Consider the following 72089-nt stretch of genomic DNA (forward strand, 5'->3'; position numbering starts at 1 on the left):
CACATTTGTCAGCAATTTCTGGCTACATCTACACTGTCACAGTATCCAGGACCTGGCTCTGGAGGCCACTTTCTCTGCCACCACATTTTCTAGCTCTTCAAGTCCCCTCCAGGGCACTTGGATGCTGAAAGATGTAGTTTTGGAAGTGTAGCCATCGCTCATGTTTTCTGCAAGACCCATATGCTAGCGAGCCCACTCCTGCCAGTTGCCAATGGCTGCCAACACAAGTGCCATAAGGCTGCACAGCATGGCCCACGTTATGTCAGGTCTCTCACCAGCACCTCCACCAATAGCACATCTTCAGAAACCCAGCACTACACATAATAGCCTCATTTATAATGCTGGTACCTTTGTAAACCCACAATTCACTTTCATCCCAAAAGCAGCATGGAATCCCAAGATGTCTTCTGTAGTCATTAAAAAGTGGAAACAGTAGTCACAGTTTTCAAGCGGTTCCCTGGTGAGAACCACAGGAACTGGTCTCTCACCATGCCTGGTGAGAGACTTCAGTTTGAATGTGCCTGTTGGGTTATAGGTGGGCTGCAGATCAGCACCAGGTGGGAAGGATACCACTGATGTAGCCTGCAGCAAAGCCAAACCGGCAATGACCACCAGCTGGGGAGGACAGCCTGCTGCAGACTTTCACCATGAGGCCTTGAGGAGCAGGACTCACTTCCAACTCAGGAGGAGGAGACAGGACAGACTTCCAAACCTAAACATCTCTCTGGAGATGACAAAAGAAGCATCCAGTTTACACACAGAAGAATTGGTAGATTCTGCCCAAAGATTAGCCTAGATTGAAGACTAGTCTTTGATGTTCTCTGTTAGGAATGTGAGAAATCACACATCTAGTAATGGCCTTAGGAGCCCCTCATAGTTCAGAACAGCAGGATATGAATGCCACCTCCCGTAGGAGATCCAGACATGCTTTTTGCACCTGGCTACCACAGCAGCTCATGCATATCCTCTGAGCATCCAGGTGGCATGTAGGGTGGCCATGAAAATGTCCTGAGACATGGGGTCAGGCATCCTGTCCCTCTGCAGTTGACCTTGCAAGAAGGCAAAGAATTTGGAGGTCCCAGCAAAGTAGTACTAGAAGATGACTGAGGACCATAGAGTGTATTGGGGTTGTTTTCCAATATGCCTTTTGTAGCAAACTCCCTTGAGGCACAGGTTGGTCTTTCCTAAACTAAAGGTATCAGAAAGAGCTCTAAGAGAGCTGGAGGGAAAGGTTGCCAGGCAGGAACAATGCAGTTAGGAAGAAATAATATTTTCTTAGAAGTAGAAAATATATATGGGGAAAATGTGACGCAGTGCAAGGAGCATGAGTCTATCATTCTTACAGAGAACTACAATGCACAATTTAAATCACTTTCTTAACTTCATTTCACTGGTTTCCACCACAGAATAGTATTTAAGCTTATTTTGTTAAAGATGCTTCCTTGATCTAGTTGTCTTTACTAGACAGCGATGAATTTCACCACGTACTGCCTTGTTTCAAACCAGTGCCACATGGCAAGGTGGTTCCAGGTTTGGGGGGTTTTTATTATATTTTTTATATTCATACATATTTTTATATTCATATTATGAATATAAAAATATACATACATATATATAAAATATCTGAATCCTTATCCAACCACTCCATGGCTTTGGCATGAGTCATACTGACTGCAGGAGATACTGAATTGATACAGGTTTTCTGTGAGATGTTGCATACATTTAGTAGCATGCTTAGGGATCAGTTTTGCTTTTGACCTAGACATATAACTCTCTTTTGTAGTGAAGGGATACATGTAGCTTTAATAAGCAAAGTGTAAACATTCTAAAGTTTCTCTAAATTTCTGCTTCTAAGTTTCTACCATGAAAAAGGTGTCAAGTTTTGTTTGAACATGCACAAAAATTCCAAAAACATCCCCAGGGTGATGTGCAGTTTCTTCAGTGCCTTTAACACAAATTCATCATTTTAGACCAAATATGTACCTTTGGGGGAATTCTGACACACTACAATAATTCTTAGTTTGCAGGCAGCTCAATAGCATGATTACTCAGGCTCTTTTCATTGTGCATTCGATCTGAGAAACATACCATACTTTAAAAAGCCACTTTGACCTCTTAAAACCCCCTTTGTTGGAAATAAAAAATGGTGCTTTTTTCTAAAAAGAGAAAGAAATATGGCCATGAATCTCGCACTACAAAGCCAGCACAGCCCTTGGGCAGTGCCTGATTGCTGGTACTTCCTTGTGTCCTCAGTTTCCTGGGGAAATGACAGTGCCAGGGATCGATGGTACCTGGCTGGGGTCTGACTGGTGTTAAGCAGAAGTAGTTAATTACAAAAGGGAAAGAAGGTCTCTGCAACAGTGTGCAGAGGGAGCATGGGCTAAAGCCTGGGAGCAAGGGGGGCAGATACAGGAGCAGACAAGAGCTGTGCTGGGAGTTAAGACAGAGGGAGGGAGTTGTCTAGACAGGGATTCACAGATTTGAGCTAACAGTGATTCCCAATAAGCCATAAAAGCTGTACATAAAAATGAAAATAATTAATGTATGATACATTAGCAGAAAGTAGGAAAATACAGTGTAATGACCCTCATTTGGATAGTCCTAATTGTATTTATTTTGTGAGTGAGTGACATATTCTAAATGTATTTCTTCTTTTGCTGGAAAGGGACAGGTCAGACCAGCATAATTGATGGCTATCTTGCTGAGGCAGATGAAAAAGTATAATCATTGCAGGTTTATTTAGGCTCTGAGAAAGGTCTGGCAAGTTAAATCACACTGTAGTTTTAAATAAATTATCTTCTTCTGGAAGAGGTCTGTGGAAAGTAGAGAAATCAGTCATCATTGTTACTTCAACCTTACATTTGTCTAATTTCAGGGCATTGCATGAACTCAAAATGAGTTGGGTGGTTTTATTTGGCTCTAAATTGCGGAGTAGAGCATCTTTTCATCATATCTACCTGAATCAAGCTATTCTGGACCAAATTCTTCTTGCAAATCTGCATATAAACATTTGCTAAAGCAGCTTCGAAAAAAATTATTCCTCTGCCTGACTTGCTGCTTGCCTGGGAGCAGAGCAAAGCCAGTCTCCAGGAGCTTGTGTTTCACAGTAGCTCGCTACTGCATTAAAAAATAGTGAGTTCAGGGAGAGGGAAGGTCCCAGGACCCCTCTGTCCTCTTCCCCATCTGAATGTCCAAACCACAGGGCTGCAGCAAGGCTCTGTGGGCATCTTTTGTTTCAGTAGAGAGGGGAGAGTGAGCCCAGGTATCCTCAGAACCCTCAGGGAGGGCACCCTTGGGTATGGCACAATGTCTCAAAAAATCTCTTCAACCACTTCATAGAGGGCTTGCAAGAGATGAGGCCTCTGCCCTCTCCAGGGTCATTTTGAACTCCTGTGACTTCCCCAAGCAGAGGCTATACCCTCTGACCACTCTGAGCTCACACTGCTGTCTATGAGTAGCCAGGGTCTTCCGGGCCACACAGGAGAAGTTTCCATGTCTTGTTTGTGAGGGGCAATACGCCTACACCCATTTTTGGCAGCTCACAGACCACCCAGTAGGCTAAACAGCCCAACCTGCCTGTAGTCGCCACACACTGACACCAGTAAACTGAGCCAGTCAGCTGAACTGCTTTGAGAAACAGGGCTGGCAGCTACCTCTGTGTAGCAGTATGGTGTCAACCAGACCATGTTCAGGAAACAGAGCAGTGTCCAAGCCCACAGCACCCATCTCTGAAGCAAAAGGCAAGGAAAAACTGCAGCAGCCATCCTCCCGCTTTTGAAGGGGCCACTGCTGTGGGGCGGAGGACCAGTGCTGACCAGGTGTGGGATTTGTGTGGCCACAGAACACGGCCGGCAAAAGTCTGCAGCTACTGCCTAGGTGGTAAAGGAAATTATTCAATATGAATAGCCCTGACTGTAATCCTAATGCTTAGCTTAATGAGCAAAGGCTCTTTAAGGCAAAAATACAAGCTGTCCCAAGGCTCAGAAACTCATTTAGCAGTGGTTTGGTTGCTCGTTTTATTAAATACACAATTGCCTAATGTGTGATGTCTGATACTTCTTACAACTCTTCCACAACAAGGGAAAGACCTGAAGCCATAAAATCCTGAGCTTCCTTGTCCGCTCTTTCTGAGGCACTGCATAATTAAGCAGAGTGCACCATGGTGCTCTGAAACTCAACACTGCCTCCAGGAAGAATCTGGGGTTCTAAGTCCTAGTTTCACGTACCTCTGGCTGTGGAAACTCCAAGATGTGGGGTTTGCAACCACAGCAGAGGTTGCTCTGAAAGCTGAAGAAGGTTGCAGAAGGAGCATGGTACAAGAAACCTAAAGTTTCTTACTGGTACTTCCCACAAACAGTGTGGGCAATTCATTTCTTTTCTTCTTTTTGATATGATAAAGTATATCACATCCTATATTTGCAGGTGGTGCTAGTAAAGATATTAGAGTTCTCTTGCTTCAACTATAGCAAGCCCCTTGCAATTTCCTTCATATATACCATGGAGACAGAGTAAGAACATGAATCAAACAAAGGGTTAAACATTTTTTGAAAAGAGACAGAAGAAAACAAAAAAAAAAGAAATCTAAAAAGTTTTATTCTATAAGATGATGATCAGCTCTTGTTTACCCAAACCAGTTTACTCACACCTACACCAAGCCCACTTGATTTTCCCATAAAGGGCACATACTTAACTCAACCCACAGTGCTTAGAGACCAAGTTGTTAACTCCACACTACTTGCTCAGATAGCTTTCAAACAAAGTCCACTTCTGTTTTTTTATGGTGCCAGTGCTGTTGCGATATCACAACCCCTTAAGAAGGGGAACAATAACACACACTATTGTGGTACAAAGAGAGTACACAAATTAATTTCTGCAGCACAGGAGATTACGGGAGATAAACTGCTTACTCCTGCAGAGGCAAAGCATGTGGCACCAGCAAAGAATTTTGATTTGCACATGGAACAGACAGCAGTGCCTGACACCGAAAATCAAGGACTTAAAACCTACACTTCCATCAGAAAATGTTATAGTTTGCCATACAGTGGCAATTTATGTGGATTTAAACCATCTGTTTGTTTGTAGCATGTAGCAGATCTCTCTCAGATCTTTATAAAAGTCAAGCTGCTAATAAAAGGTCAGTGTAAAAATCTTGCTTTATATGCAGGATGAATAGTTTGCTAATTCTGTCTCCTTCCTAACGTCCAAGCTTTTTTGAGAATTTGTGGTAGTGAAAAAGTAATCAACATTCAGAAATTTGATTCAAAAGGTAAAACAGGATCTGCTCTGGGAAACTGAAGGAGATGCTTCTTACTACATTTGAACTTGACTTCACTGGGATTTAAGAACATGTTAATATAATGCATATACTTAGCTGCTTTCCTGGCATAAGGATAACTTCTGTTATGAGTCTGAAGGATACAGATGGGAAAATGTACTGATAAACAAAGATACAGCATACAATTCAGGAGATTTAATACTGGATGGTCACTAGTTACCAGTACTGACTGGGACTGCAAATACTGCATTAATGGAAAAGTGGTAACGAGAAATCTCAGCAAAGCTCATACTCCAGACTAACCCAAAGTAGAAACTTTTGGGTTTGTTTTAATAGGATCCATTCATTTGGTTAAGGAACAGGGGAATGATAGCTTTGTGTTTAATACCAAACTACCATCTTTGATCTACAGATGAAACATTTCCAAAACTCCCAGTGGATCTACACAGACTAAAAAGCCTGTCATCTGCATGGATCAGAGCCCTGCTTTGCCTTTCCTTCCCAGTGAAACAAAAAATGCCACTGTTTTATTCCAGGCTGTTACTCCCTTTACCAGTTCAAAGTAGCGGGTGCCATGCTAGTGCACAGTATAGGAGATCTCATATGGCTTAAATCAGGTGACTCCCTAAGCCCCAGATACAATGAATGCACACAGACTTCCCACAGCGGAAATCCTGAAGCCTTTAAGTCAGACACTAGATGGTCAGCAGTGTAAATCCTCCTGTGCTCCCCCCCTTGTGACAGCCCAAGGTCTGAAGACCAGGACCCCCCTTGAGAGTGTTGCCACCAGAGCAGTGTCACAGGATGTCTGTGCATTTTTCCTGGCATGACAGTGCCTGATGCAGCAATCCATATAGTGGCAAAAATGAGTTTCTTTGCTGTTACAATTCATTTCCATCAGGATACTAATATAAACTGCACCAGCAAAAGTACAGAGTCCACAATAAGATGCTTTTGCGTGTAGCTATGACAACAAATCTGTTAAGTAAATGTAACAGCCTTGTCCAAATGATTCTGTTAATTCTCTTATTGATAAAATATCTGTTATTGCAGGCTAAGGGGTCCGTTGAAGTATTTGCCCCTGATAGTTTTTACATATGAACTCCTTTTAGGTTTCTTGGCCTCTTTCTGCAGGAAACTCACAATAATTTAGGGGAAAAAAAAAAAAACCCCACTTTCTGTTGCCTTGAAAAGCAGTGCCACCAGCAGACTAGGTAGAGACTGTAATACAGCCAAGCCTGGGGCAGTGCCACCCAAGAGGGCTGGGATGGCTCCTGGGGCAGCTGGCCTTGGCGTGGGGGCAGCATGGTTTGAGGCAGAGGGCCTTCAGAAAGCCATGAGAAGTCCTGTGCAGCACTGATGGTACAGGTGGTTTTACATTTTGTGAGACATGAAAAGTTAAGTAGCATTGAACTCTCGGCACAAAGCACCCAGCAACCCACCCACAAAGCTAGCTTTTACATGGACCCTTTACTGTCTCAGACCTTTTCTACTCCAATGAAACTGGAAGTGAGACTACCTCAGCACCGAGTCAAATACTGTTAGGACATATTCTTGCAGTTCTCTTTGGCTTTAAAGAAAGATGCTGATGATGGATTTATTCACCCATGCGCATATTAAGATGCCTTTTCCAAAGCCTAAGTCAGTGAGAGTATAGTTTTTAATGGTGCGTGGTGGTTCTGCAAATGACTTGCCATTCTTGTGTTGCCTCTTCTTTTTCTGGGGTTGACCTAAAGTGAGAACTCTTTGCAGGGGGACAATATTTTGATACCTCTGATGCAGCAATAGGTTGAGACATATAAGTGAGGAGAAAAGCATCTGAGCTAAAACGTGGTCCAAATGTTATGACAGAGTCCTCTAATCTCAGGTGCTCATGTATGTATGCACACACATCCTCAGCAAGGGAAAGAAACCAGTAATTTGGCTCACAAACTGTGGCACAATTCATGCAACGTCCTTTAGAAGTGAGTGGATTTATGTCCCCCTTATCTTTATGAGATTACATGGTGCATTTTGACATACAGACAATATGATTCTCTGTTTATGTCTTAGAAGAGCAGTGAAAGAACTTGTCAACCCATCTCAAGTCACGTATAGCCATACAGTAGCACGTGGAACGAAATTTTGGTATCCTGAGGCAAAAGGCAGATCTTACAGAGAAGTAAAAACTTAGTCCATGAGAGGGACTGTTTTTTGGCCACAGCCCAAACACCATCTCCTCTGGGGACATCAGCTGCTCTACAAAGCTTGAGAAGAGGATGCAGCACATGAGGACTGTGAAAAGTTGAAGAAGATTGCACAGTTCCCTCTTCACCTACCATTCCAGCATCATCTCCAATGCCTCTGAATGCAGCCTGATGTATTCTTTTCCCTTTCAGAGCTCCTTAGCGACACACCCAGATTTTATTTTACTCACCATGAAGACCACAATCATTGCAATCTTCTTTGGTAAGTACAGCTGAAGTGCTCAATTAGTAGTTCGGGGGTTTGTGTGTTCCTGCTCTGGCTGACCAGCGGCTGCTGGCTTCTTCTCTTCCCTTCGGACTCCATGACTGATGAAGCTCTCTCTCAAAGGCAGGTGGAGTAATCCTTGGCACAGCTTCTCAGAAACAGGCTACCCAAATTTCTTGACTTTGGCATAGAAACAATATTAATTACTTGCAGAAATGTTTAAGTACATGATCAGCTACCTGCAGTCCATATCAGATGGCACAATGGGCCTTGAAAAATGTCTGTAATGTAAAGATTCCCTCCAAATAAAAATCATCTTGTTTTCTGTGGGTTTTTTTACATAGGAGTATCCTTTCCCAATTTTAATGTGTTCTTGCTCTTTTCATGAACAAGAAGATGCCAAAAGGAAAAAGGCGATAAATGTCTCCTATTTTCTTTACTTTGGCAGTCAGACAGGATCTTGCTTTTTGGGAACATGTAGAGACTCCAGAATTTGCAATTCATCTTACATGAACACTCTGGTTGATCAAGCATGATTTCTTAGTGTAGTTTACTTACATGCCTCCCTTTGATGGAGATCCAGCCACCACACAGCCTAACAGTGCTGTATGACTTTAATCGTGATATTTCCAGGCAATATTCCCTCTAGCTGGGATCCTCAAGTCGAACAGGATAGCTATTCTTAGTTAAAATTCATATCTACCTGTGTAGTTCTTCTGTTCTTACTTAAGAGATCAAATTATGTCTTCCACATTAAATTGTGCCCTAATATTGCATAGAGCTGGGACTTTTCACTTTATTTTTCACTGGTTTACTCCTTTTTTCCTAACTACAATATTGCCCTAGTTACACAACTACACCAATGACAAAAGTCCCCAGTGCTGCATCTATACACTGCCACTTCAGACACTATGAGACTGATATTTCTTTTGAGCAGGTTCTGGGAGTGATTAAGTCTGCAAACTCCCTGCAGCATGTCTAGGGGGAGAAGAACATAAAAGAAAGAAAGAAGACTGTTGTTGCATATTCTAGTAAGATTAAATGATGAAAGGATCAGCCAGCACATCGTAGAGAGTTTCAATTCCCTTCTGAAAGCTCAGAGAAGGGAAAGGTGAATAGGAAAGTCAGGATATTTGTAATGAAGTTATTAATTACCCATAATATAGTGCAAAATAAGCACAGAGAATGAAGAGTGAAGAGTTTTCCTATGTTGTGCACATAACAAGTAAACCTGACAATATAAGATGCATCCATATATTGTGTTGTATGTTTTAATATAACAGATTATGTCTCTTTCACTATAACATTTTTAAAATAATAATTCTACTTACTGAAGAAAATCAGCACCCTTGCTGGGACAGGATACTGGGACACACCACACTAGACCCTCATACAGTCTGTAGTGCTGCCCAGTATCCCATACCTGCTACCACCAGTGCATGGAGCACCACAACACATGATTACAAGATAACCTTCCTGCCAGGCTGTTAAGAAGGACCTTTCTGTAGCTTCCCAGTTGCTTTTTGCACACAGCATATTGTTTCACTAACATCTCTACTACACCAATTACAAAGAGTTTCCACCACTTGTGGAAATACTGGGGCCTTTCATGGTTTTCTGGACCACATGAACATAATGGCATCTTTTGATAGTGAGTTCCACAGATGAATGTGTAAACTGAACTGTTCTTTAACCCCCTTTAAAAAACTGCCTCACAGTAGATGTCACCTTGACTGTGAAGTTAACCAACAGGTAGAAACCTAGCTGTGACTGAGAATATTCCCACTTTGTTTTTTCAATCTGTTGATTCAAATTTGGAAAATCTCCCACACAGGAGCTTGTGGTGACTGATGTTGATAGTTCCCCTTCTTCCTGATACTATGTTTTATTTGTTTTAGGTGTGTTTCTCACCTGTACGTATGCAGCTAAGGAAGCCACAAGGAAGATGAAAAAGGCTAAGCTATGTAAGTAGTCCAAGTAGAATTCTTGTCTGCTTTACAGTGGGCATGGCTGATGCATAACAAAAAAGTGCAAAGTGAGGTTGTATTGGGGTAATTCTTCACAGCTGTCTGCAGAGTCAATGGAAGCATATGATACCTACCAGGTTCTTTTACTGAAATCAAAAAGCACACACTTAGTAAAGTGTGTGCTATTGAATGTGCATAAAGGGAAAATTGTGTACTTCACTACTGTGTCTTCATAGGTCATTAGGGACCACTCAAGGACCTAAGCAAGCACAGAGAGAGACATAAATACGTGAAATGGATCTGCTCTAACACAAAGCATATGTAGCTGATTAGCATGAGACAAGTGGTGTGTGTCCTGTGCACTAGGATGTATAACTTCCAGCTACAATTCTGTAAAAGCACCTCTGTCCACAGATTATTTTGCTCATCTAGTTGACAAACCAGCCTGCTGTGAGGTTCTGAAATCATGCTTTAACCCCTTGTTCAAAGTAAATTGTACCCAGCAAACATTTTTAAAAATCAAGACAAGATAATGGGCTGTGGTTGCAGCCTGGCATTAGAGATGGCACAGAGCTACATGACATAGTGGGAGGCTTGGGAAGCATCCTTCCTTGTATGTGCTCAGTCCTTCCTTGTCCTGACTCACAGCCACCCCTTCGCCTAACCCCTCCTTCCCACATGTGAACCACAGCCTGCAAGACTACATTTCTTTCTCTCTCCAGCAAAGTGTCATAACGGATATTTCCTTCAAAGAAGCAAACACTGAAGGTTAGAAATACCCCGAGGCTGCTTTATTCCATCCTTAGTTACAGCCACATCCCTTGGTATAGAGGTCATTCTGTCTTATTTTATAGATGCAGAACACATAGACATGTCTTGTAACCCAAAACCATTGATACAAAGGTAAAAGAGGAGGGCATCCCTGACACTCAGTTACTCATTGTTTCATGACAAGATCACTCAGCTATGAAAACAATCAGTCTGACTTTACAAAGATTTTGTACCCACAGATGTGCCTCAGATCGATTGCGATGTCAAGGCGGGGAAGATAATCAATCCAGAATTCATTGCAAAATGCCCTCCTGGATGTCAAGATGTAAAATACCGTGTTTATGGCACAGACATTTATGCTTCCTTTTCCAGCGTGTGCAATGCTGCAATTCACAGGTGAGTGCATATAAATGAACAAGGCACACAGAAAAACCTGTCATTTCAGTGTGGGGAGTTCTTCAGCTTTTCAAACACTTTAAAGTTCCTACTGCCCTGTAGGTTTGATTGTAGACTGATCTAGTAGAAAAATCTGTGAGAAAGACCATGTGTGATGCAAAGGATCCAATCTTATAAAGTGCTGTCAATCCTGTTCAATCCTGTGTCCCTGTTGAAATCAGCCATGTTTGAACATGCTTCTCAGTCTTTGGAGAAGTGTCTCAAGAGCTCCAGATCTCTCATTCATGCATAGCAAATTACTATTCTACTGTTACTATTCAAGCAGAAGATAGCGATAGAGCTGATGCTACTAGTAAAGCTTCAGTAAAAATAGGCATATGACCAGGGATGAATACATATAACTCTTGTACTTCTGGAATTGGTTTTTGTTCTCCAGATTTGAATTTAACTGTCCTTGATATTGAGAGCTGAGTAATGCACCTTCCTGCCACAGAAAAGTCACTGAAGTAAATGTATAATATGAATTTTATAGCACAAATTTTGCTGAGTTTTATTAGCCATGCAAAAATGTGCATAAAAATTTTATGGAGAATAACTTCACCACCAAAACACACCATAACTGTTGGCAGGATGCAGGGGCAGGATGAATTCAGCTGAAAATGCAGATAGAACTTGTGAAGCCTGATTGACAACATGACTTCATACAGAGTTATTCGAGCTACTGCAGTTCTGTGAAATAGCTGGGATCACAGCTGAATACTTTGGGACTTTATACCTTACCTCTGCAGTGCGCAGGCTGGCGTGCCGGTGTACATAGGGCTGCCACCTCCTGGTGCCAGCTCTGTCTGCTCAGCCCCTTGCTAGGGGGTGACTGCTAGGTGGACTGGCTTTCAAACCACAAATTCTTCCTTCAGATACTAGTGCACAATGGAAATTGTTTGTCTCTGCACGCACAGCTTGTCCCAAAGGGAAACTACAAAATACTGATAGAGATCGCAATTTCCCCCATAGCTCAAATGCTGGCTGCCTGTATTGCTGCAGTGAGGGTTTCATTTCCTTGTTTGCCAGCTGGGTTTGATGTATGTGCTGCATTTCTGCAGACAGAAGATTTCTTTTCCTTACAGTTGTATTACCAGCAGCTTCTTGTAATCATCAGAGAAAACTACAGCTCTAACGTATTCTTCACTACTGTTTGCTGCCTCTTACTTATTTTCCTTCCAGTCCTACTTGCCCTCTAAAGCCACAGTCACTTCCTGTGTTGCCTGTTCTAATGATGCTGTGGCAGGTTGTATGCACTGAAGGTTTTCTATCTGAAATGCATTTTATGTCAGATGTCAAACACCATTTAATGTACTTCACACATGGAGCCTGCCAGGTTTTCTACAGTTTCCAGCAATATTGTGTTCAGTTTACTCCAGGCTGAGGTCAGAACCAGGCTGAGTTTACTGCAGGTAACACATAGTGGAACCCAAAGAAAATGTTAATTTTTTTTTTTTTTCCACAAAAGAAAAAGTCAAGCGAGTGGGAGGTTTACCTCAGATTTGTATTTCTGTCATCACATGGTTGGCCCCAAAACTCCTCTGAGTAATTCTTCTTGTATCTTCAGTCATTCAATCAAGCTTACAGGAATTTTAACGAAGGCAGTAGCTTGTTCTTGTGTGCAACTAGGTCAGCCTTAAACACAAGACCAGTAGATCAGTGAGAAGAGCAAGCACATCCCGACAGCACTTTGTAACAAACTGCTCTTCTCTGTGTGGAAGAAGCACAGATATTTCTTACCAGCAGACTTAGTAGTAGTGTCACAGCTCCACTACAGCCCCTGGTTTAAAGGTAAAAGTGAACACTTCATACCTCTTGCTTTCTTGAACAGTTTCTGAGGTTTTCTGGGGGGAATTTCTGCTTCAGGCACCATGTTTTCCCATTGCAGTGGTATCATCGACAACACAGGTGGGAAGATCCTTGTCCAGAAAGTCGCTGGCCACTCTGGTTACCGAGGGAGCTTCTCCAACGGGGTCCGGTCCCTGTCCCTGCCGCGCTGGAGGGAGTCCTTCCTCGTGTCAGGTACCATGGTGGAGCACCAGAGCCACCTGCTCTCCCCAGCTGCTCCCCACTGCCCAACCAGCCAAGCAACAGCGGGCAGAGAGGGCTGGAGCCTTCTTTAAAGACCTGTTTAGTCACCGCAGGCCCACCCCACCTAGCTTTAGAATCAATAACACACTTGAGAAAGTTTTTATTATGGGCTTCCTATATAGCCTGCAGAGATACATATACCCTGCCAGTGGTGTGCTCGGTTCAGCCTAGCGTAGGTCTGAGCCCACTGCAGAAGTGACAGGCAGTCTGAGAGCACCTTCATTCCTTCTATTGATGCATAAAATCTGAGCCTTGGTACTAACAGGGAGGTCCTCCTGTTTGTGCTTGCTCTCCACCCTCATAAATACTGCTCCTAGGGGAACTAAAGGGCCTTTTGGCCATTTGAAGCATCCTCTGCCTGCACCTGATTTCCTACTTTCCAAAGTGACTTGTGACCTCTGTCAAGCCATCTCAAGTCACATATAGCCATACTGTGTTTATGCAAACCTTGTATTAATCAATTTGACTGGTGCATCCCAAGTATGTTACAAAGTCTACCCATCTCTGTTAGCCAAACAGATGCGGGGAAATCCATCTTAATTTAATGTTCATTGATTTCTTGTCCCCATGTTATATACAGCAGCTTACTTGCATTCACTGACGAAATTCACAGATTTTTTTTTTGCACCAGCTTCTTATTATCTTCAACCTACTGGCATTCGTTCTACATGTGTGAAAGGAGAGTCTCATTTACATTGCTTTACATACCATTTCTAAATCTAACTTCCTGCTGCATCCATATGGGGTCTCAGTTCTTGCTGGTCTACACTTAGGTTTAGGATAGGTATGACCAATTGATATTAGCTAACTACATCATTCCTGGAAAGATCAACACCTTGAGCAACTGTACAGCCACTAAAAATAAAAACATGTTCTTTTCATGTGAAAATGTGTGGACAGCAAAGGAGGTTTCAGAAACTGACCTAAACAAACTGTCATCTGGAGTTTGCATTAATACATTTGGGTGCATTTTTACAGCATTCTGCCATGGGTACACCACATTATCAGGAGGATTTATTTTGGATGAGTAGGAATTTCCTGGTATAGCTGAATTGTTACCTGTACTTGTTGCTGGTTTTTCCCCAGCAAACAGTACATTGTTATTCTGGTACATAAATGGTAAATAAGACTTTTTTACCTCAGCAGCTGCTCAGCTGTTATCCCATAAAACTGTAGGAATTTTTGATTTATAATAACAAATCTTTATTCTTGATGAGACGCTAGATAAGAAGATACAAGAGGAAGTTACAAGCACATGTAAGAGGAGATTATAAGAAATCTGGGTATGTGTAGGCATGATGGGATTTGCCTCTCATGCCCTTTATTTTACACATGCTATGCGCTCTCATGATGTCAGCGGAACTACCTAGTTTATAAACTAGCTCAAGCAGAAATCTAACATAACATATCATATAACACATATAATACCATATTTCATATATAAATAGGAAGAATATTCTCACTATACCTACTGAAAATGTAGGAATCCTAGAACATTAGTGAGAAATTTAAAAGCCTACAACCCCAGGAAGGTTGTGTCATTCATCTCCACAGCCTGAGGCTGAATGCAGATAAATCTCACTCACAAAAAGAGACGAGATGGGGTTTGGTTTTTTTTTTTTTACAATTTTACTACTATGAGTCATAAAAAGACAGACCTGCTTAAAGCATTCCCCGTAAAAACACGAGTCACCTAAAGCATTATTTTCAGGACAGCTTTATAGCTTGAACTGAGTCCCCTATTCTCCAGCCAAATTCCTTCTTAACAGGCCAGACCTGTACACGATACTGTTCGCTGGTAACATGCCAACAGTTTATTCCTAGTTAGAATATTGTCTCCAAGAGTTGTGATGTTTAAATTGTGAATGAGCATCCACACAAAAAAGCACAGAAGAGGGCTCCTCGGGGAACCCAGGCGGAGAAGTGGTGTGATTTAGGGGCAGTGGGGAAGGAGGTCTGTCCTCTGGGATTAAAGCAGCCAGCACACCAGGAGGTATGCAAATGCACTGGTATTCACTTTCAAGCACTGAAATGCCTTGGCACTCAGTTGAATGACTCCATTCAGTTTAGTGGGAGTTTTGCAGCTAGTGGTTTAAGAAAACAGAGTCCTAAAAGTCTGAGTCTGCTAGTCACAAATAAGCGTGAGAGGGTGAGCAGCCACCACCCCATCGCTTGTACTTCAATGGACAGAAGCTGAGGTTTTCAGCCCACATGTAAATCCATTTTTAAGTACATTATGCAGACTCCAACCTAGATGTAACTTCTTCCAGCTAGTGAAAAGTACATATTACCATTGCCCCAGAGAGCAGGGCCACATTCAGGTCAGGCCTCAGACTTACCTCTTGGTCACGGATGGGACGCCAGCTGCTGTTAATCAAAAACCCGAGTCCAGAAGCAGCCAGCCTCCCTGCACTAGCTAGATTATTTGCATAGCAGTGGCCTTCAGGCTTGCATTAGAAGTCAGATTATCACAGAAAGAGTCTAAATAAAGATCAGATTATTACACAAGTGCTGTGTCCATGTAGCATCCAGTCATACCTGACAACTCTGCCTCTGTTGGGGATAAAGAAATGCACTTAGAAATCATCTGCAATCATCTACCTTTTCCATCTTTCTACCAAATTGACAGAGGAGCTCCCTAGTCCTGCTTGACTCCTGACCCCAATTTTAGCTCCAGGAAAAGTGGATGTGAAAACTTCACTTAAGCCAGCTTCTGACAGAGGCCTAAGGGAAAGAAGGAAGCTCTTTCCATCTTGTCCTTCCATGCTAACTTGCCACTCTGGTCTGGCAAACCTGTGTTGACTTCAGTGGAGCTGCTCTCAGTTTATACCACTGTAATGAGAAATGGAATAGCTCTTTACATCATTGCCTCATTAGTAACTCAAACTAACTTCTACATCCAGGGCATTTGAATGACATCTAAAATTTCAGAGAGAAGTAAAACAAAGGGTTAGAGACATGAAAAGGGACAAATGACAGTGTCTCTCCAGCTCCATGGCCATCCCTGCACACTGAGGATCAGTTCCTCTGGCATATACCCTTCTTTGTGTGTCCCCAGTTCCCAGGACTGGCTCAGTCTATAGCAGCTAATTCTGTTCAGTGCTGTTGGTCTCTGGATTAATCACCCACGATGACAATGGACATGCTCACAGTGCCATATACACCTTCCCAAAGAATCCACCAAGTAACCAAGACAATAAGTGAAAGAAAGCCTAGCATCACTGTCACAACTCAGGTTTTGCAGGAGGTGGAGGTATGTAGGTAAGTCTCATCTGAGGTTGTCCAGATGCGTGACAGCATCTGTAGAGACAGTCACTAGGGTTTGGAAGTCCTACATCCACAGATTCCTAGAGACCAGGGCAGTCTTCCCGACACTGCAACATTTTTCATTCAGCCATATTTGGGAATACAAAAACTGCCCCAAGAGATGAAATTGCATGTCTACATGTACCAATAGAGATGACATCTGCTGCAGCACTAAAAAGATTTGTGGCTTAAAGCTTAACTGGGAAACATGCCTCATTGTTTTAAGACAGGACCCTCATTTTAGATATAAATATAGGTACCATATGTTCCCACACACAAGCACAGCCTTGTCTTACTGTTATTACTGCTAAAGACTATTGCCAGAAATGGCATCTTGCAAAAGTCAAGTCGGAGAAGAATGCTGTGTGCGTGACGAAAAGAATCCCACATCAAACATGCTTTCTAAGTCAATTGTATAGTCGGGCTCTGGAAAAGGTTGCCTAGGGAAGCTGTGGGCTTAAGTACAGGTTAAGTACAGATGCCCTTCAGGAATGATCCCCTTATGCTTAACGCCATTTGAGAACAAACAATAAACTTAGTGACCTCTTCAAACCCTTCCCAGGACTGTGTTTTCATGCTTTCTAACTTTTTTTTCTTATGATGCTGGATTTAGGCACTGGTATTTTTAGTGGCATGGTTTTGAGATTCTGCCGTCAGAAAGACAAACGAGTTGGGCAGTTAAGAAGTGGGGCTGATTCTGAACATAGATGAGAATTTTATTGCAAGAAATCTTAGAATATTTTGTGATGCTTTCTAATCTATTTTCTTTTTTTTTTTTTTTAGAGGGCAAGCCAAGGAAAGGTGTGACATATCCCTCAACTCTTGAATATTCCTCTTCAAAAAGCACAGCTGTTAAGTCAGGCAAGTAATTGTGACTGACTTTCCCTTACATGCATTCACAACTATCTGTTGCAGCTTCTCAGTTGTGTAATACAAAGATACAACTATTCAGAGTCAGAAGTTCATGCATCCCTTAGCATCTCATCCAAACCCCTCATGGTATTTTTTTTATATTAAGCATATGGAAATTACCCCAGACAATTTCTATTTTTTGGTCATACCATATTTCACAAACTTCTGTTTCAAAGCACTTTCCCACTTGCTTTAAATCTGTTAGCAAGTATAATGTTGTACTGATTATTTGAAAGCATCTGAGGTTATACATGTTGACTTTCTCTAATGTTATTAATGTTATCTCTTGGGATATAGTGTTGAGAGTATAATAATAAAAAATAATGATGTAATACTAATGACAGATGGCAATGCACAGCAGCTTTAGCTAAGGATGGTATGATAAGGAACTACTCTGTATAACCGTTTTAGTCAGCATCCTACACTGTAAGACTCAACTTAGTTTAAGTAATTTAGTTGTTTTCAGAGGTCTTTGATCAAGTCTCACACCAGGTGGTAGCTGATATTCAAGAGCACATAAAGTGCCTCCATCACTGAAATGACACTTGTTCCTGCCCCCTGTAACAACTGTTTGAAGTTCAGACTATTCCCATGGGGGTGTGAATGAAAACAAAATGAATGTCTCGCATTGCTACACAGTTCCCTAACACAGCTCTTTGGCTGATTGCTGAGCCTGCGCCTCCCTGTGCTTATCCAGTGAGCTGTGGTGTAACAAAAGGTGCCTTATCTTCTCCATGAACTCAAATGCCTGTCAGTGGGTGCATCCATTCAAGGCCACTCAGAGGTTACTTAGAGTCCTTGAGTCCTTCTCCTGTACATTATTGTTTGGTCCTTGGAAGCAAAGTACAGAGCTTTTTCCTCCTCTTTAGGCTTTTACTTGCACAAAGGCAAATCTGAAAGCTGTAGCTGTTCACATTGAATATGCATCACTCAAAGTCATGCCCTTAGTTTGCAATTAGTACCTTTGCAATCAATAGGTACAAATTTGATTATATCTCGACTTTGTACATGGAAATTACTGACCCAAATATTATGCACTGCTGGAAGGGAGGCAATACCTTAGAAATCTTGGCTTTTTCTATGAAACATCTACTGAAACCAAATCTCATCATTCCTAAATATGCCCAACACTTTAAGTATCAGCCCAAACATCTCAGACTAGACTAGGGACAGTCACAGCCAGAGTAGAGCTCAGCAGGCTTCAAGCAATCATTTCTTCCACCAGTGCTAAACCCACATTATGCGAGAATCAGCACAGAAACAGGGAGCATCATCGAGTCACAGTTCAGTCATGCAAACAAAATATCAGGAACATGTTCCTCCAGCAAACCAAAGACGCAAGCAGCTTCCTTCACTTTGTTCTTGAATCAAAGTGTGAATGAAAATGTTAGGATCCTAGCAACAGAGACTGTGCATTCAAGCAGAGAAAACCCAGAATGATCAAAGGCACAAATAATCACTGTTACATGAAATCCAGTGCTTGCCACTGCCCTGCTTTGCCCAGCCCTGTCCCATAGGAAACAAAGAAACCCATCTTCCCAAGCCCTGCTTGTCCCTGTCAGCCCTCCCTAGCCCTGCCACCTAAGCCCAGTCATCTCAGCTGTTAGAAACACCTTCTTCTTCAGATAAAGATCTCTGGTGCTAGGAGCATCTTGTGATAGAGGATTTCCTACCTCTTTTCTAATTTAAAAAAACCTACAATTTTCTTCTGATTTCAATCACAGAGACCACATTGTTCATTTGGATACTTAAACCCAATATTTGTAGGACACAAAGGCAGTCCTTTAAGGATTACTCTTACTTGCTGCCAGATTAGCAAAAAAACCTGATCAGCTGTCAGAGATGCAATTTTGGTCCTCATCCCAGGGACACCAGAGATTCACAGTGCCTGGCATTTCTTTAAATGCTGCTGGTGGTTACAGTGTTTCCCAAATGCTGGGCACAGCAAGAAAAAACCTTCCCAAAATTGTAACTATTCACAGCTGGTAAAAATAATCAAAAGATGTTGTTTTAAAAAATAATACAAAGTTTTAGGAAACCATTATCCCTGGAGTAATTTCTCTAATAGGTCAATGCTGCCAAAATAACTAGAGAAGAGGGAAAATAAAAAAAGGAAGATCAAAATCCTCCAGTACTCAGTCAAACATAAAAGCAGAGGCAGATTCTTTTGCAAAGTAGCAGTAAATGAACTGTCATAAATTTTCCAAGTACTTCGATGACTTTGGGTCTTAGAAGAAAAAAAAGGACAAAAAAAAAATATCTCCTTTTTCCTTCTAAGCCAGTCTGTGGCGTTCGTGATTTGGCCCCATGATGATGTGGCAATGTCAGGCAAGAAAGAACTAGATTTGGATGTGAATTAGTGACAGAAATGCTGCATGTTAACAGACACCCTACACATACTGTGACCCTGATTCTCAGGACACGCTGCTACTCAGAAGAAAAGTCAACAACATGATGCATTATTCTTATGAGTATTGGTTTATTAGTGGTAAAAACCTATATTTATTGCTCACTTCAGAAATTCTATTGATACTGGCAGGAAGTTTAGGGCAATAAAATGCCTAAATTAGGCACCAGAAATAGGGGTTGGCTACCCTCTAGAGGCACCCAGCCACCACTTTTTCTCTCTTTGTGAGAAAGGTCTGGTTAGACTGACTGACATACCGCATGCCAGGTGATGGGATGCCTTCCTTTAGGGATTGATAATCTCTAAATAGGAGAGTAAAAATTGTTTTCTTTCAGAGCTGCCTTTCCTAACATACTTAATTTTGTTTCAGAGCCTAAAAACCCAGAGCAAGACCTTAAAGCTATGAAGAGTGCAGATACCACTAACACATTGGAAAAAGCACCAGAACAAGGTATGGGTTGAGGATCTTGGTGTTCTTTTACAGTAACTCTCCCAGTTTAAACTGCCTGCAGATGCTTCTGGGAAGCAGTTTGACGCTGGTAATACATATAGCTTTACCTCCCTCATTACCTTCTCTGTGCAGCCTCTTTCCAACCAAACCAAAGCCATTATATGAGCACCTGCAATGGTGCTTGGAAGGCATGTGCAAATTCAGAGAAGAGGGGGCACCCTTGCAGTTTAATTTCTGCCTGCGCTTTGGGTGAGTTCAGGTGTTGTGAACTTCAGAAGCCTGCAATACAGCTCTTGGCAATTTCCTGTGCAGGGCACGTGCTCTGTGAAGATGCTGTGAGGAGATGGGCACCCTGCCCACAGGAGCACTGGGAACAGCCAGCCCTGGAGAGCCCTTCTCTTGTGCTAAAGGCTCTACCAGAAACCCAGCCAACAAGCACCAAAGACACATCATTTCTGCAAACCCTTTGAAGATACTGTGAGGAGATGGGCACCCTGCCCGCAGGAGCACTGGGAACAGCCAGCCCTGCAGAGCCCTTCTCTTGTGTTAAAGGCTCCACCAGAAACCCAGCCAACAAGCACCAAAGCAACATCTTTTCTCTGCTCTTGCTGTGCTGCTTTCTTGGTTTTTCTGCTAATGCTGTTAGCTCCTATCTTCCTCGCTCCTTGCAGCCTGGGGTATAAAGTCTCGTTGCTTGCTCCCTGCTCCAGCGACACCAGACTGCAGAGGAAGACTCACTGTGCCCTCTGTCTTCTTCCTTTTAGCACAGCAGCGGGGAGCAGGGCACTGCTCAGCCCAAAGAGAGTCATTCATACTGATTTTTTCAGCTGAGTTTTGTTTTTCTTCTGACATCTCTTTCAGCATTATCCCATTAAAACTGTCTGAGATCTGAGTTTTTCACTGCCTAGCATTAGGTGGCAATTAATCCACCAGACAGTTTCATGATGATGCTTTGCAAAAGGAGAACATCCAGCAATAAAACACAAGTTTGTGCTGTGCAGCAATGAATAGACTGCACACCATTCCCTTTCAGTGTACACAGTGTGTCAGGCCATCCCCATGGCTATGGGCAGGAGGGAGGAGAGGAATAAGACTGGGGTGAACACAGAATATAGAGATGGAGAAGATAATGGTGAAGGATCTTTTTTGAGATGATGACTTGAAAGAACTGTAGGCATTTTAACAATTTCATGTAAGAATATTTAGGATGCAGATTTTGCTACTAGAATTGTCTCTGTTCTCACAACAGATGATATATTTTAAAAGTAGTAGCAACCGTGAGATGAGTCAAAGTTAGATGAAATCGGCAGCTCCCAGGTGGTGCTCTCCCCCGCTCTCAGCCAAAGCCCTAACGCTCCCTGCTCTGGATCTGACCTGCTCCCTGAATCACCCTTACCTAAAAGTTGTGTTTTTATCAAAAGCATTTCAGTGCTGTGGTGGGCAATGTATATTTTATTCTGGTCTGTGACTCAGAATGGGCATCTTTTATTGCCAAATGTCAGCAGATTTCCATTTTATGGACTTTCTAACTGCTTGAATATGCTGAGGAAAGATGATGGCGAAACAGAAACTGCAACTGGCTGGTGGAACCATTTCACAGGTCTGAGGTATCTGCCAGGTTGATTTGTGTTCCTGGCCAAAGAAGAAAAGTGTAGGGGAATCACTAAGGCTGCAACAGGCTGTTGTCAGCACCCTCCAGAGAGTGGTGTAATACCATGTCACACTGGCACCTGTGCTACACATCCATACAGCAACAAAGACACTAATGGCCCTACAGATGAGGATGCTTGTAGACATCTGAAAAGAACACCAGTGTCAGGGTTGCCTTAAACAGTGAGCACAGTTAATGATGCTTCCATGTATGTCACACATCCATCGATTTTCCTACAGGGGACACAGTCCACAAAGAGTACCAAACATCTCCCGTGCCGACACCAGCTACACAAATGACCACCACAACTCCAACACCAACAACCACGACAATGGATCCTTCCACCACAACACCAAAGCCAACCACAACACCTGCAACAACCAGAACCACAACAGTTGCAGCTGCAGCCAAGACTAGACCGGGACTGCATAGGGTCAGAGATATAGGTCAGTAGCAGGCATATTTGCATTCCTTTCCTCCTGACCTAGAGCTTCCCTAAAATTTAAAGGATAAGACGAGCAGCTGAATATACCATGATTTAGTGGATCATGAATTCAGTAATTCAATGTAGAAATATTAGGAGTGGATAAAAAAAATATTTCCAGATGGGCTGGAGTTGTGCCTTTGAGATACATACAAAATTACCGTATCTCACAGAAACACAAGTAAATGTAGATTTGCTGAGATGAGAGTTCATCTGCAGTAAAATTATGGCTAGTCTTTATCTTTACATATAACATACAGGCCTATAAGCCCTCCATCCTCAAATGCTGTCATGATTTTCAGGTATAGGAGTCAGCAGAGAGTTCTTTGATTCACGTGTCTGGACTGAGAGTTCAACAAATAGGTCAGGACTCATTTTAGAATTAATTTTGTGATAACTTTCAATAAATGAAAGCTTTAATACGTTTTTTGTAACAGCTTTTGGATTCTAAAGATTAAAACACTGTGAAGGAATTCTCATATGATTTTTGAACACCAGGTTTTCCTTAATCTTTCCTTCCCCATTTATTCACTAACATTGGGCTTTTTGGTTCAAGAGCTAAAATTAAAATCTCTTATTTTCAGGTTCTAGTGGTGTCCACCCAGCATACTCGTCTGTGGTAGCTGCAGCATCAAGTAAGTATGGTGATGTAAGTATACCACAAGACATGCAGTACAGTGTATTCTAAGGCAGCAATGAGTCAATAACCTTTCAAGCCTCAGCAAACCCAGTGACTGAATCCAAGTCTGGATTTAAACTGAAAAATAGATGCTTGGCCTGAATGTCAGAGATGCTGATCGCCTACAGCTCTGTGGAAGCCTTTCTAGTGAATATCTGCATTTCAGACTTGACAAATGCTGGGGTTTGCAACACTTGAGACAAACCTTGTGCTGTTTGAATCATGTTTTCCTATTGCTGCCTTCTTATGCTCTCAAAGGGAGACTTGATTGAGCTGTAAGATAAATCATGCAGAGGGCTGCATAGCCATCTAAATTTAGGGCCGAGAGCTCCGAAATGCCGACTTGTGTTAAACCAATGCTCTTTCAAAAACCTCAGGCTGCGGTTCTGAACCTGGCATAAATGTGATGTTATTCCTGGCATACCACTTGTGTTATTGACAGCAGAGTTGCGGCTGCTCAGGGCTCTGCATCTCAATCCAGAAGCCTGCTCCCATTCCAGCCCGCAGCCTGCAATGCAAGTATTCCCCAAGCACAAATACTAGCTGGGCAAAAAATGGATTGAGAGCAGCCCTGAGGAGAAAGACTTGGTGGTGTTGTATTCTCATTAGAGAAGCTCAACATGACCAAGCAGCGTGTACTTGCAGCCTAGAAAGCCAACTACATGCTGGACTGCATCAAAAGGAGTGTGACCAGCAGGTCAAGAGAGGTGACCCTGCCCCTCTACTCTGCTCTCATTAGCCTCCAACTCGAGTTCAACTCTGGGGCCCCCAACATAAGGACATGGACCTGTTGTAGCAAGTCCAGAAGAGGGCAACAAAGATGGTCGGAGGGCTGGAGCACCTCTCTATGAACAGAGGTTGAGAGAGCTGGAGTTGTTCAGCCTGGAGAAGAGAAGGCTCCAAGGAGATCTTATGTTAACCTTCCACTACCTAAAGGGGCCTACAAGAAATGTGGAGAGGGACTTTTTACAAGGGCATGTAGGGGTAGGACAAGGGTGAATGTCTTTTAACTGAAAGAGGGAGATTTATATTAGTTAATAGTAAAAGATTCTTTACTGTGAGGATGGTGAGACACTGAACTTGTTGCCCAGAGAATGTGTGGCTGCCCCATCCCTGGCAGTGTTCAAGGCCAGGGTGGATGGGGCTTTGAGCAACCTGGTCTAGTGGAATGTGTCCCTGCCCATGGCAGGGATCTTTTAATGTCCCTTCCAACCCAGACCATTCTATGATTCTGCGACTCTATTTAGAGGTGTGTAATTTGTTAGCTGTGTGGTCAAGTAAAGGAGAATATTTTTAACTGTTTACAAGTTTTTGGGCATGGGGATATGATAACTTTTGAAATAAGAGGTAGCTGGACCTCCATTAGGTTTTATAGTCTGTCGCTGTTTCTGAGTGCCTTGAGCTCAGCTTTGCTCTCACATACGTAACTGTGGATGTCCTTGCTGCCAAGTAATTCAGAGCCAAGCACATGGCAGAGCACAGAAGAGACCATTATTGTTTTTACTAGCAATTAGGAAATCCAGTTTGAGGTTCCCCAGTCAGAGATACATGTTGAGGGTAAAGTTCTGGCAACACTGAAATCGGTGGGAATAAGACCAAACCTTTAGTCAAAAATTGAAATGAAACAAAACAAAACACTAACCCCCCCCCCAAAAATAAACAAACCCACAACCACACACCCCCCCACCAAAAAAAAACCCAAAACCCCAAAAACCTCAAACCAAAAGCACTCACTTTTCCAAGTCTTTCAGCGCTCACTTAATTGCAATTTGGATCCATCTTTCTTCACAGTTTTGTTTAGTGAAGTTCTAAACACAAATTAACTCCCAAAAGACTAAAGTAGTCAGACTTACAGACAGCTTATTGTGAGCTGGAGGAATGGTGGAGATCTACTTCTGATTTTCTGATCTCACAGACTTCATTTCTAGGACCATGTCCAGCATGTCTGTACTCATGATACAGCTTCTTGAATTCTCCTGATCTCTTCTTGATTCTAAGATAACTGCCTTAAAAAATGAACAAACAACCAAACCAGAAAGGACAATTAGAGTTTTGAAGTGACGACCAGACACAAAGCAGTTTATCTGTTTTCTCTGTCTGAGAAGCCTTCAGAATTCACTGCTATTTTTCAGGCCTGAGTTTCTGGTGATGCCATTGGCCTCAACTGGAGTTTGACTTGACTGAGCAGAATCAAAAGTTCTCCTGTCCTTCTTGGCTTGCAGGGACTCACACGGCACTGGTAATCTGCCTGCAAAGGACACCTCAAAAGTAAAAAAACCTTGAAATAGAGCACAGTAGAATAAGCACGGCTGTGGCTGCCATGAGCTCCAGCATTTCCATTTCCAGCCATTGATATTGGCAAAAGTTCACAGTGGCAAAGAAAAAGCAGGCCTTGCAAACTATAGCATTAGAGGAGGGGCAAAACTCCTCTATCCTAGCTCTTGCTAGGGTTCTTTCCCCTCTATCTCTAGTTTATCAAAGATACAGAAGCAGGAAAAATACCTGAGGCTCTGCTCCATCACAGGACCCCTGCTTTAATGTCTTGATGTGGCAAAACTGATGTGACCAGCATGACATTTGACAGCTTATTCCTATCTGCCCTGCTAGCAAGTGCAGCACTTAACCAGTGCAGCATGCACTCCTGAGGGGGAAGCAGCAATGGAAGTGGGCTTTGAAAGTGGATGTAAACTCTCTCCTGTTCTGGGAGCAAATTTAAGTTCAGTCACACATTCATACAATGACAGCTTCTGCCTCTTTCCAACAGCAGTTAACCAAGGAGACTCCCAAGGGTCACAGACTCACTTGCTCTCTCTCATCCCAGCTTTTCAAGCAACCCTTTCTAGCACAGCTGCTTGGACCCTGGTTTAGGACTGGGAATAAATCCAGTGCTGCTGTGAACATTGCAATCAAAAGTCATGTCACACAGGCATGTTTTGTACACAGAGTAGCTGCTTGCCTTCAGAAATCAGGTCCCAACATTCACACGGTCCACTCCAAATTGCATTTCTCTCCACTGTCGCTATGCTTTACTGCCTCCATGCTCCCTACAGGACTAGCTCCCAGCCAAGAGCTGCTTACTCCACCGCTCTGATTTCTGACTCAGTTCTATGGATTCACAGGGTGACTGCCCACCCTCAGTTTGCCACAAAATTCTAGTCCTGCCTCAATCTCCAGCTTGCACAGAACTTTCCTTTAATGGACACACATTCACATGCTGCAGGCTCACTGGCATCTCAGAGCTGAAGACCACAGAAGTGCAATTCCAACCTCTTCCCCTCTACCACCACCATGTTTGCTCCAGCCAGCCAAAACACAGCAGAAGCCAGCTTACCGTTAGGAAGTAGAGCAAGTGGGAAGGGGAAGGCCCAGCACAGTCAAAGGAGCATAGACAAAAATCCATGTTGCTAAAGTGGGTGTGGAGGGTAGGGCTAATTGATTTTAAAAGTGGCATAAGGTACTTCTGAAACAAAGCTGGTCTCTCTCTTACCCTCCTCTATGTTGTTTCCACTGACCTTGTAAAGAGTGCTATATTCACATAAGGGCATAGTTGTGGCAAACCCAAAACAAGGAGAGTTCTCAGGATCAGAGCTAATTTTCTTCCATCTCTTTGGCACATTCTGATCTCCTGTGTGGAAAGCATGTCACACACAGCCCCATACAACTCTGCTGGACAGACAGACTTGTCCCTCCACAGCCTGAAAAAAGCCTGGGATAGCTGTGGTCCATCTGGAGCCAGAGCTACAAGCTTACAGAGTTCAAAAGCCTTGCCAGTTTTGGCAGATGAGCCTGTTATTTCCTTAAACAGGATCTCTTTGGCATCTGGAGTTTACAAGGTCTCTCAGGACAGCTCCTAGAAATCCCATCAAAGGGCTTTCAGCAGCCTGTGAAGGTTCAAGTTTGGGTCAAACACAGACTATTTGCTGTCACCTAATTTTGCAATATCAAGTTCCTAAGGAGCAGCAATTCCTGTTTTCTGAGATAACCATTCAAAATGGTCTCATTTATGATATCTTCTTGATAAAAATATCTCACGGGCCCCTATCCAGTGTTCACAGGAGTCAGATAGAACATTCCTACTGATTTCACCAGGCTTTGGAATTAATCTTTCTGGAAAAACTAATGAATAAAGGCTTGTTAAAGGATAAGTTTGTTAACAAGCCTTTTAAGAATAATTAATGAAATGAAAGGCATGATTAAAGACATGTTTTTCATCTGCAAATGCTTTGAGCCTTTAGTAGTTTTGAACAATGGGAATTTAATAACCCAATCACCTTTAAAAAAGCCTTTTGTGTAGACACTGGTGAAGACACGAATTCTCCCGCATTATTTTTGTCATTGTCTCATTATTTACAGTCTGCCTACCTGCTTGTATTTCTCTCTCTCTGCAGAAAGGGCAGTATCTGTTCAGGGGGAAGGGAGTGTTTTGGGTTTGGGGTGCTTTTTTAACTTGCCTCACACAACCAGTACAACTGGATGGTACTGAAATAGAAATAAACATAGATAACCAGTGTGAGCGAGAGAAGGAATGTTATAAAGGAAAGCAACTCACAGCAGTAACTACAAACCTTTTAAATGCAGACCAGAGACCTGTACATGTAATAGTCATAACTGAAGGGAATGTTAAGTAGGCTAATCTACATGAGAGACAGAGCAAGGCAATCCTTTTTCAAGCAGGATTAAAATACATAGTTAACATCTGAGAAAGTATATTAATGGAAACTCTCTGTATATGAACCATTAACTCTGAGAGCTATAAAATGAGACTGAGTGAAAAAGCCAGGTAGCAGTAACACTGAATCAAACATGGTATAAATCACACTTTTCCATTTTGATGTCTACTTAGGACAGGTTCAGGCTGCACAAGGAAGAGGACAGAACACAGGTATGCCTTTAATAATGACTAGTAGATTTGTATTGCTAGAAGATTAGAAAACCTTGTGTTTAAGATTCATGTACTAACCAATATAATATTTTCAAAGCATTCAGGGGCATGTCCACCTCTGCAAGTAACAGGAACATTTTAAGACCCAATACAGGTAAAGACATTACAATCCCTCCTCTGATTCTTCCCTATAGCTAGTCCCTCCATTCACATTTACTGAGTCATGTAGTAATGCACTGTGTTTCACTTCTAACTATGCTCATAGCCGGATGTAGTCAGAACAGATATCACACTGGTTATTATGTGACAATAGTGTAACTTTTCAGAAAAAAATGAAACAGGAATAATTAAATTTAGAAATGTTCTCAAATTAATATTCTAAACCCATTCATAGGTGGTTTTTTTTATAACATTAGCTGTTGCAAAATGAGAGGGGAACTTTGTGTAAGTTTGGAGGATGAAGGCCTGACCTTGAGAGGAGACGTGCGCTTTCAGTTTCCAGGGTCTGAGCACAAGCTGCATCTCAGGACCCACTACCAGTTGTTCCAGTGCACCAGTGAATAGCTGCACTGTGCAACGTCTACTAACATTAAAGTCTTTTGTCTTTGCCAAACTCTTTCAGCTTTTAAATTCTTCCTTTTCCATTTGGTTTGAAAACATGTGCAGAAAGACAGTTCAAGGCCACTGCATCCCTTGTGATCGTGCTTCTCTGTCCTCGCATGTTGGCAACTAACCTCTTGCCTCTTTGTCGGATCACACAGGTGTTCAGCGCCAAGACCCTGTTGCTGCTTTCCAGAGGGCTGCCAGCTCTCCAGCCCACCTGGGTGAGCAAGATTGCTAGCAGCAGATTTTCTGCTCTCTTTCATAGGTTTAGCTACCCTAAATTAGCCCTCAAGCAGTACTGCAGATCAGTTTTGTGTGTCCTGTGCTAGCTGCCACCCAGCTGCTTCCTGAATGCAAAAGGCAAAGGACAGCTCAGTCACTGGCATACTGTTATTTCAGGTCATGGGAATCAGAATCTACCACATTGTTTGCAGTTTCCCCTATTTGTTAGCCAAAACAAGAAACAAAAACCAAGGCAAGGTTGGGATCAGAACAGCAAGGTACAAGACTAGGCACAGGTACAAGGAGCAAAGGCGAGGGTGTGTTCACTTACATACTGTCCCCAAACGGCGCAGGCGGAGGGTCCCATGGATGCTTCCCACAGCTCTTTCTCACACACAGCCCTCGTCACAGCTCCACCATGATGCCCAAGCCTAAGCCCATGCAACAGAGCTGTGCTGTGGCAGAGCTGATCTCTAGCACGGGCAACCAAGCTCCCTAGGAAGGTGGGGGCTACGGCACATGAGGGTGGCTCTGGGGCCCTGAGGGCTTTGGTGAGGATTGGAAGCGAAGAAGGGGTGTTGCAGCAGGAGAGAGAAAAGTGGTCATTGACACTGAGGTTAGAGAATGTTATTATGCAGTAGGACTTTCTGGATAATACTGGCCAAGTAAATTTTCCCAGCAACCTCCCCATTAAAAGACAATTGGTAGTTGACCTACTTGCAGCATACTTAAAATTGATACACTTCTTTCTAATATTTACTGTGTTCCCTTGCTTTTCTACCTCTCTTTCTTATTTCAGCTGCCTTTTTTTTCCTTCTGGTTTCCCTCCGTGTTTATCTTTCTCGTGTTTTTTGGCCATACTGATGTCACAGCCACTTCTTTTTTTCCAATCTCACTTTTTTTTGTGCTCCCCCAATTCACTTTGCCCCTGCAAAATCCAGCACCCACCTTTAGAGGGGAGACAAGGGGGCAATTTTATCCTGACCTGAACAGCAGAGCAAATAACTTTGCCTGTAATCATGCCAGTCATGACAATGCTCTAATTATGTGACACTATATATAGGGTGGGGATACCCTGGGGTGTCAGACCTGCCTTCTTGGCAGGCTGAAGTGGGAAAAGCCCTAACATCTGAACTGAAGGATGTGCTGGCTAGTCCTCAGGCTAGCCACATCTTTGCCAGGGAAACAGGGGAACATACTGCTGAGTCTTGTTTAAATCAAAATCTGAGTTTGACCCCACCTAATTCCTTAAGACACCTTAAGGGTGCCCCAGAGGTGATTACAAAGCACAAATTTCCCATCATGAAAGATTCTGCTTCCTTCATCACAGAACAAGAAGGAAAATACCCACAAACACGTACCTGCTATATTCTCAATAAATCCTTATCTTTTCTTCAGCTGAGGTTTTGGCAGCTCAGATGTGCTGCTTCCAAGCAGCCAATTTTTTTAATGATCAGAGGGAAACTCCTGAACACGTCCTTGCTTTCTTGGAAAGGAGAGTTGTTTTTCTTGATCCTACCAAGCGCGCACATGCTGCTCTGCAAACAGCAGCCATCAGTTCTGAGGGTTTGGCGGGGCTGTCGAGGAACTTCCTCTCATCAGCTCAGGTTAGCAAAAGGGTGTGCTGGGAAAACACCCTGCCCAGCACACCAGTTGCCTGTACAGCTTCTCGTAGCACATTCTTCAGAAGGTCCCAACTCTTCCAAGCTCTTCACGAAGCACATCATTAACTCTCTTGAAACTGCAACAGCTTTCATCTGGCTGTCACCCAGAGCAAAACATCACTTTTAAGGAAAATTCTTCAGCAGGCTCAAGACAAAGACACTTCAGGAGTTATTCATAAAAGCAGCAATTTTGATAAAGTTTTCCATGTCTAATAAGCTGCAAGTAAAATACAGACAACTTCTTCATGTTTGGATGGGCTGAGGGGGTAGAGAAATCTGTAGAAGAGAGGTACTTGCAGATTTTCAGTGGAAAACAATCTAAGCCAAGCAAAAGTAAAGTGAAGTCAGCATATTTGCCTCAGTATCAATGCAATTTAAAGGAACAAGACCAAAAATCAGACCTAAAGACGCATATTTAAAATCATAGAAAAAGATTAGCGCTCTGGAGGCAGTGGCACAAGGCTCCTAAATACAGCTTGAAATGTACACTTAAAGGTTTCCAGGTTTCCTTGACTCCTGCTGTTAATGATAATTCGCTGAAAGAACTGACTTTTCTAAATTGAGTCAGAACTTTGTAATCTCTAGTACTTCCATTATTTTAAGTAATACTTTTTCTTCTCTTTCATGTGTGAAAGCAATGGAAACAGACTTGTGGAAATCTGGATTGAGCCTTTTTGACACAGGTAAATATTTAAAGCATCCAGTAACTAGCCTGGGAGTAACTGGTTTCCATCACACATGGGAAAAGTTAAATCTATCCATCAGACCCATGATACTGGTGATAACAATCTCATTTTAAGGAGTAATTACAGTATTTAAAATTATGATCAAAGTATGTCGTTTACATCTTAGTAGTTAAAATTATCCTGTCCTTGCATCAGTCTCAAATTCCTGCCTAAAGCAGGAGCAGAACAGATGAGCTCTGGAAAGAGTTGGCAGCTATACTGCAGGGAAGAAGTTCTAGCTACTGAAATACATTTGTAAATAAGAAGGTATTTTGGGAATGCCACAGTTGGGATCACAGTCCTGAGCTGCAATCAGTGAAGATGACAACAGATTTTTCTGATGTGAATGTACTTAGGAAAGATTTTCAGATAAGAAAACAAGGGTTTAAGCTGAGCTCAAAGAATAACAAGCATCATTGAAATTTTCTGACATTTTAGCCTTAAAAACTGACAATATGGAGATGACATCATTTTTATAATTACTGATAAGTGAGGAAAAAAACCGTACATTTGTAGCAGGCTCAAGTAGCAACAAGACCATGACTTGCACAAACCTTTAGCAGGAGCAGTTACCAACTGCAGATTCTATGTGCTCAATACAGAACACATAGATGCCTTTCCTTGGAAAATTTTAAAGCAGGCTACGTGAACTACAGGCCTATTCATGACAGGATACTCTCTCTATTATGAGGGGCTGGACTATCCAATGTAAGATGTCTTTTCCATCACCAGTTTTATTGCTGAAGAGGGCTTTGCTGGTGGCCCTTACAAAGACCATTCTCTTGAACACCCTGCTACTTCAAAGCTGAGGCATGACTAATTCTTGTAGTGGCTGTGATGAGCAGCATAGTCCATATGCATTAGTTTGCAAATACAGTGTCACCAGCAGCGGCTGTTGAGTCAAAATTTGCACTGCCCCAGATAGGAACAGAGACCACTTCTCCAGCCTGAGCCAAAGGGAGAAAGCGTTTCAGTCCCCTGTATCTTAAGCCACCAGTGTGCTTGTTTAGAAAAAGCTACAGCACTAGGGCCAGGAGTGGAGAGGGTTATTTTAAGGTAGAAAATGACAGATTGCATTAAATGCAATGAGAGGTTGGGCATGGGGAAAAGGCTGTTGTATTAATAGTTTCTCAGCAACTGAACTGCCTGCATAGACTACTGTGATAGAGTCTGATGAATTCAGATTGTCACTTCAAAGGAATGGTTTCTGGCATGGATGTAGTCACTGCTGCCTTACTTAAATGAATGGGAAGTTTAATCAGCATGGACAGCTGTGACAATCAGTGAAGGGAACTTTAATTAGCATGGAGTAGACTGCCCATGCAGTGAGTTGAAATTCCCATGGCAATAACAACATTAAATTGGACTAGCAGGACAGGGAGGCCCATAGGGACTGACCACCTCCCCAATTAGTTGGGGAAGATTATTTGGTGGGTGACCTTATTGTTACAGTAAGCACAAATCCAGCAGCTGACCCACAACCTTCAAGAACTGGTAATTGCACTGGCAAATAACAATGAAAAGTGCTGCATTGCCTACACTTGGGGTTTCCATTCTGACAAAGCTAATGTCAGCTGTATGCCTGGGTAAGGAATATGGATTTCATTAGATGCAGATAAATGCATGAGGTCTATAATTATGAATTAGTTTCCTTATACAATTTTGTTGCTAAAATGAATGGCACATGTTAATATCTAATTTCACCACAGTGTTAAATCCACCTACTTTCTCTTCTGCAAATAAGGCAAGTGGGGGGAACTGCACATATGGGATGCCAAACCAGCACATGTGAGGTGTGTGCTGCAAAGGCTGCAGGATAAAGCATGGCTTTGGTCTATTACTGACGAACTGTTATGTGCACATGTAATTAAAGCCTATACTTGAACAAACACAGTCAGGAGGGCAAGCTGCAGGCTGTATCAGGTTGTAAAGAAAAAAACCACAACCATTCTCATCTGTTTGGCTGACCAAGAGAGGTCATGTACAAGTTCAGCTCATTGCTTCCTTTATCTCTCTCATGTCACCCATAACTTCTGCACTAGATAAACCCTCCAGAAGGCAGCACTGCCAGCAGAAAGAGCCAACTTGCCTCCAACCACTCTCTGCCCATGCACCAGGGGGTGGGCTTCATCAGGGAGCTGGTCAAGCCCATCATTTTCTTTCTTCTCAGTTTAATTTGACCTTTTTCCTCTTCTCCTTGAGTCCCACCAACACCAGGCAGGCAAAGGGGCAGATGGCAGGACAGGAGCAGGTGAGATGGCACCTTGCGAGAGGAGGGCTCAGCCTTGAGTAGCGGGGCTGGTTTGCATTGCCTGACGCGATGTTCATGAGACTGTGCCTACAGGCATTTACACACAGGCAAAGCAAGGGCAAAGAGGGGGAACTGGCAAATCATACAGTCAAACTGTTGCTCTCCCAGGTGTGGGGGCTGTGGCTGCTGGTGAAGGAGCCAGAAGGGTTGCCAGATGTGAGTGCACAGTCCAGCCTCAGGCTGCAAGAAACACTTGGCTCTGTGGCCACTTCCTTCAAAGTGTTCTCCTGCAGCTCTTGCTCCTTTGCTTGGCTGCTGAACTGCCCTCCTTTTCATTTACCCAAGGAGCAGCCACCGACACACACCAGTCTAAGCTCAAAATTCACTCTCCTCCTCTAATCCTGCATAATCAGACTTAATACAAACTTGGCCCCTGACCCAAAACTATGCACAGCTTTCAGCATGCAGGTGGAAGGACTCAAAGTAGCATATTTGCTCCTTACGATGGGTAGATCACTGGACATAGCTGGAACGGAAATAGGAGCGGTGATGGACAGAGCTGGAGCTGGTGCTGATATTTCCTCCCTTCCTCCCCAAACACCAACCCCCACGCCCCCATTTTCTTGGTTATTTTCTGCATTTTTATGGCTTGGTCATTAATACCTGCAGCAACTAGCTTAGGCGTTGCATGCACTCAGAGCTGTTATTCCTTCCATCACATTTAGGTGATCTCTGCTGATGTCCCTTTGCCACCTGCTCTCTTTACATACTCTGATGCCCTCACGGCTGGCTGCTGTGGAGAGATAAACTATTTCTATATGCGTATCATGTTTTCTAAAGTTACCTTCTTACTGTCTCTCTGAGGTCCATAGTCTTTCCTTGACGTATTTGGTGATGAAGCTTTAAGGAAGTCTTCCTTCTTTGTTTTATAAAACTTAATAAGCAGTATACAAAAATAGTAACCCGTTCTGCTGTTATTTGACCAACATTTCCTCAGTGAGCATTCAGTTTGGGGCTTGTCTGATCATTGCCATCTCTTCTGAGGATTATCCCAGTTAAACCCCTTTAATCTTGTCATGCTATAGTGAAAAGAAGCAGCTTGTTGCCATTGCTCAGGAAGGAGATGCTGTACTATAGGACACTTTCACCAGCCATTCAAGTCACGAGTGAAGTTCAGCCACCAGCCTGATGATGCCCTGCGAGTCAGTGCATCTCACAAGGACATAAACTCATGTTCCCAAGGCTGCTACCATCCAAATATCTCAGTGGGGTCTCAGCTACAACCCACTAGCTACTGTGAGACTGTTTCCCATGACTTGACTGTAGCTGTCTGCCACCATTTGCCCTGTTTCTTTTGTGCTTCCCAAAGTAACCCAGTCCTCCAGGAGCACCTGAGGAGCTGTGGCTTGAGTTACTTCCCTAGCTGTAACATGGTGGCGTGAGTCGCTGCCAGTACCTTCCACTCCAGAAAGAAAAGCAACATGCTAAATCTGTTACTCGTCTGCTTCAGATGTTGTGCAGCTCATTGTAAAGCACAGAAGCAAAGTGCTAAAGGCCACCACCCCACAGCATGGCCACTAGCCTCTGCACCTGACTCTACTTGTGTGTGCTGCTACCAAGCCTTTGCACTGAGGGTACTGACTCGCAAAGGGGAGTCAAACTTCGTGCTTGGAGAGATTTTGGTGGCACTTCTAGAAGTGCCTCTGCTCTACTTTTATCCTAGAGGAGATGTAGGTGGAAAAAGGTAAGCTCTAAGGATGTGCTCTCCATCCTTGCTTCCCTCCCATATCAATCCTCAGGCCAGGGGGGACGCTGCAGCTACCCCATTGCCTGCTTCCTTCCAGAGCAAGGGCAGCCACCAAGCACACACTGATGGAGCTTTTCCTTCCTCTCTCTAGGCTTCAGTTCAAAGGAAGAATTGAATCCAAAGCCACTGGAGTCCATCTCCCAGGGGAACCCGAGTACGTACTTCAGAATTAATTTCATAATTAAGCAATACCATTTTATTAATTACACTTTGCTAGAATGCATTCAAATTAAAATAGCAAAAGGTTTTCAAGAAAGCCTAAGAAACTTGAGGAACTCATTTTTCCGTTGTAAAGGAATAGTGAGCACTCTCCACTCACTCCTCTCATACACGTAGTTGGGTTTTGCTTCTAAAGGGAAGGAAATAACAGCCAAGATTCAGCTTACCTGCACAGGGAGATGGTGGCTGCTCACCGCTACCTCTTCTGAGCAGTATCAGCTCCACCTTTCTTGGACACAGAGCTTCTCTCAGGGACTGTGATGGTAGAGGGCAGCAAACCCATGCATTGCGGCCAGGGTTAGATGAGCAATTTGACCATTAACTCATCTCTAGATGGGGCCCAGAGTGGAAGGAGAAAGGGGGAGCAAGCTCTAAGTGAAGAGGTGGGGTTGTCTGCTACCTCCTCATGGGAAGCCGCCCTGAGAGGGGGCTTCACCCTCCCACCAGAGCCTGGGCTCTCTCTTGCCCATCCTCCAGCGGCTGAATACTGTCTCTTGCAGAACTGTTGTTTCAAGGACTCTTTACATTAACTACCACTAACCACTGAACCACTTGTCTGTGTATTCCCCAGCACTTCTAATACTTAAAAGTATTTTTTTGTTTATCAAAAATGTCAAATATGCCTAAAACTGATACAGAAGTAAGGGAAAGAAGAAGAAAAGGGGAAGGAGCTGCCCTACAGCCCCAATCGCACTGCAGGAAAGCACAACTCCATGTCGCAGAGACACAGGCAAGCACAGCTGTGTTTCCAGCAGTTGAACTGAGATAAGGCACACCAGGATTTAAACGCTCATCCCACTGATACCTCTAGGACCATAAAAGCTATAATTCAGATCTTGCCTCCCTGCAAATCAGAAAACGCTCAGTTCCCTGCAGAACTCACCCTACACTTTACCTACAGAACTCACCCTACACTTTAGCCTGTGCTCTTGCAGAGTCCCACTAATGTCACAGCACTGAAATACTTCTGTTGTGTGACTCCTCCCCAGAAATTAAGTCTATATGTAAGTGTATGTAAATCTTTGCATGCCTGGACCCTGCTGGCTAACAAACTCCCTACTTTCCACATATAGACCACATGGTGTAGCTCCCACAGAAGGATAAGAAATTGAGGAAAGCTTGGCTGTTAATTGAGGTATTATTTGTTGTGGGTTCCCGGCCTTGCGTCATGATCTGCTGCGAACAAACGCGGTTCTCAGTCACGCTTCTATAACTCAGCATTATTAAAACTAGAAAAACAGACAGCTACAGGAGAAAAAATTGAAGGTAATGAGATGGGAGGCAGTTGCATAAGCCAGTAAGAACAATTGGCGCTTTGTAGCCTTCAGGCTACCTAATGATTAAAACACACTATTTTGGACAGTCTGATTGGTAGGACGCATCATCAGAGGGAAATCAAGAGATGGGGATGACCCAGACACCGGAGGGGGAAAATATTAATTAGCGCTCTGGTTAAGCCAAATTTCAATCCCGCTCCTGGTTGCAGTCTAGCCGATGAATGTTTTACCATTAACTTGCAGACACGTAAAAGCAGGCTGGCAGTGATGAAGACAGCATTCACAGAAGCACAAAGATGAGGTTCATCTATGTCATTAGAGGGAAGAGGTCGTTTGGGTGCAATGACAGCTTTTCTAGAACGTTGTTTTAGCCCAATTGCTAAATTGCTGCTACTGCACACACAGGTACAAGCCCAGAGCTAGATGCAAAAAGAGTCCCCACTCAGTCTGAACACAGCAACTGAAATCACCATCCCCAACATTAGCTCCAGCCCAGAATGAAGTTGCTGAATAATTTTCATTCAGAAGTGCAGAGTTGCCGGGATTGCTGTCAGCAGCTCCTTGAAGAGACTCCACAACATACTTTGCCCTGAGGCACATCCCAGGCACCACACATTTTAGGAACTGAGTGGGTCTTCCCTCCCTTCTGAGCAGCATTAACACTGTATGTAAGGAACTAACTGTTCCTGTTACACCTAGTGTAACAATTAAGTCCACAAAAGCATAACCAAGGAAATCCCTGTAGTCTGTGCTCTGGAGGTGTCCAGACCACAAAATTCAAGTGTCGTGCCTGGCTTTACACACTCTCACCACCTCTGGGCTGTGAATAAAGGGGGCCAAGCCCAAGCCACAGCTTTGGGGAAACAGGATATGAGCCAGCTTGCTCGTGCATGGCTGACCTCTCCTCCCCAGCCTCCAAATATTGTGCTCCCAAACTGACCCCTGGGAACAACTTCTTGCCCTTTGTCACCCAGACAGACTTGGATGTTGTATGGGAGAAAATCATGCCAAAGACCACACTTACCAAAGAGCAAGACAGACCTGAGCCCCCAGCTGTGACTTGTCCTTGTCAAAAGCTTTTTAGTAGAGCTTGCACAGTGGTACAAGTCACTGGATGCAGGCTTTTTAAGCCTTTGCTCCTCACAAGAAGCACAGCTGTCAGAAAGGACTGAAAGTATTCTCCGTGTTTCTGTGTCTCTCCTCAGATTGCAAGGTTGATTTGTCCTTCCTCATGGACGGGAGCTGGAGCATTGGTAAACGCCGCTTTCAGCTCCAGAAGCGGTTCCTTGGTAATGTGGCTCAAGCCCTTGCCATCGGCAGTGCTGGTCCTCTGATGGGCATCGTTCAGTACGGGTAAGAGCTTCTCCCTTTGCCACGGGCCACAACCACACACTCCAGCAGCTGTAGCTCTGCAGCTGACACATGCTAAAGTTCTCACTCCAGGTCAAACCCAGGAGCCAGGTAGGACAAACAGGTCCTGCAGCTTTTGTATCGTTACATGTGAACCAGAAAACTGACAGCTGCTCTCATTTCTTCTTTTAGTGATGACCCTTCCACAGAATTTAACTTAAAAACTTATACCAACTCCAAGGACCTAAGAAATGCCATTGAGAAAATCCCACAGAGAGGTGGACTTTCCAACGTCGGTAGGTGAAGGGGCTGCTTGCATATCCTCAGCTCACAGAGGGCTACCAGAGCCTGGGCTGTAGAGAGCCCACACCTCACTGGGTGTGGAGGCTGTGACCAAATGGTGCTCAGCACTGGGGCAGGGCTGGAGAGGGGGTACCGCTCACTCCGTGACCTGCCTGTACTCATCCAGGGCACTGTGAGTACATCACAAGTGGACAGGATTCACCTTTCTCCTCGTGAGCAGGCCACATCAGGGATCCTTGCTAACCCAGCTTGTCACCACAGCCCCTATGGGACACAGGGAGGGGATGGATGGGCTTCAGCATAGGAGGGCTAAGGAGGCACTGGCACTGACAGCAGCAACCTTCCCTCCAGCTTGCACAACCACTGAAACTACTTTCCCCCACTGCTGGCAGGGCTCCAGAACTTGAATCAACTGTCTGCCCACCATTTCATGAGGTTTTATCAGGCAGAGTGCTTCCAGACCTGTAACTCGTCCTCATCTCCCCTCCTTTATTCCAGGGAAGGCACTTTCATTTGTTAATAAAAACTTCTTTTTGGATGCTAATGGAAACAGAGGTGGAGCACCAAACGTGGTTGTAGTGCTGGTGGATGGGTGGCCAACTGACGAAGTGGAGGAGGCCTCCAGGCTGGCCAGAGAATCAGGGATCAACATTTTCTTTGTCACTGTTGAAGCAGCTACTGAAATTGAGAAGCAGAATGTTATTGAACCAAACTTTGTGGACAAGGTGCGTACTGGGCTGGGCTCTGGCCAGGAGCTTGGCTCTGGCTGCATTTTCCAAGCTGTTTCTTTCAGGGCATCTCCCTTTCCTTCTTACCACTTATGGTTATTTCTTGTCCTGCTTATGCTGTATTGAGGGCTCTTGTACGAAGAGCCAGGCAGTAGTACTGAAGTCAGAACAGGGATAAAGTCGGAGAAGTTCTGGTTTGAGGAGCATCATGGAACAAATAGCTTTTTCCTGACTAAACATTGGCACGAACCTGCAGTCATACCGAGATGAGAGTTTTTGCAAATACTCAGTGGCATGACAAAGCACAGTTGCAGCCTGAGCTTTCCACAAGCCTCCTGCTGTGCATCTCTTCAGCAAAGGCTGAAGAGCCCTGTCAACCTAATGCCACTGTTTTACTTACAAACAGGTCCCATACATGCACATGTTGGGACGCTCCCAAGACAGGCGCACCCCAGTTGTTCAGCTATGCTAGATAACTCAAACATTTTGTTCCCACTGTTGATCTGATGCAGGTTATTTTTCTCGTACTTGTTTCTGATGCTGTGTACTTCATGGTAGCACTTGGAAAAAGAGTAAATCCCTGCCATGTGCCACAAAAAAAGAGAACACAAGCCTTGAACGAATTGTATTTGGCACCAATGGTTGCTGCCTGCTCAACAGTGCTTCAGGGCAAGCTGGCACCCAGTCACGGCAGGAGGTATCTACTAAGTGCCAGACAAGGCTGAGCTCAGGAAGCAGGCTTGAGTTATCTGGTATTTTCAGAAAACAGATGCCCATCTGAGCTGTGTTGCTCTACCATGAAATAATCTTCCATGAGTTCCAGAGCTGCTCCAGCGAGCTGTGCTCTCTCTAGGCAGTGTTTAATTGGATTGTAGTCTTATTTCCATTTAATGTACTTAAAAGAGCAAAGCTACAGTGAGTCTCTGCAAACCTGCCAGGGACAGCAGAAGTGGGAGCAGAGTGGGCTCAGAATGGGAAGGTGAAGGAGGAATGGTGACTCGATACTGCTGCATCGTAACACTAAAACACCAGCGACACAGTAAGAACAAGAGCAGGACACTGTGAGGAGCCGACTGGTGGGAACCCTAACTCCCTTGGAGCTGTTAGGCTACATGCATGTCAAGACCAGGCACCAAGAAGACAGTGCCTCAGTCTTTTTAAAACACTCATGCACACAGAAGTTGATAGATAAAGCCTGGCTTCACAAAGTATTCTTACCTAGAGACAGGAGCATTAGCGTTTAAAATGCACTAAAGCCAAGGACAATGTGATCCAGTCTGTCCCCACCACCCCACATTTAACTTCTCCCACTCCCTCTTCTGAGCCACCGCTAATTCCTGCCCATGCTTTCCTAATTCCCACTAACCCTACAGAAGACTCCTGTAGATCTGCTCCCTACAAGTACTGAGTTATAAAAATTAAAAACTTTTTTTACTATGTAGCAGAGCCAGCACAATGGGGAATCTTTATGTGCTTTTTGCATTTTTGCCAAAACTGCCTGGGTTTTTTCTGCTTAGTAAAGTATGGAGCCAAGGGTAACCCAGCTTCAGTCCCAGGTTTCAGTTCGAGGTGGTAGGGCTTGGCAGCAGGCGATGCTTTCCTTGTTGCCCTGAGCAACAGGAGCTGAAGTTGCCCCCTGACAAACACACAGGCTCCCAAAATGCCCACTGGAGCCACACCGACAGCAGCTCTGTGATCTGGATGCTTTTTCTGTGAACAGCATAACTCATCTGAAAAATCTTGGCAGGTGGCAAACTCACTTATTACATTTCTTTTGCTACTAGAATATGAGCTCCATCCCACAGCTTTAAAAAAGGCAGGAAAAACTGCCTCGTTACACAAGTATGTGTGATGTTACATTGACATCATTTCCCAGGGAAGCAGATGGTGACTGGAGGAGAGGCCATTTCAGACTCCAGTATTCCTCTTTCCGGGAGCCTGTATTTACAGTTTAGCTGCATACTCCAGCTGAAACAGGCGGACTGAATTTCCATGGCATTCATACTTGTGTTGCCTTGCAGGCAGTGTGCAGGACAAATGGCTTCTACTCCATCAACGTGCCCAGCTGGTTCAGCCTACACAAGGTGGTCCAGCCCCTGGTGAAGCGGGTCTGCGACAGTGACCGGCTGGCCTGCAGCAAGACGTGCCTCAATTCGGCTGACATTGGTTTTGTAATTGACGGCTCCAGCAGCGTCGGCACCGGCAACTTCCGCACGGTGCTGCAGTTTGTAGCCAACATCAGCAAGGAGTTTGAGATTTCGGACACCGACACCCGCATTGGGGCTGTTCAGTACACCTATGAGCAAAGGCTTGAGTTCAGCTTTGACAAGTACAGCACAAAGCAGGATGTGCTGAGTGCTATTAAAAGGATCGGTTACTGGAGTGGTGGGACCAGCACGGGAGCAGCCATCAGCTACGCTACAGAGCAGCTGTTCAGCAAATCCAAACCCAACAAGCGGAAGATCATGATTCTCATCACAGATGGCAGGTCTTACGACGATGTCAGCATGCCCGCCATGGCAGCTCACCAAAATGGTAAGCTTTTCTACTGCTACCTACTCTCCCCACATGCCTCAGCATTTATTCAGGGCAGAGAAATGCAGTTTGCTACAATTTGAAGACACTGGATGAAACTTTGTGAAGGAAAGTAGCATCTTACCCTGGGGACTCATTGACCTCTAACAAGACCAGCATCTATTTAATAACCTAATGAGGAACTTCAGGGAAAACAAAAAACAACCAACAAACAAAACAAAAGAAAACAAAATCAACCCAACAACAAATCCAACACACATAAACCTAGCAAAGCCCAGCTATGTCTAGGAGATGACAAGGGATTTTTACTGTCTTAGTAAGATAAGAAGCCTCTTTTAGCTTTCCAATCAGGACAGTCATACATCTTCCAACGCAACTGTAAGACATTTGCATCAGAACAAGAACCTTTTGTTCAGGAGCCTGTTGTTCAGACCCAGAGCAGAAACTTGACTATTGTTTAAACCTTTCTGCTCTTGGCAAAAGGTAATCCCAAAATACAAACTAGACCTCTCCTCCAATTGAAAATACCATTTTTATACAGACAGAGAGCACTGAACTCACTGCCCACATTTTTGTGGCCAGGCAGTTACATTTGCAGTACTGGTCTTAAATCAAATTTGAAACAATGACAACTATTTTGCTCATTCTAAACTGTTTCTTTTCAGGAGTTATAGCTTACTCCATTGGAGTTGCTTGGGCAGCCCAAGATGAACTGGAAGCCATCGCAACAGACCCTGATAAGGAGCATTCCTTCTTTGTGGATGAATTTGACAACCTGTACCGCTTTGTTAATCAGCTCATCCAAAACATTTGCACAGAATTTAATTCCCAGCCACGGAACTGATGGTCTCAAGCAAGGCAGGACCCTTGGGCACCAAGCTGAAGGCACACAAAGTGCCACAGGAGTAATGCCAGCCCTCAGTTCAAGAAATACTGGAGGTGTTTTTCTCTGGCACTTTCTAGTCAGCAAGGTTCATTGCAGCTCTGTCCCTATGCATGATAACGCTCTGTGTAGACTGTTGATTATATTATTCTTTCCATGCAGGCTTCAGAAACTCTGATTTGGATGGATAGCAAAAGAGGCAGTAAACATAGAGGAAATAACTGGAGCTGTTTGAAAAGCTGCTTCCAGTCTAGAGCTTTGGCTTGTCCAATTCCCACCTTTGGGCACACACAGGCTCCTTTAAGAGCACCACTTCCATCCTGAAGTGGCCAGGTCCCTTCAGAGAGCAGCCTTGCTGCTCAGCTGCTGCAGCAGAAACACCTCTGTGGGGTACTGCCCACCAGATGACACCCAGGTCAGGGCTGAAATACCAGACATTCTTTTGGGGAAAGGCGGGAACACAACTCACATTTGAGTACCTTCTTAAAAGCAGGCACCCTCTCCATACAGCTGTCTTGCCAGTAAGTTAAGCTTCAGCTAGCGTAAACTCAAGCATTGAGTTCTATCCAAACCCAGAGACTAGAAAGCAAGTGAGAGCAGTAAGTAAAGCTGTGGGACCCTGCAGTCCTTTGCCAACTCCAATAAAGCCCCAAATCCAGAAAGCACACAACACGCAAGAACTGGAATCTAGTCGCCCTACAGCACTGTATTAATATTTGATTTTGAGATGTGTCTTTTCCTTTTAGCTCTGTTGCTCCACTTTTGTACGTCCCAAGGCCTGCAAGACCACAGGAGAGCTGCCAGGACAGAGGAGACTCTGAGAAAAATCATGGGTTTAAGTTGCTCACAATCAGAAAAGCATTTGAGACGACTGCTCTATCATTAAACCACAGCTCAGAACAGCTTACAGCAGTCTCTAGTGTGAGGAGAGCTATTCAAAAGCCATTAACAGGATTTAAGAGGGAATTATCGGAAGTTCTGTATTATACACTGGGAAAAGCAGCATTTCGAGCATTTACAGACACCCTTTTCCAGATTTGGGATTGACTTCTGTTTTATGGATCAATTTCAAAGTGCACCTATGACAGCCCTGGATTGTTCAAAACATACAATTGTTCCTGCAGGGAAGAACTAGCCATATCACTAGTCAGTAGGGGAGGAGTGACACATTAAGAGGGCCAAAAGAACTGTACTTTAATTAGGAAGCAGCAGTTGCTGGTTATGTTTCCATCCAATATAAGTTAAGAAAATATGTTCATTGAGCAAAGTTATCGAAGGAAAGGGATAGAGTTCCAGAGCCAATAGAAATGTGCATGTTCATGCACCTTATGGCAATCAAAGCCACACCACATTAGGCTTGTGGAACTAACACAAACTGGGAAGGAATTAAAACTCAAATTGCACATTTTACTTGCAAAGCAAGCTTTTAATAGCATTTATAGTTTTAATAGCCATGTCCCAGGATGTTTATTATTCACATTAAAATGTTAATTGAATTGAATTGTCATAAGGGAGACTCCTTTCTGCCAATGAAAGTAGCACAATTGTTACATTTGGAAACATGACTGAAGTAGCCCAAAAATTACATTTTGTAAGCACAATGCAAACTAATGAGAACATCAGAGTCTACATGATCTCCCTGGTGTGGTAACATAAGCCAGGCTGTGGTCCCTTCAAGAGGACCCTTCAAACCAATCCTGGATTAAATAGTGTTTTTACAGAGGGAAAATTCTTGATCTTCCCCTCAGAAGAAACATTCAGTTCCAGCTTTTACTGATCATCATCAATACAACAATGCTATCCAGACAGAAGAGACACAGGGCACCGTCAGCTTCCAAAACAAAGACATAAAATATATTTGTACGCAGAGTTTTTAATGCTAATCTGTGCTGCTGCACTTCCACAGTGATAGCTTCTTGGCTTCAAAAAAGTAAAGATAAAGGATAGAGAGCTAGGTAGAAGCAGAGCAGCCCTGATACCCCCATCTCCTGACCCACCTCCCTCACTACTGTTCTACTGGAAGCATCTTTCTCTGTCAAGAAGAGACATTACATAGGCTGGACAAAACTGAAACGCATAAACTGTATTTACTGAGGACTTAAATTCAGACACCGGATTTATTGTCTGAAAGCCTGTTTGCTTGGGGTTTAACTTGAGGCTAGCTGAGGAAAAAGGCCTAAGTCTTTGCTTTTAGCTACTCTTAACACTGTGTTTTAATTTTTAATGCAAAATTATTTTTAATTTACTGGCTGTAGTCACGCAGCATGGAAGACTGGTCACTCTGCAGAGATTCCCCGCTGTTTTGCTTGTGCTCTGCCGAAAGCACAGCACAGAAAGCTGAGGGATTACGAACAGTTAGAGCCACACATGTGCTTTAGGGTATGCATTTTAATTTCTTCTAAAAGCTTAAATTTCAAGCAATGATAGTCAGCTTTCAAATGCTCTTTCACAGGGAAGTTGCACTGCTGTCTTCTGTGTCAAGCATTTATAAAGGGCACTTCAGGGTTTGTTGTTTAAATCTTAAGTTTAGCAAACAACTATGGCACTCGGTTGCCAAAGCGCATTTTTATTAACTTCTCAGGATGACCTCGAAATTGTTAGATCTAAGTGTCAAAGTGGTTTAATGTTTAATCTAACTCTCATCTACACTTACATGTCATAAACACTGTAAACTTCAGTGTAAGCCTCAAAACTTGTAAGAATACACCCTTCCATTAACAAAAGCAAGCACAGAACACTCCTCTCAACCTTTACCTTTCGTAGTAATCAAAATACTTTCCACTTTCTAACGTCTCTAAATACTGTTTTATCAAAAAACCAAGATAACTTACATTTAAATCTTCATAAATATTTGAAGTGGTGTATTTGTTTGAAGAAACCAGCAGAACTCCTTCTATAACATAAACAAGCTATTCTGAACTTATCAGTACAAGTTGCTGTATCTTTTGCAATAAAATTGTCCCAAAGGCATATGCAGTACATGTCATTTTGTATGTGCTTAAAAAATAAGCACCAAATATGGTCCATGACATTTCAGTTTCCAAAATGCAGCTGAGGTTCTTATTAGGTTATGGAAGACCTAGCAATGCTGGTAACACCCTGGGTGTTTCAATGTCCTCCTTTTACATGCTCAACTGAGCTGAAGAGTGAGCTAGCAGAGGAAGGGCAACTAAATTACCTACTAGAAGAATCAATCATGGAAGCAGTCCAATGGCTGAAAGGCACCATAATCATATGTATTTTCCCAAGTCTGCAAGATCACATCTTATTTGGAACCAGACTTCTTCTGGAAGCTGAAAAAAACCCAAACCCAAACCATAGTCTCTACACACTTTCTAGATGCAAGGTTGAATCAAAAAGGGCTCTATATGCCCAGACACTTGATGCTGGGCCACTTAGTTTCAGCTGCTTGACCAGTGTAGTGGAACCTGCCACCTGTCTGAAGCACCCAGAAAAGAAGGGCACCAAAGGGTTGGACTTGGAGGCCAGCAGCCAGTCAGGGCTGGAAGCTGTCTGAACTAGTCACCAGACACATAGCCAAAGTGGGTTGTCTGAACACCCTCTCCTCAGGAAACAGGCATCTTTGCATTCAGGAGCTGGTCTGGTGGCTTATCACTGCCCACAATCACAGTGCATAACACCCACCTGGAAATAAATACTGACATCCATGGATGTTGTGGAAGGTTCTAGAAGCTCTGTGACAGCACCCCTTACCTCTAACTCCAGCATTAGCTACTCACATTCTGTGTAAATGACCCAATTAATTTCAAAGTTCAACCATCTCTTTAGAGAGAGGTAACTCAGAGTCCTGTTTCACAGCAATATCTTACCTTGCTGGCATAGAAGTGGGACACTCAGCACCCCTGCTATCACTGTGCCACCCAGCACAGAAGGCATCACCTGCTGTGTGCGCCTTCCTGCTCTTCATCTGCTGCCACTTTGCTGGTTCAGCAAAAGGAGGGTTTCCCCATGGCCACTGTTGAATTTTGCTTGTCTGACAGGTGGGCTTCCCCTTCCTCCTCACGTTCCTCCAGCACATCAGGAGAACTGTTCCAGTAACCAGGAAAAGCTCTGGGGCTAAGCATCCAGACAAGAATGATCCAATCTAAACGTCCTTAGCAAATTTAACACCCTACCTGTAAACTCCACAGAAAATCATCGAAGTTATCTACTTAGCAAGTCAAAACAAGCAGTAAATACCAGGAATATTACCTAGACACCAAACACTAAGTCAGTCTTCTGTGGTATGCATACCTTACATGACTTCACGGTTGAACAAAGTAACTCTTATCATCCTTCCACTTATTTTTCTCTACCCACCAGCAACATAATGGAAACAACTTGATCCATCTTCTTTTCCATTCCCATCTCAGTTCTGAGGAGTCTTAGACAGTACCAGGCCGTCTACATTTGCTAAATCACTTATATATTGAAAACACTGCAAGTTTATCCATATAGCCAAGTGCCTCAAATTCCTCAAAGTAGTCTTCTTTGTTCCCCTTGTTAAAAACTTAAACTGGGGGGTGTCACAGGTTTTAGCACTGCGTCAGCTACATCACTCACAATCAGCTGTCAGTCATACTGAATGTCAAGAAACACAAGAAGGATTTTTTTTTTTTAACACCAGTTTAACCCCTTCTCTGAGTTCTAATAAAAATCTGATAATGCAGTTCAAGAACTTCAACACTCACTCTCAGAAATTACTTCCTTTTAAGCACAACAATAAATGGCAGTTAAAAGTTTCACTACATGGCCAAAGAGAATATACTCACTTTTCTCACACCCAAATAATTTTTGAGACATGTCTTGTTCATAGAATCATACAATAGTTAGGGTTGGAAAGGACTTTAAGATCATCTAGTTCCATGGGCAAGCCCATAAGGATATTAAGGCTTCCCACATAGGAGGTCACTCTAACATTGCTTGTGAAATCTTCCTTCTCCCTACCTCAGGAATCTTCTACTGACTCTCTCTGGAGGCAGAATACTGGGGTGAATGCAACCGTATTGCCATTTCATACAGCAATTCCCCCTTTCCAGTGAGGAGTGAAGATGAGTAGGACTAAATCAGAAGGGTTATTTTACCTACCATCACAAAGAGATGAGAACTTTGCTTATCCCACCTACAAGCTTAGAAAAAACGGGATGGACCCACAAACAAATTGTTCTGCTCAGTTCTGTGTAGGCTCCCATAACACCCCCTCAACAGTGCCGTGCTCAGCAACTTCCTGAGCAATGTGACTACCATCTGTGATGTGTGGTTTGCTTTCCCTCATCCTCTCCCCTAGGGCAGAACCATGCACTTATTTTTATGTCACATGAATGTTCTCCCCAGGAAGTGCTCTGTGTCCTGCTACGATCAATGCACCGCCAACAGGCCAGCTCCTGCACAACTGTACCGTACCTGTTCCAGGTCTATTCACCCCATGAAGCCGCTGGGGACTGTGTGCCTCAGGGCATGGCAAGATTTAGGGTGCCAAGAGTGCCAACATGGCAGAGCAGTACAAAACAGAGACATATGGAGAACAGAAAAACTGAGACACTACTGTGAACAGTAACATGCTGCACAGTTCAAAAGGAAGTTCACATGAAGTTACCTCATGCCCCCCCTAACTTATCCAAGTGTACTTCTCCCTTCTAATGTACCCTCCGGGATCATATCTTGTCATAAAATGCAAAATTATGAACACAATACGAAATGTTGAAAAATAGTATTTATTAGCACCCAATTTACATAATTATATGGTACAAATGACACTTAACTGCTGCTGTAACATTAAATAAAGCTGCTTTTAAAAACCATTGCTTATTTCTGGAAGTCCATGTGATTTTGCTCAGCACAGAATGCGGGTACAGTATACAGCTACCCCACTTCACTACTGTCATACCAAATACAAATACCTGCATGGTTACCTCAATGTGGTCTCATTTTAAACAGCACACTAACATAAGCAGATATATATAATTTTAATGACAAAATATTTACTTGACTTATTCAGGCAAGTGAATGTAGCTTTAAATATAACCTATCCAAGAAGTTTCACAGAATATGAATTGCAGTGAAAAAGAGAAAATTCAGGGCTGCAATTGAGAGCTCAAAAATATACTGGCATAGTTAAAAATGATCTCCCTCTGAATTTTCAATCTTTGCCATTTTAGATATTTATCCAGGATTTTAAACCACTGAATTTTAGTAAGAAGTTTAACATTAAGTGTTTCAAGAAGCACTTTCATTTAAAGCAAAAACTTACTCATTTTCTAATAAATATTTATCAAATCTTTGGAGAATGAATCACTTTTTCACTTTTATCATGTCCCATGATTAAGATGCCTTTCTGAAATCATGAAATACATTAAGTTTATGAATGCTTACTCCCAAGAAAACTATTTCCTTCACAAGTTAGAAAACAGAATTTCTCACTTAAAATAACATTCACTTTTGTACGACAGTAGCATTTAAATATGGTAATTTGGTGGTACTGAAATTCTGACACAAGACACAGCCTTGTACTGAGCCACACAAAAACTGACAAGCAGTCTATTACTCATTGAGTGAGTATTTCTCATTCGGATCCACCACTCTCCAAGACACTTGAAGCCCAACATTGTTTCAAAATCATAACCTCCAAGTAATTCTGAAGGGGTGTCTTAATTTCCTTTAGCTCTTTAAATACCAGTCACAGTAGCCTTTTCAGATCAACTATCTGTCATGGAAGTGACCCAAAACAGAAGAGGAACAATTCTAATTACTAACATTTAAGTGGTTATGACCTGTGGCATCTTCTCCAAAAGAGAACTGTCAGGTTCAACAGTTATTCTTGTAAAGAGGAAAAAAAGTGTATTAATATAAGCAACAAAATAAATCCAAACTACTGTTCATAAGGCAAAGAAACTTGTATTTTTAACCTGACAGTTTCTTTTAAAAGAACTAACTGAAGATATTTATATGAAATACAATGCAGGTAGTTGATATGCTGACATATGTCAACAGAAAAATCTTACAGCAACAATAGCCTTCTCATCATGGATTTTCTTCTACAGATTTTTTTCAGATATGTGATTCAAGGAAAACATAGCACAAGACCAGTTTTCAGTCTGCTTGGGCTATAAAGGTACAAGAAATTATTAGCTAACATGCTCAGTTTGCATTTCCAGAAAAAGTGCTAACACCTATGAGACAGTTTTCAAAACCTATGCATGTTTGCAATGTCTGACTGCGAGGAAACAATTCTAGGAGCCATACATCTGAAAACAAGCTATATTCAAAAAGCACTGTATCTTGATGACATGAAGAATAAAAAAATAAATTCTTAATGGAAAAATATTAGCTTGAAGTCCATCATTTATCCCTTATATAATGTATTTGGCTGCTTTAGTAAGTAATCCGAAAATAATAAAAATATTTGGCTTGGCAACAAGTTATCCCTTCCCTTTCAGAATAGTACAAATCCAGTCACAGAAATCTTTTTGCAACATCCCAGTCTAATATTCTGGTGTGAGGACCAAGAGTTTCCTGAAATAGCAGGGAAGTAATTTTGGGAGCCTGCAATTAAATTGAGGAAATGCAAGCAGACTGGGCTTGGGGGCCTTGTCAACACAAGGCTTTCAGCAGCTTAAAAATGCATGTGCAGACATGGTTTAAACACGGGTGTTATCTCCCAGGATCACAGCACGGCTGGGCAGCACAAGCAGGGCAAAACTAGTTTAACACACAATACCACAACCCAGACATAATCAGGAAAGAAGTTAGGATAAAAAGCACATATTTTATATATACATATATATATTATATTTTTAGTTCTGCCATAGTTTGGATTTTGTCATCTAGCAACAAATCACTCCTGACAATGAGCCAGTTGAGACTCACGAATTGTACTATTCAACAGGCTTTACACCTTCTGTAGCGGAACAGAGATTCTCAAAAACATCTTAAATGATACAGCACTTTGTAAGTTTTCACAATAGACTGCAGAGCAGCAAAATTAAGTCAGCAGGTGGGGTAAGAGATAACTCAGTAGAATTAAATGAACCGGTAATAAGGTGGTACAAATAAGCCTTTTGGTGGTGGGAGGGGTAGGGCTGATGCTGAAACTCCACCACCCTTCAAGAAAAAAAAACACTCTAAAAGAAAATCAGTAGTCCTTTATCAAATTTACCTTGCAATGAGACTCCACTGCAGATGAGATTTTAAGATTCTCAGAAATATAGCCTAAAGGAGGATTTAAGTGGGAAGACAAAAAACAGGTATCAAAAGGATAGGTAAGACTGCGTAACAGATATGTTCATTAGCACAGGCAGAGACATCCTTTTAAAGGTCTATTTCTGACCATTCTCCCTCCTGGGATTATTCCCACCAACTGAACAAGAGCACTTGCCAGAGCAAGGACTATTTACACAGAGGTCATCCCAGTGCCCTGTGTGTCCCCACGTGTTTGTTCATTTGCTCTGTTGTATGTAATACTATCTTTCACAATGTGGGTTATTTCTTGTAAAATACCCCCTATATAACTGGATGGATTAACACTGTGGTTTTCACCCGTTTCTCAGCTGCTCAGTAGAAACATTGCGGAAATTTTGACTAGCAGTTTACAGGCCATTTGTTTCAGTAACTGTGTTGGTCTCTAAGCTTAAAGACACTGATGATTAAAGAGCCAAAGCTGTTCACCTGTTATAACCCTCTTCAACTAAACACATTATCAGATTTAAATAAAATATTCTCAAGGACTTCATGTCCTTATGGAAAAAAGGAGCTTCTTGAAACATCCAAGTAATTTTTTCAGGGAAATCTTTGCTTCCTCTTTGTCACTCAATGCTAATAGCTACACTGAGCACCCCTATGATGCTCACCAACAGCAGATGCCCCAAAACTAATTACTATATCAAAGACTGCAACATCTTATATAAAACAATTCTACCATACGTAAATGGTTTACTATCATATTCTGTTTTCTTCAATCTTAACAGTGTAGTCCAAAACAATTTCCACTAAACAGCCACATATTTCAGAGTATTTTTAATGCTACATTATAAGCAGCATCATGTTTTCAGTTAATTCCATGAATCTTACCAGCTCACCCACTAGAAAACTGAAAGACATACATGTTAAGTGAGTCACAAATTAACTGGAACCACTGGTCCCATTCACATCTTGTTTGTATGAGGAAGTACTGAAGGAGTATTTTTTTAAAGAATAGGCTATTTAATGTGAAACGAGTCATTCAGAGGACACTGTATGCAATATATAATATGTAGATTGTGACTGAAGGAAAAAAAAGAAAATAAACATGAGAAGCCTAAAATTCTACTCTGCTTCCCAAATTTTGTGGCTTTGGTTCAATAATAGCGGACATCACGAGACAAAGTCTTAGTCCCGCAATTTTGGTTTTATATAAATGTTCATCCAGAAGCAAAAAAGTAGTCCACTACAGTGCCTGAGGAACTTATCTTTGCATAACTGGGTCCCCAACATGAAGCATGTGAGCAGACGAGTAAGTTCTGTTCCTAGAATTTAAGAAATAAGCTGTTATAAATCTTTTGCCGTCTCATCTGAAGTGGGATATCAATCAGATTTTTATCCTTCATACAACCTGCAACCAGTGGGCAAAATAATCCTTAAGAATCATTATGGGAAAGCCTCACTAAAATTGTAACTCCTGCCTCTTACAGTTTTCCTCTCTGATACCGTCAGGCTAAACTCTGCACTGCTCCTCAGCTGAACTCTCCTGTGATGACACCAGCCACGTGGAGGGCACATCAGTTCTGGCCATTTCACCTACCCTCTATCCCCTACAGAGTTCAGCAAATGGTCTGCTTCCCTTGCTGTTCAGCACACAATCCAAATGACCACTGCCTACAGATCTTCAAAGTAAAAATACAAATAATCTCATTTGCAGATATCCCCACGCTGCAGGGTTTACTCATATTAGATTGCAAACCTGATGCTTCAGCAAAGAGGACTACAAGAAAAACACTGCTAGAGTTTCTTGTACAAGCAGAGGGACAACCAAAATGGCTGCATTTTCTTCCTTAACCAAATTTACTGGGTTTACTGGGTACTTCTGACAGGTGTCAATTAGGATCCCTAGGATAGTCTGCAAAGACCCTGCAAAACCACAGTCTGCAAACACCTCCAAATGCACATCTTGAAAGGCATTAAAAAAAACCAAAAAACCAGCAAAAAACTTTTTCATTTTTGTTTTCTTTTGGGATAAACTTTCCACATCAGTTTACGGAAATTGCTGCTCCCCAAAATTACATTGTTAAAACATGAGGAAGGAGGTGAAGAAAGGGGAAACCTGTGATCAAATAGATGTACTGAAAAACATGGTGGTGTAACAAAGACCTTTATCTCCTACACATTTATTCAAAAGGCCAAGTTTCTGGTTACTTTAAATTCACAACTGCAAAATGGTGTTGTATGACCTAATTGCAAAGCTGTATCGTAAACATCACACACCAAGTCAAACACATTACATACGGGATTGCTTTAACGTAGCATTATTCAAAAACATACAGCCTAAAAAACAACCTACAGTATGTGGCATATAGTTCTACAGGCTTCCGGCTAAAGAATGTATTTTATCAAAATAAAGATGAATAAGATCCCAAAACACTCACCGGGTGATTTTCTTAGAAGTAAAAAAATCTGTTATGTGGTATGTCAAAAGTTTTCTCTTTGAGACACAAAAATAAATAGAGAAACTAGGACTTGTTAAGAGTGAAGAAAATGTTTTCCACAATATAATTATATCTAGAGCTTCTTCCAGGCCAAATCATTTTGTGTAAGCATTTTGGTAACTGAATCAAACATGTGAAAGCAAACAGCACAGTGAAATAAATCACAAATAAAGAGCAAAGTATTTAAAACTAGCAGACCAGTTTTCAACATAGAGAAGGACTGAAAATTATCCCAATAAATTTGTTAGTAAAACCAAAATGAGTAGCACAGGCCAACAAACACAAAAAATTATGAGTTAACCATTAAAAAATGTACCATGTAAATTAGATATGGAAAAAATAGCAATGGTAAAATGCCATATACTGACGTTGCACAAAAATGCTTTTTTTGCAAGAATAAGCCTTAGGTCCAGTTTTGTTTACATCTTCAATAGATGTATGCATCACATTCATGAAAGTTACCAATTACATTGAACCAGGAAGAACTGCACATAAAAAGGAAAAAACAAAAAAATAAAAAAATAACTTAGTGCCCTCAGAAATCAGAAGATCAAAGCTTATAAAATTCAGAATAATAAAGAGGAATTAGGTACCTAGCTGCTAAAGAATCATAACACAGTGAAAATGAAGAAGAAACTTGAGAAGCAACAATGCTCAAAGTTATTTAAAACAGTTGTCAGAAATAAAGAAATACGATCTGGGTTTGTGAGACACTAGTTAGAAGACCAAAAGTTTGGTCTTCCTACAATAACACATCATGTTACAGAGGAAAAAAACAACCAAAAATCGACACTTAATAGATGACCTTTAAGCCAAGTCCAACAAACCATGCATATGGAATGGTTTTGTGGGCACCAAGATATGGGGAACTGAACTAAAAACCTGAAAATAAGAAAAAGTTGTGTAAAATGACCAGACTAAAAAATAGCTTGAAGAAAGTGGAAAGAAATGGAAATACACAGCTAGAACCAGTGCATGCACACAAGTTCCAAATTACAAAGATAACAAGGAATATGTAAAATGGCACCAAACATAGCTTGGAATACTGGCATGAAGTTACAAAAAAGAACTACTAAACATCATGTAAATCCTCCTGTCGGTGAGACGTAATTATTGAAACAATCCTTGAAAGGAAGCCTAATTGTTTAGAACATATATAAAACCTCACTGGCTAAGACAGTATTAAAATGCACAAGTTTACAACCCTGCTTTAGCAAGCAGATGGACCAGATGATAACCTAAATAATTTTTTTATCCTTAAGTCCTATGATGATGTTCAGAAGATCTGACAGGCTCATGCACAGTACCCTGCAGTTCTACAAGTATGTGAGCAAGTACAGTAAAAAGACATTGACATCAATTATGAAGACCAGCACAAAAATATATATACTCCACAACCTCTTTGTAAGGCTACATTTGTTTTGTTTTGTTTTTTTAAAGGCACCTCATCCTCTAGCTATTGCCAGCTTTTAAAAAAAAATCACTTTTCAGGTTGAGCAAGTGCTCAATAGTGAGAAGGAAACATCTTTCAATTCGCATTTGAACAGCCACTTCTTACATTCCAATTGTAATCAGAATGACAGTCTTTAAAAACAAGCATGCTGGCCTATTAGTTTTATGTACAGCAATTTAAACAACTGTAACTACATATCATATTGTGTAAGCGAAAGCACAACATTCATTTCATACTCACACCATTATCCTTTGTATACGCAAACTCAAGAGAACTCTTAATACCAAAACATTAAAATGCACCCATGGAGTCTTCCCTTACTAGACACATTTAATACATGTTTACAATATATATACACATATATAATATACATCTAGAATTTTTCAAATAAATCTTTGTAATTTCCTCTTCAAAAGAAATAAAATAATGACACTGAAAGAATATGAGTCAAGTACACATAACTCTCAAAGTTGAATGCTCAGTTTTGCAGCCAAGTTTCCCCTTTCTGTCATAACCAAATCACTTTATAAAAACTAAATAATCTGAATTACTATTGTAGTCATCTGTTTCATGGCAAAAGTTCTAATCTTATCTATGGAAATATATTGCATATCAATATCATGAAGTGACATATCTGAATATTCTGAACAATAAAAGGTATTCCAGGATATTTTAGCAGTAAATATAATGTGTTGCAGGCTCAAACAGCACAGGTCACCCTTTTATTCTGAATAATACAGTTGATTTAAACTCTGAGATCAGCTTCAAATGTGGTCCCACACCCAAATGCCACTCTAAAAACAACACAGTCAAACTCTATGTTGATATCTTTCAATGATTCAATGATTCCTTTTTAGAAAGTGTCAGTTTAAAGGTAAAGATTTATTCATCAGTTTCCAGTCTTAACCTCAGACTAGTATGTGAAAGACTTGCATTGGGTTCCTTCCTACTCACATCAGCGCCAGAAATCATCTGCAGCAGAAATTCTGCCTTCCATTCCCACCAGAGGAAAACACCAACTGCACACTTAAGAGCAGTAGTAACTCTGATGATGACACATAATAGAAAAGAATCCACTCACCTTCCTTTAAGAAGGGATAAAAGACTAAGATTGGATTAAAAGTTATTTGTCATTCAAATCAACAGAGAAGCTCTGAATACATAAACAAATCACATCTGTTGAGTAATTATAAGCAGCACTCATTCTTCAGGTTGTGAAATGGCTCTGTGAATGGCACAGAGTATTGTAAATAACCTCCCCCCACACCTGCAGAGCAGGCTGGGACATTAGCATTGGCATAGTCATCAGGATACTCTGTGAGAAGCAGTTCAGAGGTTGTTTTTTTAAGGGGATAATGGTCAGAATGTCAGATAAAGAACTGATTTTTGGTTGAAGCCAAAATCTCCAGCTGAAGGTCATGGCAACCTGGGGAATGCCTGACTTTGCTCCCCATTACTGGATTTGTTGTAGAGTTATAAGGCTTGCCTGACCCTGAGGAGGGTAAGCAGGGCTGAGGAACACCGGCAGTTCCCTGTAACTGTGGCAGGAAGAATTAAGAACTTGGCAAAAGAAAATGAAAGAAAAACTTGGAAAGGGAAAAGCTGTGATTTGTGGTATGTTAGGGGCAGCCATGATATCCACCCAGAAAGATAAGCATAATGTTAAGCAAGTTGAAAAAGAACCTAATGAGACTCTATTAGAACTGACTCCTTGCTTTGGAGGCGGATCTCCTCAATCAGAAAGCCATGTCTCATTTGCCCTGGAAAGATCTAAAAGAAGGTAGGACTGAGTTACTTTCCAACCCTAAACTTAAACCACTCATTAAAACTGAAATAGTGGGCCCACTGTTGCCATAAAGGCAATACCTTGTAGTGCCACTGAACTGGTTAAGTTGCAGGAAAAACATAGCAGGCAGGCAAAGGAAAATGAAACAAAATACGTCCCTCATTGGATGGGATAGGATAAAGCTCTCAGAAGAAGCAGCAGCCCAGAGATATTGGGGCCTGGGGTATTTGTAACAGTAGATGATAGTAGGAGACCATGGTGCCTGGCTCTGTGAGTGGCATACTGGGCAGAAGAACCAGATCCATAGAAGGGGGAAACCCCTTATCCATACCTACCCCTGGTCTGGGTCAGTTAACAGAAAGTATACAGAAAGCAGTTTGCCTTCAGTTAATGCATGACAAACTGCTTATACCTCAGCAACCTTTCCCCATGTTGCTTATGGCTAATCCTGATGAATCCTCTCATTAGAAACTAGCCGATTCTTTAAAACTTTATGCTGTGGCCTTTGTAGCAGACAGGGGAGTCCAAATGTCAACTTTAAATGCCGAGACAGCAAAGTAGAGTGGTGTTGTGTCCGACAAAAAACAAACACAAGTTTCTGATGTGTTTGGATACTCAACCCACAACTTGGGTAAAATGTTAGTAACTTGGTGACTCCACTCCAGAAACTATCATGATATTGGGCATGCTCCCCACCAGTATCTTGGGGCTATATTTATTAAAAGGAAAAGCTTGGATGGATTCAAAGGGGAACAAATGGAGATTTGGGGATCTCCATATGTCTTTTACAATTCGCTCCCAAACTTCCCCTTATCCAAGACTGTAAATGTAAAACTGCACCACTTACCACTGGGTGCAAGAGAGGAGATCGCCCCAATCATGTCATCCAAACCGACTCACTTTACAATTCTCCTGTATGGCCAGTTCATAAACCAAATGGAAAACGGCAACTGACCACTGACTGTCACTGCCTGAATGCAAACACCAGCCCCCTCACTGCTGGATCTACAATACAGGAGCAAAGCAAAAAGGAACTCCAACACACTTTGGGACTTCAGGTTTTCTGGAGACTAAGACCCAAAGATGCAGGTAGGTCTGACCGACTCTGGGATGTGATGACAAAAGTGAACAATCGGTGGCAATTAAATGGATGTCCACAACTTATGGCACTTTGCCATAAGGCTCCCCATGTCCTTCCCAAGAACAGAGAACCAGATGATCCTAAGAACCCCTCATATTATCCAGGCCAACCAGTACTGGTGGACATGCCACCAATTGGAGAAGTTTCCTTGGTTCTGATAGGACCAAGTTCTTCTTTCTTTTCTACTGCAGGAAGAGGAATCTACTGAATTTAGAAGTTCACTTCAAGCATATGTGTTACTGTTACTCCTATCAATTGATTGTATAGTTCTTAGTTTAAAAACTACTTTACAGTATGTGTATATGCTCGCTGCAATCATTATTTTGGGTGATTTGTCTTGTGTACATAGGAATCGCAATGAGAGAGGATTCCCCTGCTACTTAGCATGAGATTTGTACGAATATGGAATACGACCAATCAAGGCACCTGTGTATCTCTTCCAACCTCCTCTGAGCAGGGCTTGAGATTTTTTGTAACACCAATCATTATGTCTTTCAATCTGACTCATAACTAACTAATAGACAGGCCTCATGTCCTTCTTCCTCCAGTCTGGAAATTCAAGGACTACACATATATTCAGTAGAGGGCTGACCATCCTTTGGTCAAGGACGAGGTGGAAACAATTGAATGCTCTGGAGAAAATTTATCTCTAGGACTACCTAACACCCATTTTGACCATTATAAGGAAATAGATAATGATTTTTGGGGACAAAACTTTCCCTCTCTCACATTCACACAGAACTTCATTCTTGGGCATCTTATGACTTGGGCAAACTGCCAGGGAGGCAGGACAGAAACTCATGCTCCACGAAGGTGGGGGTATTTTCCTGTGTTGGCTGCCCTAAGGCCGCGGATATCAACTGCCTAGGCAACAAACAGCCTGGAGACAGTGCTGCAAGGCACTGAGCCTGTACCCATCAAAGCACAAAGTTAACTGGATCTGGGGGCTTACCACATACCCCTACCACCATCAGGAATGTTCCAGAATAGCTCACAACGCAGGGTCAAGCATGCAGATGAATCTCCACCTGCGGGAGGATTCCAAGGAACCTGACCCTATAAAAACGCAATCATCTTTCAGCCATGTGGTGTGCTCCTCCACCATGGACTTCAGCGGGCTTACTAAAAGGACTTCAACTCGCTGACTGAGAAGACATCACTGGATCTATGGATGGTGAACTTATCTCTGTTTTCTCTCCTCCTTTCCTTTCTCCTTTTTTCCCTCTACTTTGGATCTTTTATAAGAATAAGAACTCGCCAAGACTTTTGTTCCTCCTGACACAGTTTAGGGAAGTTTTACAATAAAATGAACTGTTGTTTAATTTTCAACCTCTGGAGGGCCTGTGGTTTCTCCTGTGAACCACACAGAGTATTGTAAAAGGTCACCTCTCCCACACACATGCTAAGTAGGACGGGACACAGATAACTTAATCAATAGCATGATACACTCAGTGAAGCACAGAAGTTAAAAAGTTCCACAAATGGTGAAGCTGGGAAATACTTCTAGAAGTAGCAAAATATCCCAAATTGATAAAACTTTGTATAGTTCCCACCTATTGCACTACTAGGACTCATACAAAGCATCAGGTATAGGTTTAATTTTCAAAAGAAGTATTTCACTGTTATCCTTAATGCCCAGAATGATACCCTTTTCAACAGGAACAGAAAGAGGAGATGAATGTTTGATAGTTAAGTTGTAGGACAGCTTTTTCAGAAAGCTTTGTGATAATTTCTTGTGCCAGATCTCCAAGAATAAACAGCATTATAAATCTGAATAAGTTAAATCTGCTACTACAGTATATACAGACTGCTTCAGTCTGTTGTTAATTGGGACTAGACTAAAGGCTCAGCTTCTAGCCACATGCTAATATGGGTTTTTAAAAAAATTATATAATTTTTTTTGCAAACTAAATAATTCCTGTATAACACAGAAGATGCAACAGAAACTTTACTGCATTTTAATTTATGTTAGTAATTTGCTTGCCGTTAACTGCATTTATCTTAGGCTAGCAGTCAGGTGGCTGAGACTAAGTATCCACTATTGGCCTCTGAACAAGATCTACTTTATTAATACCAAGGGGATGACAAAGTGCCTCTCACACAAAACAGAAATGAGCATGTGAAATGACACTTTTTCCAGGTGATTTAATTTTAAGTACATTAAGATTCCTCAATGAGAAGCATCCTAAGAAGTTTCCCTCTTTTCCTACTCCCTGATGCAATTAGACCCCTTTTTTCCAGTACTCCATTTTATTAATAGATAATACATAGACCTAGTTTCACCCAAGGCCTGCCTGGACGAAAATTCACACCCTCTGAAATAAAAGCATTTCTTTTGATTTTTAACTAGTTGAAACTGAGAGTTTCCAAGCTCTCAGCACCAGCTGAGCTCACAGAAACCAGAACAAACTTCAATTTAGAAAACAGTACCCTGCAAAACTAAACACTTACAAACATTCTCTGAATTACAGGGCAGGGTAAGAAGACTCACACCCTCCTCTTCTCTTTTGTGCAGCTGGTTAAATATATACAAAGCTAGAGTTGAAAGGGAAGCACTCTGTCATACAAACACTTTAGCCAGGGCATCTGCTCCTGCACTGGCAATATAACATTTGGAGGGGTGGAATGCCACATCATGAATGGACTCATCAAATTTTTTGCGATGAGCAGTAAATTCTTGGATGCAGGTCTTGCTTTCAAGATTCCACAAGCGAATCGAACAGTCATGACCTAAAGAAAGGGGAAACAGTTTTCATTATAATTCTCATGTCTGCCACCATGATGAGAAAAAGAAAACGAAAATTTGAATGTACTTACTGCCAGACATCAAATACAAGCCATTAGGATCAACAGCTAAACTTGTAACTGCATCTAAGTGAGCTACCATGGAGTGGATCAGTTTTCCTTTTAAGAAAAAAGTAAAAAGAAAAAAGAAATAAAATTCAGGTTATTTTCCGCAATCCACTTTGTTATCTGTATTCACTGCTTAAACCCTAACACAGCTCATATTATAAATACAAGACCTTGTCCCATGAACCATTAAAAATACGCAGTAAGTCATTCTTTTAATGTTTACAGGCCCAGGAGAGCCACAGTACCAATATCACTAGTTCTGTTACATCTTTGGTTTATGTCTGCAAAACTACCATGACGCTGCAATCACTGTGCATTTTAAGTATCTGCCTCTTAAATGAATTAAGAGAATTCAAGAGTAAGATCTTCACTGGGAAGGAGGGCAGAGGCTGAGTGTACTAATAAGCAGTGAATATAAGAATATAGAAAAATTTAGTCAACTCATAATGAATGTTTTATTACAACTTATTACAGTTAGAATAATGACTTCATGTTAAAAATATTAAATCATGGGTCAAATATGGGGGTTTTGTTGCAGAAGGTAATTAAAGAGAAAACAAAAAAAGAGCAGCCATTTCTCAACTATTTTTTTCCAAAGCTACATCATCAAACAAATCAGCTATTCAGCTTTTTCCTCATCTTTTAGTGATTCCTTTTTCCTCTTCTTACTTTAAAATACATCTTGGGAGTAGCAAACTTAAAATTAACAAGAATATTGAAAGATCTAAATTTAAGACAGCGTGTTCTGTCACAAACTAAAGATTACTATGATTTGCAGTCAGAATACCTGATTTATAGTACCATTCCTACCAAAAAGTCTTTTAAAACCCAAGAAATTTATAACTAGACATCTCAGTGTGACACTCACTACAAAAGTGAAAAACTGTTATAAACTGTCCAGCTGTGTATGCAGAAGTGAGAGATCCATGCAACGGATCAAAGTGAGAATGATGCCTGCAAAGGAACTTCTACCTCCAAGGTATCAGGCAGAGGTCTGGGAAGCACTGAACGAGTGCCATTGCTTCCTGCCCTCAGACCAAAATAACACAGAGAACACAACACAATAAACATGAACATAAACACATAAAGATTTTGAAAAAGCTGCCATTTATGTTAGAAATTTGTAACCCCCATACATAAGGCATTTTAAAAGGACAGAACGACACAGATTCCTTATCACTGTGCCAATAAGGTTTTAAGTAGGCTGGCAATCTTTGGGCTCTATTGGTGATGAGTGATTCTGTTTCAGAGACTAGTGAATTCTTAACATCACTCACCATTTATATGAATAATACTAATCATAATGAAATTCTGTTTACATTTTATGTTATGCAACCACTGATTAGGACCTGCTGAAGATATGCATACCTGTATTGTTGTCGTAGAATTTGATGTGTCTGTCTTCATGGGCAGTGATACTAATTGGAAGAGTTGGATGGCTGATGACTCTGTTTATCTGACAGGAGGAACTGACTGCTAAGAAAAAACCCACACATCTCAATACATGTAAATTGTTAAGTTCTTTGAAAGATTGCTACTAAGAAATAATTATGTAATCAAATTTATTTGCAAAATAATTCTTACCTTTATGTAATGGAAACTCTCAGCTAGCACCTTCTGTAATGTGGTTTACTCTAAAATACTTTCCAAATTACACACACAGAAAGGCATACATAAACCATATCTATGAGCGTAAATACTAACAAATAAGGTCCAAATTTTGGCCATGGTGTTAGATGGGTGCATCAGTCAAGAACATGAAGCCAAAAACTGAGTAAAAATACCTTACGTGCACTTCCCTACCTCCACATTCTTCTTGTCAAGGCCAATCTTCTTCATAACACACAGCCAATACAGTAAAATTAACACTGCAGGCAGTATGTTTCAAAGCAAAAAAGATAAGATCCCATGCTCGCACTCTAACAAACCAAACCCCACCTGTTATTATCTGATACACATGGATTACAATTCTTATTGAAGAAAAGGATGCTAGACTATTCATGAGAGCAATTTTTATAGCCTTCAAGAATCTTAAAATACCATATATATACACGTATATGAAATATCATATATATACACATATATGAAATATCATATATATACACATATATGAAATATCATATATATACACGTATATGAAATATCATACATATACACACACTACACAAAAATTATAGGAGTTTTTTGATTAGAAATCTAGGCATTGCTGTGATGCGCAGAGTAGTGCAAGAATGGTCTTAAGAGGCACAGATTACCACAAAAAACACAAATAGCCACACCACAGAACATCAAAATATAGTTATGTTCCTTCATGTGGGAGTTGACTGTATTTAGTTAAACTGCTGCCAAAGAACACTCATATCATCTAATTTAAATTCTTACTAAAATAAACAAAATACTACTGTACGATCACTTGCTACTAAGGCAGTAAAGACTTAGATTTACATCCTTCTATAAAAATCTGAACTGTCAAGTAGCGCCAGCATCCACAGGAATTTAACAATTACAAAAGTGTAAATTAAGGAAAAAACACATTCATATTAATAAACACACCTAAAATTACTAAAAGTAAATGAGACTGCATTACAACCTGCTATCCTCACAGTTTTAAAATGCCAAGCACATACAGTGGAGGGGGGACGGGGAAGAAGAAAGGTAACTTCCGCTGAGTGGAGATAACTGACTTAGGACTGTTTTTTCAGACAGGGACAAAGATGTGGGTTAACAAAAAAAGAAATCCTTTACAGTAAGGAGTAATACAAGGAAGGGAGATGGCACTTTCCATTCCCTTTCATAAAATGAGTCATTTAACTATTGTAAAACAGACAAGCAAAGCCAACAAGAAGGGCTTACTCCCTTTAAAAAAAAAAATAATTAAATAGTAGAACTCAGTGACATAAAACTTTTAGATGGAAGAATTATCAAAATTTTAAAAAAGACTGAAATCTTTTATTATTACCAGGTTACCATTTTGGCCTGAATATGAAACCTCATGTTTCAGTTCATTCTGCTCTCTCTCATAATGCCAGTTTCCTCTAAAACTTCCGATATTGGCCACTGCCCTGATACAAAACATTATACAGCATTATATACTCTTCCACTGGAGCTTTGCTTTTCTCATACAGCAAAAACTTCAACTAAAGCCCAACTGCAAATGAGCTAAGAGTGCATATAAATTCAGAAGAGAGTTACATCTGAGGAAAAATAAAAAAGAATACACACACACACACTCCCATATTTTAAATAAATTCAGCTTTAGATTTGCCTGATATTACCACTATCTTGCAATTCCAGACTAAAGAGTGAATGGAAGTCTTGAAGCTGCTAAGATCACTGGGCTATATTGGAGACCCGTGCTTTTCTTTGTGCTACTGTTCCTGGAAGAGGAATTCAGATAGTGTGGCTTTGTTTCTTCTACCTTCTTTCAAAAGTATATGCACTCTTTTACTACTGAGATACCCAAAAGCTCTGTTGTAGTAGTAATTTATTGTTACACCTCGAACACAGCCTGTAACGTAATTCATGTTATAATTTATCACAACATTGCCTATTTGTTTGGTAACACCAACAGTATTGACCTTAAACAAGCAATTTTTTGAGGGATTGGTTTTTAATTTGATACGTACTAGTATCCATACTGGACTCCAGGGTAAGAATTCGCTGCCGTGTCTCCATGTTAAAAATACATGTGTGTCCACTGTTAAATGATGCTACCATGAGACTTGGGTCACTGCTCACAAGATCTACTGATGAAGGGATTCCCATTTCTAGAAAACAATGTAGAGAATATTTTCATAAGACTTGGTTGGTGTAAAGAAAACAACAAAAAAGCCCAACAAAACAAACAAAAAACCCCTCCACCCAGTAAGCACTTTAGTATCAAAAGGGCCATGATTATGAAAGGAAATGTTGCATTTTAAAATCTACAATATGACAATCTAAATAGACTGCCTTGTACGATCACTATTTTAATCCTATTTCTCTGATACGTGTATCAACAATATTCTTCACTAAGATGCTGTATCTGGAACTGCTGCCGGACGAAAATCTACTTTGAAACTAAGAAAGAAACTCCCTGCCTCCTTCTCCTTCCTTTAACTGTAAAAGCAATTCTCAAACACAGCTCCATTGCATCAAGTAAAAGGGCATGAAACTGAAGTGGTGAAACTATTGGCAGGGCAGATGATCAACGTTATTATTAACCTGGGCAAATTCAGAGCTTAAAAAATACCCAAAGCTTTCCAGGTGCAAATTTTATAAACTGGTACTGTCAGCATGGAAAGTTACACAAATACATTATAAACTCATCTTAAAGCTTCATCCATCCTGCCTGTTATGGTATACATCTGATCTATTTACATTGTAGCTATCTGAACACTACAGGACAGAAAGCCAAATCAGCAGAGCTTGGGTATAGGAAACATCCCTTAGAATTTTTCTCCTCGACTGTCCTGTTCACCACCTGCTATGTGAAAGAACACCATCAGTTGCAACAGATGCCAGGAGGAGCAGGAGGAAGAGGTGGAGAGAGACACATTGAAAGTTAAGCAAGTTAATGTCCATAGATCCCGATAACACAAGAATATCACCACCTCTCTCTAAACCTAAGATTCATAGGAGAAACATCTCTCTTGTACACACAGCCTCAGGAATGTTGCTCACAACTGGTGGTACATATCTACAGCACTCCAAAAACAGCCCAAAAGGATTGGTGTGAGATGAGAAGAAAACATGTATTGTTTCTGAAGTGACCTTTTCTACCACTGTCATGCCTGCTTACCTGCAACTTCCTGATAAGCCTACAGTGGTTAATCTAAAGGACTTAAGTGACAACTGCTGCCTTTTTTATAGAGTTTGTTCAAAGTTCTCAATAAGCCATAGCAAAGTTTCAGTTTCAAAGGAGGACCTCTGAATTTCAACAACTGGGTTTCATTCCAGTTTGGAATATAAATATCCCAAAGACAGCTCTGTCAGGCAAGACCGCTCCCCCTGCTCCCTTAATTTAATAATTAACAAACAAACAAACCCAAAACAAATAACAAACAGAAACCCAAACCAGACAAAACCCACTACCAGGAAGTTTTCAAAGTAGACAGGTAGACAATCTAGTAGCAAACCACTTATGTTTTCACAGACCCTGCAAACCTTTGGAAACACAGTTCTGCAAGAACTAAAATGCACGAAACATTTGTATTTTGCTCACTCTATTTTAACTAACAAGTAATGGCACCTCGAACCAGGTTCATATAATTTCACCATAATTCAACGAGATAGTTCAGTTATGCTGAAGTTTATTTTGCCTCAACGTTGTTCTGAAGGGCCGAGGAACTTTCTCAGTTCATGGGTTGCCTTTAGGACCAAGACTCTAAGAGACTCTAGCAATGTCAATGGGCTCATTCTAGAACACTTACTCAAGACAGCAACTTCAAGAAAAAAGGCTCTAAACAGTGAGATCTTGATTTGTGCATGACATTTCAATAACTAAATCCAAAGGAGTAAGTTTTTTCAACTAGTAGTGTTTAAGATGACTAGGTTACTGCTACTTAGTTAATGCAAAAACTCAGAAATTCAACTGGAATCTCTGTGTTAGAGGCACAAGGAACAATCTGGAAGGTACAATGACTCTGGCTGCAGATGAAGCACTGGCTACTCCAAACCTCTTTTGGGGGAAGACAGGGCTTTTTATTCTGACCAAACCAAAAACAAGGGCTTAATGGAAACTCAGTATGAATCAGACCTACAGGGATAATATATTATACTCCATGGTTCTGCTAACATCAGCAGATCATCTGCAGTTGGCTTTTAGATGTATGTGACCGTCCCACTGCATATAGGTATCCATTCTGCCGGTGTGAAAGAAGGGACCCAAATTTACTCTCCCCCCAAAACGATCATAAAGATATAAAAACCAGCAAAACAAGCAAGAAGAATTTCTATTCTGTAGCAAAAAACTATGGCAGTCTGCACAGTGATGCTCATGAACTTCAAGGTAGGGCAATTTTCTGTACCTTGATTATCATTAAATATATTGAGAGCTGGAGCAATTTCTGTAGCTTTCCATAGACGTATAGTGCCGTCTGCTGAACAGGACAGCAGACGCTGGTGTGCTCCACTGTAAACCAGACCCCACACTGCATCTGTATGGCCTACAAAAGCACCTCTTAGAACAGAAGGATCTGTGAAAAAAAAAAAAACAAACCACAACAAAACACGTTTCAAAACAAGATCTGAATAATTAAGTCAGTAGTTGTACCTTGTTCTGTGTTTACGGATCAACTTTAAAAAGCCAACCATAAAAAAAAAAAAAAAAAAAACCAACAAAACACCCAAGACCAATATCAATACAGAAGTCATATCATATGAGTACAGAAGTCTCAGTTATTCTTGTATGAAGATGCTTGAATTTCATCATCATACAAGCATTCACTTATCCAGTTTAAACCTAATGGAACAAACCAATGTTTTAGCAGAAGGGACAGTATCAAACTTGGCAAAACACACCTGGATTTTAAAATTCACTTTCAAACAACCATTAATGGCACATCAGTTCCTTTTTTCCAAAGGCCAGCTTTAAGGCCAACTGCATCTACGAGAAGTGAACATTAAAAAACACATTTGTTGTTCTTACAAAGTAACAGGTTTAGCCCTGTACTTTTTCAACCAGCATCAGTATTAAAACAAAAATTTACTTAAAGTAGTTGAAACCAACATTCAATTTTCTCTTAAATTTTCAAACAAGCATTACCTACAAGTTTTACTATTTAGCCAAATAACATTAATGCACTAAATGTATCACTTCACTGGTGTGTGTGACAAAAACATACCGTAAGAGTCATAGGGGTCAATGTTTGGGTTGGTTGTATTCCAGCCATGGATAAGGCCATCTGTTCCCCCACTATAACACTGTTCACCATTACTGCTCATCACCACACAGAGCACTGGTCCACTGGAAGAAACCCCCCGCAAAAGAAACATTGACTATTAATGTTTTCATTATGTGTAAAGCAATGGCAATAGACTCTTCAAATTTCCCTGTTAGATATGATTCACTTGCTGCATGAACTGCAACAAAAATTCTGCACAGTCAGATCATATGTTACAACACTTTCCACAAAAAAACCCTCATAATATTTGTAAACATAACTACAATTAGGACAATTTAATCATTGTGCACATGAAATATGAAAAGTGTTACACTTTTAAATACAGGCTACGATGTTTCACATAAACAGTTTTTCCCCCCCTTTTTTAAAGATCTAAGGCTCCTTCATGAAATGAGTTCAGTAGATTCACTGCAAACAGCTTCATTCTACAAATGCACTTACCTGACAAAAAGAACACCTAATCAAACTCGAACTGTACAATTTGTAGGCTTTTCTTTTTAAAAACTATGGTGTACCTAGCTCCAGACATAAATAATTATGCAAAAAGGAGATGAACATCTACAGATATTTTAAATAACATGGTAACTAAAAGCACCACATAGAAACACTAGTTGACAAGGTGGGAATTACTTCAAACAAAAAATAAATCTACATTTAAAAAATCATATATTCTTCAAAATATAACAACTTTTCTCAGGAAATACTCACTTATGAGCTCTGAAGGTATATATTGGTTCTACATCAAGAGACGCACTCCTAAATGAAGTACAAGAAAGTGTTAACATGTGTATGATCGGACACAATGCATTACAAAAATATGTTAGAACTGCTAAATTCTTAAAATCACTGCTATGTTGAAGTGTTTCTCCCACAACTTCCTCTCCCAACATGATTCTTCATATGTCTAAGAATTCTTTGCATTCTTTCAAAATATTATAGGATTTGTTTGGTTTGCTTGTTTTGTTTAAAGACCTTCAAGGTAGAGAGTCCACAAACTCTCAAGACCAATCAAACCAGTAGGTAGGTATGTCAATGGTGGGGAAGCCCACATGCTTTGCCCAGTCCTCTGAAAAGGTATGATGTACTCCCTTACTATATTAGCCCTGCTGCAAATTTGCTCTCATTTCTGCAAATCCCCAGCAACACACAAGAGACAGTGTACAAAGGAACCTAGCAATATCTCGAAGTTGAAAGCTGTACACATGCATATGCATATATATGGATATACATATATGCATATATAAAAAAATAAATGCATTTTTATACATTTATATACACATGCAAGCACACTAACAGGTCACATCCAAATATTTTCACTAGTAAATTAATTTTCCATGTTATCAACAAGGAAAATAAAAAAAAAGTGAATGGTTCTCATTTTTACAAACAAAACACATTCACAGATACACGAGGATTTCTTCTGGCACTCTTTAAAAGTCTCCATCCTTCTCTAAGAGCTTATTTTCCTACACTTTACATCCAAGGAACAATTTCCACTAACTCCAAGAGCCATCCAAGTGAAGTGGTATCTACAGTTGGGGTTTTTTATTTCATAAATGAAAATGGTTTTTGAAACAAAGTAAAAACAATCTTACTTTTTTGCTGGGGCTGTTTTTTGTAAATTCCACATTTTTAATGTATGGTCCTCTGAAGCTGTTATTAAGACTGGTTCAACCGGATGAAAAGCGAGACCTCTTATTCCATCAAAGTGACTTCTTAATGTGAATTTGGGGTTCCAAGTCTTTCTCAGTGCATCCTTATTGTTTGCTATCTAGTAGGAAAAAAATATGCCAAACTTGTAATTAATCTGGAAGGCATAAGCAAAAGAAGAAATCAGAAATTTAGTTTGGCATTTTCAGAAGATGTCAAATTACCTCACCCACTTTTGTAACAACTGGCTCTTGAGCAACGGTCCATTTGTAACACTGATCAGGCAATTCAAAATGAGAACAAACATAGATGTATTCCACAAAGGCAACAAGTAATGTTAAGTCCACAGCAATACATTATATGCAAATCTGAAATACTCCACATGCCTGTTAAGTTACATAATTTAAAAGCTGAAAAGTACCTTTTCTGACTGATACTGCTGTGAACTCGGTTTGGTATCTGAAATTTGTCTATACCTACTGGCTCACACATAATACTGGGCCTGACCCAATCAAGCTGTGGTCTCTGAATATCTGAAGTACCACTGACACGGCATTTCTGAAATAAAGATCTAAGAGAAACAGAGGAGTGTCCAGCAGCACAGAAAGGAATGCAACCTAACTTACACACTTAAGGCAACACAAGCTCTGTAATAATGCAAGACAAGTAAAGCTTGCCAGAAAGAAAGAAAGAAAGAAAGAAAAAAAAAAGGACTTTTGGCTACACACTAAGAACATAACAGGAAAGCAGTAAGTTATCATCTATACAGACACAATTATTTGGCAATAAATGCATTTTAGCAGATCCAAAAAGAAAGACTGCAAAAAAAATAAAAATAACTATTTCAACATTGCTCCTCTGAACAAATGTTGACTTGAAATGCTGAACAGACTTTATCACTGTCAGTCAACACTGACATAGTTGAATTTACCATCCCATAACCGCTCTGATAGCGGTTATGGAAAACCAGGAAAACAAACAATTGTAATGCAAATATTGATGATTTCATTATGTTGAAAGCCACAGATGATCTCAAATAATTTAGTATCATTAACTGCAAAGAAGAGACAATTGTTTCGAGCCACTTCAGCAATATACATTTTACTCTGGAATGTGGGACAGGGCGGTATTGGTTAAGAACAGAAGTGCCTTGTCTTAAGTTTTGATACTTTTATATTTAATAATAAAAATATAATTCAATTAAGAGGTTCTATAGAATTTAAACAATGAGAAAGGAGTTGTAACAAACAGCAGGTTTAGCCTCATCATATTTCTTAGTAATTATGTACTGTCTTGCTCAGGGAGACAAGTCAGTTTCTTTGCCAGTTTACCGAGCTGAGTTGGCTCAATGAGAGAACAGACAAATGCTCGAGCTGGTGTGAGGATGAGGCAGGACTGCAAGGTCAGCAGCTCTGGCAGATTTTCTGGAGATTGGCCAAGAATGTCTCAGCTAAAAGGGTACAAGACATACAGAGTATTAGCAGATACCTGGAGAGGAATTTGGCAACATGGACGTCTAATGCCCATAAGATGACGGAGGGAACCCCTCCTGCCCTCCAGCTCCCACACCAGCTGCATAGGTCCTGCACCACATCTGTGAAAGCCACAAAGACACCTCAGATGGCCTAACAGTGCATGCCAGTGCTGGCAGCATAATATTCTCCAATTGCTTCAAAGATGTTCTTCCAAGGAGTCCAAGACTATTAGCTTATAAATTGGGAAGTAGATGGAGGGCAGTCCCAGCCAGCAGCAGGCCAGCAGCAGAGATGAAACAGATCCCAGCCCCAACACACCACTTGCCTGGCTACATCAGCATCACTCCTCTTCACCCACCAGTCTCTCACAAGCTGGGGGAGGCTGGGTTACTAATGCAGCAGCCAGACTCCTTTTCTCTCTCCCTACTAAAATACAAGTGGGGTAATCTGAGACTTGAAATGCTATTGCGGGGGGTGGAGTCTGCTCAACCCCAAAATTAGCACCTGATACAGATTTACCGCTACTGCAAAGTCCCAAAACTCCAAGTCAATACATAACATTAAATGTAATGATTCTGTCATTCACATACTCTTACGTACAGTACTCAGTCTATTACAACTTTATGAAGCTTCTTAATCTACCCAGAAGACTGATCGGTTCTGTTTTTCTCCCTAAGGTGAACATCTGTTAAGGTGTGTAAAATAAGGAAAAAGACAAACTTGCAAGTATTGGCTAGCAATCAGGGAAATTTAATCTTGTGAGACATTCTGAAAACTTACCCACTGGATGAAAAAATTACCTTTTAAGTAATAAATTCATAATCTCCCTCACCAGGTGAAAACCATTCTTTAATTTACAGACAGCCACAGCAACAAGCAAAAAACTTAAGCCATGTAATGAGGTAAGACTATAGTTGCCATGGTTTAGAAGAAAAGAATCCAGTAATAGTGTCAGCTGGACAAAAGGGACTGAAAATAGGAAAGTATCCGCATCTCTTCAGAGAAAACACATTTAAAGACTCATTCACATGAATCTTTCAACTTCATTCTCAAAATGATTCAAAATTGCCACTTAAAAGAAAATACTAAATTCCCACTAATCCTATCTGATTCACATTTGGCAGCTGGAAGAAAGTATTAAGTAGTCCAAAATAAAACCACATCACGTTATTTGTAAGCTAGCTACACTTCCAGTGAAATCTGAAATAGAAAAACTAGCCTTTCATTTTGCTTCAATAAACAGCACAGTGACAGGAGCAAGGAGCTTTGTAAACAACTTTTCTGAAAATTGTCAGCACTAGAAAAAGAGTTGAGGTAAGCATGACTATGAAGTCCTGATCACAGGAATACATAAGGGGATTTAACAAGTGAACAAAGAGAAGTTAATATTCTCAAGTGTGGGCTGCAAGCACACACTGCCAGATCATGTTGAGCTTATTGTTAACCAACACCTCTGAAGTCCTGCTCCTAAGAGCTGATCTCAATACATTCTCCACCCAGCCTGTATTTGTGCTTGCGACTGCCGAGACCCAGGTGCAGGACCTTGCACTCAGCCTTGTTAAACTTCACAAGGTTTGCACTGACCCACCTCTCAGGCCTGTCAAGTTCTGTCTGGATGGCATCCCTTCCCTCCAGCGTGTTAACCGCACCATACAGCTTTGTGTCACCAGCAAACTTGCTGAGATTGCACTCAGTATCACTATCCATGTCACCAAAGATGCTGACTTGCTTCAGTACCACATCCCACTTACACTTTTCCCCCCGGTGTCCAATTTCAACTTTCCAAGCCATAACTTGCTACTGTTTCCTCTTAACACCTGGCACTATGGAGAAGCTGGGCTC

The 72089-nt window shown here is 41.4% G+C and overlaps 2 protein-coding genes across 2 annotated transcripts in view; one reads left to right on the top strand and one right to left on the bottom strand.

The window, feature by feature from the left end:
- The first annotated feature begins 7692 nt into the window (after nucleotides 1-7692).
- On the top strand, nucleotides 7693-42368 carry VIT (vitrin). The gene is made up of 18 exons (XM_010020444.1): nucleotides 7693-7723; nucleotides 9625-9690; nucleotides 10704-10860; nucleotides 12788-12921; nucleotides 17080-17157; nucleotides 19986-20066; nucleotides 21957-22163; nucleotides 22786-22836; nucleotides 27724-27762; nucleotides 27860-27916; nucleotides 28524-28586; nucleotides 30887-30934; nucleotides 35126-35188; nucleotides 37736-37883; nucleotides 38073-38176; nucleotides 38682-38908; nucleotides 40933-41446; nucleotides 42112-42368. Exons 1-18 carry the CDS (start codon nucleotides 7693-7695, stop codon nucleotides 42288-42290), a joined length of 2247 nt encoding a protein of 748 aa, XP_010018746.1. The 3' UTR covers nucleotides 42291-42368.
- Nucleotides 42369-59724: 17356 nt separating this feature from the next.
- Nucleotides 59725-72089, bottom strand: part of STRN (striatin, calmodulin binding protein) — a gene marked incomplete at its 5' end in the record, with an annotated part of 35940 nt that continues 23575 nt past the window's right edge. The window contains 8 exons of the mRNA XM_010020447.1: nucleotides 59725-60115; nucleotides 60203-60289; nucleotides 61607-61714; nucleotides 63865-64005; nucleotides 66247-66414; nucleotides 67063-67184; nucleotides 67831-67878; nucleotides 68718-68893. Of these exons, the coding sequence (XP_010018749.1) occupies nucleotides 59946-60115; nucleotides 60203-60289; nucleotides 61607-61714; nucleotides 63865-64005; nucleotides 66247-66414; nucleotides 67063-67184; nucleotides 67831-67878; nucleotides 68718-68893 (1020 nt within the window). The remainder of the gene's footprint in view (nucleotides 60116-60202; nucleotides 60290-61606; nucleotides 61715-63864; nucleotides 64006-66246; nucleotides 66415-67062; nucleotides 67185-67830; nucleotides 67879-68717; nucleotides 68894-72089) is intronic.

Source organism: Nestor notabilis, unplaced genomic scaffold (genome assembly GCF_000696875.1).
Source record: "Nestor notabilis isolate BGI_N333 unplaced genomic scaffold, ASM69687v1 scaffold9538, whole genome shotgun sequence".
Taxonomy (NCBI): Eukaryota; Metazoa; Chordata; class Aves; order Psittaciformes; family Psittacidae; genus Nestor; species Nestor notabilis.

Coding starts and splice junctions, on each gene's coding strand:
- VIT (XM_010020444.1), top strand. CDS start 7,693: ATGAAGACCACAATCATTGCAATCTTCTTTG. Junction 20,067..21,956: donor GGAAAAAGCACCAGAACAAG/GTATGGGTTGAG, acceptor ATTTTCCTACAG/GGGACACAGTCCACAAAGAG. Junction 22,837..27,723: donor TGTGGTAGCTGCAGCATCAA/GTAAGTATGGTG, acceptor ATGTCTACTTAG/GACAGGTTCAGGCTGCACAA.